At 47.5% G+C, this 71,709-nt stretch overlaps 3 protein-coding genes and 3 pseudogenes across 3 annotated transcripts; 2 read left to right on the top strand and 4 right to left on the bottom strand.

Moving 5' to 3' along the window:
• Positions 1–15,807: 15,807 nt before the first annotated feature.
• LOC136488575 (uncharacterized) lies at positions 15,808–16,961 on the top strand (annotated as a pseudogene).
• Positions 16,962–30,128: 13,167 nt separating this feature from the next.
• On the bottom strand, positions 30,129–31,828 carry LOC136488574 (uncharacterized; annotated as a pseudogene).
• A 743-nt stretch (positions 31,829–32,571) lies between these two features.
• On the top strand, positions 32,572–46,756 carry LOC136490173 (N-alpha-acetyltransferase MAK3-like). Its single transcript, XM_066486655.1, has 4 exons — positions 32,572–32,788; positions 32,932–33,058; positions 46,023–46,078; positions 46,339–46,756. Exons 1-4 carry the CDS (start codon positions 32,600–32,602, stop codon positions 46,549–46,551), a joined length of 585 nt encoding a protein of 194 aa, XP_066342752.1. The 5' UTR covers positions 32,572–32,599; the 3' UTR covers positions 46,552–46,756.
• LOC136487195 (uncharacterized) lies at positions 36,987–38,795 on the bottom strand. The gene is made up of 3 exons (XM_066484322.1): positions 37,770–38,795; positions 37,203–37,456; positions 36,987–37,008 (listed from the first exon to the last, which is right to left on the bottom strand). The coding sequence occupies exons 1-3, from the start codon at positions 38,793–38,795 to the stop codon at positions 36,987–36,989; spliced, it is 1,302 nt and encodes a 433-aa protein (XP_066340419.1).
• A 245-nt stretch (positions 46,757–47,001) lies between the features above and the next one.
• Positions 47,002–56,307, bottom strand: LOC136488573 (uncharacterized). The gene is made up of 4 exons (XM_066485464.1): positions 55,963–56,307; positions 47,823–48,190; positions 47,652–47,716; positions 47,002–47,406 (listed from the first exon to the last, which is right to left on the bottom strand). Exons 1-3 carry the CDS (start codon positions 56,305–56,307, stop codon positions 47,683–47,685), a joined length of 747 nt encoding a protein of 248 aa, XP_066341561.1. The 3' UTR covers positions 47,002–47,406; positions 47,652–47,682.
• Positions 56,308–56,612: 305 nt separating this feature from the next.
• LOC136488572 (zinc finger protein HD1-like) lies at positions 56,613–57,098 on the bottom strand (annotated as a pseudogene).
• Positions 57,099–71,709: the final 14,611 nt, after the last annotated feature.

The following is a 71,709-nucleotide window of genomic DNA, read 5'->3' as shown; positions in this document are numbered from 1 at the left end:
GTCATATATAACAATCACGTAGATAGCACTGCCACATAGATATAATAATATGCAAGAAAGTAATCACACGAATGCATAAGTAAGTGTATCTCACAAATAAAACTCCAAATGTATATAATACGCTAATACTATATAACTAGCTCCCCCTAGATCACGCTCCCCCTGAGTCTACATACTCGAACCCTCTCCCCCTTTGGCGTCAAACACCAAAACCTAAGGGTCGGTCAGCGGGGCTGCAGCGGATGAGTCGGGCGCTGAAGTACGTGGGGCAAGCTGGAACTAGGCACCATCATCATCTAACCCTGAGCTCTGTACTGACTAACCCTCTATGGCAGGAAGTGTCACTGAAGCAGTCTGGGTCTGAGCTAGGACAGGTGCTGCCTGTGAAGCTGCTGGTACATCTGTAGGATCTGATGATGTGACTGAGCTAGGAAGCCTCTGAGTAGTCACTACGACTAGAGCTGCTGTAGAAGGACCGGCGGCATGCATATGAGGTGGTGTAGGCATGTCAGTCAGCTCGCTGAAAGATGCTCCAAGACTCCTGGAGACTGACATGTCAGGCACAAATAGCGAGGGTGACTGCTCTGGTGAGAAGCCCGTGTGATATGGAGTGAACTGCGGGGCAACCACCGGTGAGGACAACCACTGGGACACCTAAACTGTAGGTGAAGCGAATGGAGCTAGAGGTTGTCCTTGACTCTGAAGCCCGCTGGGCTATATAGCTGGAGTCGTTGTGGTGGAGGCAGGCTGAGCAAGCTAGGGCGAAGACTGTGGCAGTGGGGCCCCAAGTGCTGTCACGACATGCTGCATGAAACCCATAAGCTGCTGCTGCATAAGTATCTGCTGGTGATGCATCTGCTGGAGAAGCTGCTGCTGCCTCTAGAACTCGTCCTGACGAGCCTGGAACTATGTGAAATTGGTAGCAGTCTCCTATGCCTGTCGTGCCTGGTCCTACTGCATCCGCTCAAGAATAGCTATCAATGCGGGATCCATTTGCGGTGCTGGTGGAGCTGAGCTAGAACTACTGGCCTCTGCATCATGTCTGCGTGGAGGCATCTAAGGAATCGGCAGATAGTCATCATCCGAGCTATCACTGGACTCGGTCATCTCCTGCTATGCCTCAAGCTGCTCCTCCTCTATAGCGGTGATGCCTCTAATGATCTCGTCCTGCTGAGCTGCTGACTCGGGAACATCTAGACGACGGCTGGGCCGAGCTAGTGCCTGTGGAGTGCTGTGCCTGATCCTCTGTGCCATGTTGTATGCTGGAAACTCTATGGTGGCAGCCCTATACTCGGTAACTAACTCAGGAGTCCTGACCTACACACACTTGAGCATCAAGAATGTGACCCAATGTGCATAAGGAAGCTGTCGGCGACCCTTGAAACCCTCAGCAATAGTATCCTCCATCTCTGATAGAAGGAGGTCCCAAATGTCAAATACGGTCTGCTGCATCAGGGCATTAAGAAGCCAGAGCTGTAAACGAGTCAGGCCCTCCCTGTATCCCAACCTGGGAAGCAGTGTTCTCCTGATAATGGCCTCTAGCACTCTCGCTGTAGGAGTAAAGTCACTAGGGTTCCTGCTCGACCCCTCACCAAAGGGCTCCTTGAAGCAATGTCGCACTAAATCTGTAGGGGGCACCAACCCTCCATGAGGATGCCTGGGAGGCTCCTGCTGTCCATAGCATACCTCATGCAGCTTGACAGGCTAATCCTGTAGCCACAGTATCTCCCGGGCCCTAGAGCTCCTCACCTGGTAATCTCTGCCGTTGAATGCAAAATGAATGAAGTTGTGATGCGGATCAACGTAGAGTGAAGCATAGAACTGCTGGACCCAAGATGGTACATATACTCCTGTCCAGCCAATCAGATCTGCAAGCCCCAATAAATATGACAAGTAGGGGTAGATGTGCTCTCTAGCTGCTGCCACAATAGACTCTAAACTGTAGACCCTCTGTGATCTGAACACTACCCCACTATTGATATAGGCATTGTAGAAGTCCTCCTGGAGCGGTGTATAGAACCCCTCAGCTGCTCTCTCATCCCTCCTCGGAGGGAACCACATGTTGAACTCAACAAAGCACAGCTGGTGAACCTACCTAGCTGTAGCGGCCCTCAAGTCGAGGTGTACCACTGGAGGTGGACCCTATAGTCTAGGTGGAGGGCGTGACCCCCTGCGCTGTGTAGCTAGCCTTGGTGGAACTGTAGCACTGGTATGACCTAAGTGGCGTAGCTAGGGTGCCGGCTCGGTCTGCTGACTCTCCTGAGTCTCCTGGGCTGGCTGAGGCTCTGCTGGTGGGGGTTGCTGATGTGCCTCCTGCTGGGACTCCCCCTGATGCTGAGGCTCCTCAATGACTAGATAATGTCTTGCCATCATGACAGTCCCAGGTGGACTACCATGAAGCCACTCAATCTCCCTTAGTCTGTCCTGCGCATCTGGTGCCAGCTGATCTGCTATGACGATTCCACTGCGGGCATCGCCTCTCTCGGCACGCTCTGTGGCCTCTGCAATAGCTCCTGCTCTCGCTGTCTCTACGTCGGGGTACTTGCGCTTCTTGGATGACACCTGCTTGGTTGACTTGCCCTTCGATCCTATAGGCTGGCGAGGCAGGGGCCTCCGATCATCATCACCTAGACCACCACCAATGTTCTTGGTGCAAGCCATCTGATCTGACAAGAGGGTGAACTGTTGCTGATGAAGATCAACAGACAAACTGACACTCTCGAGGCTTGGCCTTGATCCTTACTCACGAGCTTGGCTCCGAGTTGACTGCCAACTACCACAAGAACCACAACGGCACCGACTCGCTGCACGATAGAATAGATAGATATACGAATAAATACAATATATCTACTAGATGCGAAAGCCTAGGAAGCAAGCAATGTAGGTACAAAATTGAGACGATGGGCAAGCTACCTGACGATCCGGCGATCCGAGAAAAGGAAAGGCGACACGCGGGGGAACCCTCGGAACCGGCAGGGGCTAGGGTTATGAGGAACAACGATGAACTGGTAGCCCTAGAATTTTTGAAATCAGCGCATTGTATTGCAATTTGATCTAAGCAAATTGAAATTGAAATAAGGAGCTAGCCTTACCGAGAGGAGGTAGGCCAAAGGCACTAGAATCGACTTTGAATGAAGCTTGGTGCTAGAGGAACCGACGGCGGCGCTGTCACGAAGAGCCGCACGGATCAGACACGCGCGCGAGCTAGGGTTGGCGCGGCATAGGGGCAAGCGCAAGTAGGGCAGGGCAGGCGCGGTGGTGTGCGAAGCGAGCGCAAGGTGGTCGGCTCGGGGCTGTAGCAGCACGGTGAGTTACGGCAGTGCGGCGAGCTTGGGCGCGGGAGCGGCGGTGCTGGCTAGGGCTCGGGGGCTTGGTCACGGCGGGATACAAGGAAAAGGATACGACGGTTCGGTTAAATAGTTCCCCCAAACGCGATAGAAAAGGAAACGGAGAAAAGAGTCCTGAAACCACGCGAAATCCACTGACCGGACGCTCCGGTGGTAGCGACCGGATGCTACCACCCAGCGTCCGGTCGATTCTAGAGAGGTCCGATTCCTCTGGAATCGGGACCGGACGCGTCCGGTGGTCCATGACCGGATGCAGGCAGGGTCTAGTCAGTACAGCCTATTCTTCCTTCGACCAACCGGACGCTGGATCCCCTCCTGACCGGACGCACAAACACAGCGTCCGGTCACACCTTCGGCAGCAATTCACCTCCTGTGAACTAACCGGACGTTGGACAGCAGCGTCCGGTGCAGCGTCCGGTGCACCTTTTCCAGCAAATCTTCAAAGTTCCTTTGCACTGCATGTTCCCAATCAAGTCCCAACTTGAATAAGATCCAAATAAGCACCAATTGAGACTGATGTGAGTGACATCTTTCAAACCCTCATATTTTTCAAAATATTTTTCCTTAGGCTACAATTCTTTTTAAGAAAATAGGCAACAAGAGGGCAAATGAAACAAAACGACAAAAACAACATTCATGCATTGCAATACTTGTAAGTAAATTTAGTTGCTTGTCAAGTTTGATCCAAGGTTAAGCTTCTTCATACGCTTTTCGGCGGTTATCTCAACCATGTTAGACAAGCCCCATATGCATTGCAAAAAATTAAACATGTTGTATATAACAATGAATGCAAGGGACAACACAAGCTCAAATTTTTGTGAAGTTGCTAAAATCAAGTACATTGAGCTCATTCCGCAATCTACAAAAAGTAGCCTCATCTAGCGGTTTAGTGAAGATATCCGCTAATTGATCTTCGGATCTTACACCTTCTAGTGATATATCATTTTTAGCAATATGATCTCTTAGAAAGTGATGGTGGATATCTATGTGCTTGGTGCGAGAGTGTTGAACCGGATTATTTGCAAGTTTTATGGCACTTTCATTGTCGCACAAAAGAGGTACCTTCTCTAGAACTACTCCATAGTCTAGCAAAGTTTGTTTCATGTATAATATTTGTGCACAACAAGCACCCGCGGCAATGTATTCCGCTTCGGCGGTGGACAAAGCCACACTATTTTGTTTCTTGGAGGACCAAGACACAAGTGATCTACCAAGCAAATGGCACCCTCCAGATGTGCTCTTTCTATCAACTTTGCATCTGGCGTAATCCGAATCGGAATAGCCAGTTAATTCAAATAAAGCTCCTTTAGGATACCAAAGGCCAATGCTTGGTGTGTGCTTAAGATACCTAAGGATTCTTTTTACGGCAATTAAATGTGTTTCCTTAGGACTAGCTTGAAATCTAGCACACATACACACACTAAACATGATGTCAGGCCTAGATGCGGTCAAATATAACAAGCTACCAATCATAGAATAGTAGAGAGTTTGATCAACCGGGTTACCTCCCTCATCTAGGTCGAGATGTCCATTGGTAGGCATTGATGTCTTGATTGGCTTACATTCATCCATCTTGAATCTCTTGAGAAGATCTTTTATGTATTTCTCTTGAGAGATGAAGATGCCTTCTTTCATTTGCTTGACTTGAAAACCAAGAAAGAATGTAAGCTCACCAATCATTGACATCTTGAACTCCTTCGACATCAATTCACCAAATTCTTTGCATGAGTCTTCATTTGATGATCCAAAGATGATATCATCAATATATACTTGACAAATGAAGATATGCCCATCAAGCTTCTTAGTGAATAGTGTGGTGTTGACCTTCCCAATGGTGAAGCCCTTCTCAATAAGGAAGTCCCGAAGGCGCTCATACCAAGCTCTTGGGGCTTGCTTAAGCCCATATAGTGCCTTGGACAACCTATAAACATGATTAGGATATCTAGGGTCTTCAAACCCGGGAGGTTGATCAACATAGACTAGTTCATTAATAAAGCCATTTAAAAATGCACTTTTCACATCCATTTGATATAGTTTCATTTCATGATGTGATGCATATGCAAGAAGGATACGGATGGCTTCTAATCTTGCAACCGGTGCAAAGGTCTCTCCAAAATCTAAACCTTCAACTTGAGAGAACCCCTTTGCTACTAGTCTAACCTTGTTCCTCACAACAACACCTTGATCATCTTGCTTGTTGCAGAACACCCACTTTGTTCCAATGACTCTTGCACCTTTTGGTCACTCTTCAAGAGTCCAAACTTCATTGCGAGTGAAGTTGTTCAACTCTTCATGCATGGCATTGATCCAATCCGGATCTTTAAGAGCTTCTTCTACTTTGGTAGGCTCATAGCAAGAGACAAAAGAGTGATGAGCAATAAATGAAGTAAGTTTTTTAGATCGAGTCATTACACCCTTTGATGGACTCCCTATGATGAGATCTTGTGGATGATCTTGTAGGAGAGGTGTATTTCTTCTATTGACTACTTGAGGAGGAGGTTGTGGAGCATCAACATCTTGTGCTTGTACCACCATTTGCTCATGGGAGATATGAGTATCTTCATTTTCTACTCTCCCATCTTTTTCACCATCTTATGGTACACTTGATGAAGAAGGTTGGTTAATGACTTGTACATCATCTTCATCATCTTTTGGCTTGATGTCTCCCACCAAAATATTCTTCATAGCCTCTCTCAATGGTTCATCACCTACATCATCAAGATTCTCATGTGCTCCTTGGGAGCCGTTAGATTCATCAAATTCCATATCATATGTTTCTTCAACCAAGCCGGTGGTATGATTAAATACTCTATATGCTTTGGACTTCAATGAGTAACCAACAAAAAAACCTATATCACAACGTCTTTGAAACTTTCCTAGGTGTTGCCGCTTCTTGTAGATGTAGCATTTGCAACCAAACACCCTAAAGAATGAGATGTCTGGCTTCTTCCCATTGAGCAACTCATAAGGTGTCTTGCCAAGGAACTTTTGAAGGAATAGGCGGTTGGATGCATAACATGCGATGTTGATTGCTTCCGCCCATAGAGCTTTGGGGGTGTTGTACTCATCTAGCATTGTCCTTGCAAGAGTGATCAAAGTCTGGTTCTTCCTCTCAACTATACCATTTTGTTGAGGAGTATAAGTTGTGGAGACTTCATGTTTGATTCCAACTTCATCACAATAAGCTTCTATGTTTGTGTTGTCAAACTCTTTGCCATTGTCACTTCTTATCTTCTTGAGCTTCACTTCAAATTCATTTTGAGCTCTCTTGGCAAACTTCTTGAAGCATGAGGCAACTTCGGATTTGTCATGAAGGAAGAACACCCATGTGTACCTTGAATAGTCATCCACAATCACAAGACAATACAGATTTCCTCCCAAACTCTTGTATGTTGTTGGTCTAAATAAATCCATGTGTAGGAGTTCTAGCACTCTTGTGGTTGACATGAAAGCTTTGGTTGGATGAGTGTTTGCAACTTGCTTGCCGGCTTGACATGCACTACAAAGCTTGTCCTTTTCAAACTTCACATCCTTCAACCCTCTCACCAAATCATTCTTCATAAGCTTCTTGAGTGAGCTCATCCCAACATGAGCAAGTCTTCTATGCCATAGCCACCCAAGAGTTGTTTTGGTGAATAGGCAAGTCTTCAAATTTGCATCTTCGGAGGTGAAGTCAACTAGATATAAGTTGTTGTGTCTAAATCCATTGAATATCACTTGATTATCATCTACCTTGGATACAACAACCTCCTTCTCGGTGAACAAGCATTGGAAGCCAAGATCACACAATTGCCCAATGGATAGCAAGTTGAAGCTCAATGAAGCAACATATAGCACATTGGAGATGGAATGATCATTTGATATTGCCACTTTGCCCAATCCTTTAACCTTGCCCTTTGAGTTATCTCCAAATGTTAATTTCTTGTGCCCATCTACCTCTTCATCAAGTGAGGTGAACATACAAGGATCACCGGTCATATGTTGAGTGTAACCACTATCAATAACCCAATGACTTCCACCGGTCTTGTAGTTCACCTACACACATGAGATTCAAACTTTAGGAATCCAAACTTGTTGAGAACCCTTCACCTTCTCAACAAGTGACTTAGCCACCCAAATCTTCTTAGGTCTACTCTTTTTGGGAGGTCCTAAGAACATGACTTTCATCTTTCCACTTGAATCTTTTCTAAGCATGTAGTGAGCATTGAAAGCAAAGGGTCTAGCATGCTTGGGCAAGGGTTGTGGCGGTAGAGTTTGACACTCATGAGCAAAGTGGCCTTCTTGTCCACACTCAAAACATCTCTTTGACTTTGGCTTTGGCTTTGATTGTTGTTGTTGAGCTTGAGCCTTCTTTTCTACACTTACCACATATCCAATGCCACTTCCATCCATCTTCATGACGGTGTTCATGAGTAGCTCACTTTGGAGATGCTTGCCTCTAGCAAACTTGCTCAATCCAATCTTGAGATGCCCTTTCTCCAACTTGAGCTTCTTATTTTCTTCTTTTAGAGCATCATCTTTCTTTTCTTCCTTGAGCTTCTTGTTTTCTTCTTTGAGCTTCTCATTCTCAAGAATCAACTCTTTGTCATGATCAAGAGTTTCTAGCACAATGATGTTGTGGCTTTTCATCTCTTCAAGATCTTTCATGAGCTTCTCATTATCACTCTTGAGCTTGACATACTCATCATAGTCATTGCACTCAACCACTTGCTTGCCTTTGCTACTAGATCCATGCTCAATGCTCTCATCAATTAAATCATCACATGAAGTAGCTATATCAATCTTGACAACATGGTTAGTAGCATCATGTGGCTCATTTGGTAAAAATTCTTGAGCAATAACAAGAGTATCATGACTAATCTTAAGAGTAGTGTATTCATCTTTTAGCTTGTTGTGGCTAGTGATGAGTTCATTGTGCACCCACTCAAGTTTATCATGTTTATCTTTAAGCTCTTTCTTGGAAGATTTGAGCTCCTTGAATTTGGATGATATAGCATCATTAGTTTCTCTAAGCTCATCATTAGTCTTTTCCAATGTATCACACTTAGCTAAGAGTGAATCATTTTTAGCATCAAGCTTTTCATTTGTAGCTCTACTCTTTCTAATGATCTTAGTGTATTTTCTTAGTATTTTGACAAGATCATCATATGTAGGTGAATCATCATCATCGCTATCGCTATCATCATCACTACTATCATCACTCTTAGTTACCTTGCGTTCACCCTTGGCCATAAGGCATAGGTGTGTAGAGGATGATGGTGATGGTGGCGGTGAAGATGCAAGATCAATAGCAATGGTGGCCACCTTCTCATTGTCACTATCATCATCGGATGATCCACTTGATGAATCAATGTCTGTGAGCCAATCACCGATGATGTAGGCCTTTCCACTCTTCTTTTTCTTGTGGAAGTCTCTCTTTTTGCCATCTCTCTTCTTGTATGGCTTGTTCTTTTTCTTCTCATCTTCATCTTCATTGCTTGAGTCATCTTTCTTGCCCTTGTTCTTGTTCTTGAACTTGTCTTTCTTGGGCTTTGTGCATTGATGAGCAAGATGGCCAAGTTTGCCACAATTGTAGCAATCCATCTTAGAGATTGGCTTTCTTCTTGAGCTAGTGAAGAACTTCTTCTTCTTGCCATCAAACTTGATGCCACTATTGTTTAGCTTCTTTAGCATCTTAGCGGTCTTCTTCACTATGAGAGCAAGACTTTCTTCATCATCTTCTTCATCACTTGAGCTCTCATACTCAAGTTTTGCTTTGCCCTTATCTTGACTCGCTTTGAATGCTAAGTCCTTCTCTTTCTTCTTTGTAGAGGATGAGCCATCTTGTGGGGTGATGTGCATGTACATCTCATGAGCATTGATCTTTCCCAAGATTTGTGTCGGTGTAGCGGTGGAAAGATCACCTTGGTGTAGCACGGTCACAATATGGCCATATTTGTCAATGGGGAGGACACTCAAGATCTTTCTCACAACATCGGATGGCGACATTTGAGTAAGTCCAAGCCCATTGACTTCCTCTACAAGAACATTCAAACGTGAATACATCTTATTAGCACATTCTTTGGGAAGCATCTCAAATGAATTTAGCTTTTTAATCACAAGATGATAGCGTTCCTCATGCTCACTCTTAGTTCCCTCATGGAGCGCACAAACATCCGACCATAGTGCATGGGCGTCTTTGTGGTTCCTTATGTAGTTGAACACATCTTTGCAAAGACCTCTAAAGATGGTGTTGTGAGCCTTTGCATTCCATTTTTCATAGTTCACTTCATCGCCTTGAAGTTGTGCGGGATTCTTAGGTGTTGGGAACCCTTGAGAGGTGGCTCTAAGTATTCTAATGTCTAGAGCTTCTAGGTATGCCTCCATGCGAATTTTCCAATATGGAAAATCATCTCCCTCAAAGATAGGAGGAGGTCCATCCCTGTGAGACATCTTACTCTTAGCGGTTAAGCTTAAAAACGTGAGCACTAGGCTCTAATACCAATTGAAAAGATCAAGATGCCCAAGAGGGGGGGTGAATTGGGCTAATTCTAAATTTTCTTGTAATAATCAAATCCTACGGATAGCCCAATTAACCCCTTGTGCCTAGAAAAGTGTTTCTATCAAATTAACGCACAAAAGACTTGCAACCTATGTTCCAAACTTACTCTAGCATGGCAATTCTATGAATGTAAAGACAAGTATTGAATTGCTCAAAGTAAATACTTAAAGTAAATGCTCAAAGTAAATGGAGAGAAGAACGCGGCGATGTTTTGCCGAGGTATCAGAGAGTCACCACTCCCCACTAGTCCTCGTTGGAGCACCCGCGCAAGGGTGTAGCTCCCCCTTGATCCGCGCAAGGATCAAGTGCTCTCTACGGGTTGATTCTTCGACACTCCGTCACGGCGAATCACCCAAAGCCGCTCACAACTTGAGTTGGGTCACCCACAAGCTCCGCCGGGTGAACACCAAGCTCCCAATCACCACCAAGCCGTCTAGGTGATGGCGATCACCAAGAGTAACAAGCACGAACTCTCACTTGACCACGCGAAGCCTAATGAGAAGATGGATGCACACTTATCTACTCTTGATTCACTAATGAGGTTTCACTCTTGGATTCTCAAATCACTAACACCTCACTAGGACCTTGCTCTTCTTGGCACTCACAAACGTGTTTCTCAGCTGTTGGAATGAGCAAAAGTAACTCCACACACGACTGGAGCTTCTATTTATAAGGCAGCCTAAAAAACGAACCGTTATGAGCTTCTGCGGGGTGACCGGACGCTCCGATCGTGTTGACTGGACGCTCCAGTTAGTTCAACCCGCAAACCAGTAAAAATGTATTGACCGGATGCTGGCAGGGTCCGGTCAGCACTGACCGGATGCGTCCGATCGCATGAAACCCTTACTGGACTCGATCGGATGCTGAACCCTCAGGGTCCGGTCAATACTGACCGGACGCATCCGGTCATAGATTCCCTTCTCTGGAACCTTACTGGAGTCGACCGGACGCTGTCTTTCAGCGTCCGGTCACATGACCCCTTCAGCGTCCGGTCGCACCGAACACAGACAGCTGATCAAATGAACTGACCGGACCCTGCGGCCAGCGTCCGGTCGCACCGGGGCCAGCGTCCAGTCAGCATTTGACCCTCCATTCACTTCCAACTCTCGATCATATGTGAATGAAGTTTGCTCCAAAGGATCTTAGGCATTCATAGGAGCTACCTAGAGCTAGTTTTAACAAGTGTGTACCACACCTAACTCACTAGGCTCAACTAGGTCAAGCTACTCGTCCATACCCCCCTTAATAGTACGGCCAAAGGAAAAACAAAGTCCTAAACTACTCTAAGTGTCTCTCCAACTCCAATCAACACTTAGAACTAGTCATCCTTAACCTTGTCGTCCATCCTTTGAAAACCGAAATGATTTCCATCGTAGGGGCATGACAACTTTGATTGCCCGATTGATCTCCATTACCATGACCTAACTTAATTGTATCTGCAAAACACATGTTAGTCATAGTAATCTTGTATTGTCATTAATCACCGAAACCCAACTAGGGGCCTAGATGCTTTCAATGACCCCACCTCATTTGAAGAAGCCATGAGAAGTGATCATTCATCAAAGTGGTTTGAGGCCATGGAAGATGAAATGAAATCTATGAATGCTAATAAAGTTTGGGACTTTGAAATAATTCCTAAAGGAGCCAAAATAGTAGGCTATAAATGGGTCTACAAAACAAAACTTGACTCTCAAGGGAATATAGAGAGATATAAAGCACAACTTATGGCAAAAGGCTTTACGCAAAGAGAAGGGATTTATTACAATGAGACCTTTTCTCCAGTCTCATGTAAGGATTCCTTAAGAATCATAATGGCATTAGTGGCACATTACAATTTAGAATTACATCAGATGGATGTAAAGACGACATTTCTCAATGGAGACTTGGAGGAAAATGTTTACATGGCACAACCGAAAGGTTTTGTCATGGAAGGAAAAGATCGAATGGGATGCCACCAAAAGAAATCCATTTATGGATTAAAACAAGCTTCAAGACAGTGGTACTTGAAGTTTGATCAGACAATAAGGAATTTTGGGTTTAAAGAGAATGTTGAGGACAATTGTGTCTATGCAAAGTTTAAGAATGGGAAGTTTATCTTCCTTGTCCTGTATGTGGACGACATCTTACTTGCTAGTAGTGATGTCAGTCTACTACTAGAGACAAAGAAGTTTTTGTCCTCAAAATTTGATATGAAAGATCTTGGTGAAGCCTCATTCGTTGTAGGGATCAAGATTCACCGAGATAGAAGTAAAGGGGTATTAGGACTGTCACAAAAGGCATACATAGAAAGAATCTTAAAGAAATTTAGTATGCACAAACATAGTCCCTCACCTGCTCCTATAGTCAAGGGCGACATATATGGGGATTTTCAATGCCCTAAGAACCAATATGAGATCGATCAAATGAAATTGGTTTCATATGCTTCAGCTGTCGGAAGCTTGTAATATGCTCAAGTATGTACGCGCCCTGACTTAGCATTTGTTACCGAGTTACTTGGCAGATTCCAAAGCAATCCTGGAACAGAACACTAGAAATTAGTAAAGAAACTCTTGCGTTATTTGCAAGGAACGAAAGACCTCATGATGACGTATAGAAGATCTGATTCACTCCATATAGTGGGATATTCAGATTCTGATTATGCGGGAGATGATAGAAAATCCACGTCTGGATATGTATTCACTCTCGTAGGGGGAGCTATTTCATGGAAAAGCTCAAAGCAAACCGTCACTACATCGTCCACAATGTATGCCAAGTTTGTAGCGTGTTATGAGACAACGGGGAAGGTGAACTGGCTAAAGAAGTTCATACCCGGTTTGAAGGTGGTTGACGACATCTATAGACCACTTAAGTTATACTGCGATAATAATCCGGCAGTACAGTATGCTCACAACAATAAGTCAAGTGATGCTGCCAAACACATTGACATAAAGTATTATGTTGTGAAAGATAAAGTCCGGAATCATGTCATAAGTCTTGAGCATATAAGTACCGATGCTCGTGGATCCGCTTACAAAAGGCTTACCAATCAACGTGTTCAGAGAACATGTAGCCGGCATGGGTTTAAGGGAAATCCTATAATTCCTGGACAAAAGAAGGCCCAAAGTTAAGTATCTATTTTAGAACAGAGTGGTGTGTTGTAGCTGTTAAATCTATTGACAATTGACCGTGACGATGAAACATGCTCTATGCGCTAATCTGTAATGGAATGAACAAAAGTAAATGATATGAAATTGAAAGATGGTAGGAGATCAAGAGGGAGATTGTTAGATTGTTCTTTAATCCCAAACTGGGCCCAATGACCCAGTTGGGCCTTTGGTCCACACCCTGATTGGGGGCGTCCAGGCCACTATGGCTGGAGGGCCCCTGTCACACTACGCAATAAATAGAGGTGGGTGCCGATGGCTCTGAGTATGATGTTGACCTGAGCCGAGCTCTCCACCGACACCTAAACCCTAACCCAGTCTAGAGAGGGGCGCAGCTAGTGATGGGAAGCCACCAGCCACGCCCCCCGCTCCACCGATGTCGATGACTTCATCAACCTCTTCCCCGAACATCGCTGCCCGTGCGCAGACTTCACCAACGAACCTAATGGCGGCCTTAGGATCATCCCCATCCGTAGTGTCAGGTTCGTCAGCCCTCATCTATCCTCTCTGTGTCTCTGTCTCTCAGTCTAGAACGTGTTCTAGGATTCATGATTCTATTCAATAGCGAGTATCCGGCTAGATCTATGATCCTAGTGGTCCTATAAGTACAACAAAGCGATCAAGCAACTTCAACAGTAGGCATGCGTTCTGTATGCCAAGCCGACAGATGCCCAATCCCCCTTCAATTTTCAGTTTGCAGGCAGTTTCCCAGGCTATGAGGCATTGAGAACCATATATATGATCTTTGCCAGTCCAAAGAAAGGCACGGTGCCTAGCATCAATCTTCTCAAGAACAACAGCAGGTAGAGCCACGCCAGCCATAGCATAGCTAGGTAGGTCATCTAGGATGGCATTGATGAGGACAAGTCTCCCTGCTGGGCTAAGTAGCTAAGACTTCCAACTAGCGAGATATCTGTCAACCTTACCGAGTAGTGGAGCGAATGCAGACAGGGTGGGCTTGTGCGCCGATCGAGGTAGACCAGGATCGGTCTATGGGAAACCTTCTTGTTTGCATGCCACGATTCGGATTGGGCGGGTAGCCAATTGGGGGGGCGACATGGATCGGGACAGCAGTGCTTTTGGAGTAGTTGATCCGGAGACCTGTGGCATCTGAGAACGCCTGGAGGGTGTGCTTTAGCCTATGGATATCACTTGGGGGTAGCACAGACCAGGATGAGCGTGTCGTTGGCGTACTGCAGAACCGGGCATGGGCCATCTATCACCGGATGCCTGATGTCGCCATCTTGCCGAATGACCTACTAGAAGACATCGGCAACAAGGATGAAGAGGTAGAGGATACGTACAGAAGGATCATTAGACCCTAGATCGGCAAGAGCGAAGAGTGAAAGCATGAGCTCGAGGAACGGCCGGCGCGGTCACAGAGGGTGCCGCCTCACGCTCGCTCTGGCGACGAGGAGTGCACTTCGGCCGTCTTCCTTTCTGGCGGTTGCGGACGAGGAGGACATGGACGACGATGAGGATCGAAGGCGGGCGGAGGGATGAGCTGCTCTGTCGAGAGCAGTGTCTCAGGCGATGGAAGCATCTCAGCGTCCGAAGCCAATCCATGGCTTTCAAGCTCAGGCCGGGCCGTCTCATATCATGTCCAGGTTTTGGGCTACAGGGGGCGACTCCGACTCCGAGGAGGATGAACCGGCTTCTCCTTCTACGCCGGACTTCATCAGCAAGGCTGTAGACGTAGGATTTACACACGACGATCTGTATAGAGCTGAACAGGCTCTGGACTCAGGTAAGTCTCCTTCGTCTGATGCCCTTCGGCTCCCAAAGACCATTGTCTTCACGATGGTTCAAAGGAAGCTTGCCGGGGTGCCATGGCAGGGACCTCTACCCCAACCTCGAGTGTCTCCACCATGGACACTGGGTGATGTCCTTGCCAAGGCTACCTACAGGTCTTCAGCTTCGCGTCACAGATTGAGCTCGCCAGTCCGTCAACAGAGATCTCCGTTCTTTCGTTCTACGGTGACGAAGATGGAGGTTTCAAAAAAAAATTGAAAAGCCGAGAGTTTAGGACTCTAATCCGGAATTTCCTCTGCTTACTGAACGGATGCTACCGGTCTCGGCTGCGTGTGTCTCTAGCGGTGTGGAAGGGACGACGGAGCCGGAGCGATCTGGGCCAGCAGACCGTGTTGAACTTGGGCCCGGGAATTTTTTTAGGCCCACAAAGGGTCTATGTGCCCTTTTCTTGCGTACCGGCACCAAAAGAAAACCTCGCTGCACGCCTAAGCCGTCGCCATCACCGTCTTCATCACTGCGCCGCTTGTTCGCGAACGTGGTTCGCGAGGGCAAAGACATGGCTGGGCAAGGTTCGAGCAATGGAGGAAACTTTGGCGAGCATGGTGGAGGCAGGGGCGCAGGCTTCAACCCCGGTTTTAACCCGGGTTATGACCATGGCTTCGGTGGACGTGGATGAGGTCACGGTTTCTCGGGGCGAGGGGGCCATGGTGCAGACCGTGGCTTTGCCCCGCATTGGGGCTGAGACAGGTTCAAGGGCTACAACAACTTGGGTGGAAGAAATAGCAGTGCTCACTACTATGGAGGGGGAAGAAACTTCGGTGGAGTCCGTGGCCAAGGGGGTCGCAGGGGTCGAGGTGGTCGCCATAACACCGACTATCCTCATCCTCGGCATCCTGTGCCACCACACCAGTATGGGCCATCTGGGGCTGTGGGTGCCTACCCTAACCCGGCACATGATGGGCTGTACCAGACAGTAGGAGGGTACCAGCATCCCATCGGGGGCTTCTTCCCGCAGCCGCAACCAATGGAGGTGAACCCCCAGAAGGTGCTCATGGGGGGTCACGTCCAGCAGCAGGGGGGCACCACGTCATCTGCCATCTCTGGTCATCAAGCGCCGGGCTCCGTTGTGCCTCCTCCTCAGTTGGAGACCGGCACAGGGAAGGGGGATGCTTCTTCGACAAGCCATGCTACCGCCATGGTGGTGGACACCGCAAATATGAAAGCTACAGCAAATCCCGGGGGGACTATCCCACCGGTGAGTGAACCGAAAGGTACTTCCTTAGATATCCCAGAGTCATCGGATAAAGGTTCAAAGAAAACTAAGGGCAAGCCATTTTGTTATCGTTGTCATACAAAAGGTCATACAATTCACGAATGCACTGTTGTTCTTTGCTGTGAAGTTTGTTTTGGTGACCATGTGACTAAGATTTGTCCAAATATTAAGAAAACAAATACAAATGCTATTCCCTATGGTTATGATGTGGAAGGACTAGGCTTTTATTTCATTCCAGTGGTGGAAAATCCAAAAGCTAATGTGGAAGGAAAAGCAGCTGTGGTACGTGTTTTGGAAGGTTCTTTTACTGTAGACCAATTGGCAGTAGAACTAGAAAACTACTACCAGATAAGAAACATAAGTGGGAAATTGAGACAAAGGGCACTGATGCTTTTATTATCAATTTTCCATCTTCTGACCTATTGGAAACAACGATGAATTGGGGACCTATGGATGCCAAGGCGGTTAAAGGCAAGATTCGTTTTGAAAAAGGTACTGAGAATGAGATCTATAAATATGAGATTGATAAAGTGTGGGTGCAGTTTAGAGGACTACCTAAAGAGTTCAGAGAATTTCCCATCATCTGGGCAGTTGGAACTATCTTAGGTGTCCCTTGGGCTATTGACACTATCTTCACGTTGAACACTGGCAGAGCTAGAATGAAAGTAGCAGTGCTGGATCCGAAACTCATCCTGGATTTTGTGGATGTGGTCATTGGTGACTTTGTTTACGAGCTACAGTTTAGAGTGGAGGAGGACACTCCTACTGATGAGCCACAACTCATTGATATGGACTCTACCAAGGAGGGTGATCCTAAAGAGGAAGACCCCAAGAAGGGAGACCCAAGGGAGGGAGATCCCAAAAAAGGAAATTCTGAGGGAAAATGGATGTTGATGGAAAAATAGGAGACGCTCAGGCACATGGATATGGTAATGGGGATTTCCAACCTATGGACAGCCTGCACAATGCAGATAATGGGGCGGCACGGCTGGAGGAAGTAGGAACTTCTACCATTTCCCAGAGCAAGCCTGTGAAGCTTAATAACAAACCAGTGGTCCTGCTTTCTCAGTCTGGAGGAGCTGTAAATGGTAATGGGGCATGGAAGGCTACTATGATGCCCTCACAGATCGACTCTGGGATTCTAAAAAATAAAAATATCAGTGGGACAGTTTCACCGGTGAGATCCAGCAAGAGGAACGCCTCAAGTGTGGATCAGGACTCCACCGAGAAGGCAGTGAAGCTTAAAGCGAGGAAGAACTTGGAATCTGCGCTTGACAAAGGTAAACTGCAACAACCTACCTCTTTTACTTCACGAGATGTTTCTTCTTTACTTACTTCATCAAAATCAATAGGGGTTGTTCTAGGAAATAATGAGCATGATATTTTTAATTCTTTAAAATGTTTAAAAGACATCGAATTTAATAGATTGAATGAGAATGATAAGCTAAGGGAGGACAATATTTTTTTAGTGGAAGATGCATGAACTGTATGTTCTAATGAAGATAATTTAGATCTTGAAGCTTTGAATCTTATTTGTTCTGAAATTGCAGAAGGGCTAGGTGATGGGGGTTTTGATCCTTTGATTTTACAAACCCCCGTATCACTTAAAACAAGAGGGCGTCCTCGTCATAAGAAAAGAAATAAGAATAGTAATAAAAGTTACTAAAAATGAAAGGCATTTTTTGGAATTGTAATGGTTTCGCTGATGGTAAAAAATATAGATTCCTCTCAGATTTAACAAAGGAGAAAAGCCTAGATTTCATTGCCTTATCGGAGACTGGTAGAGCTAACTTTCCCCAAACGACTCTAAACACTATTTGTGCTGGTGGAGACTTTATTTGGCACTGTATGGCTCCACGGGGCAGATCTGGTGGCATGATTCTAGGCGCCCATTTGTTAACTTTTGACATTGGGGAGATTGAGGAAGGAGAATTCTTTATTCGTTTTAAATTAAGACACAAAGAGGACGATTTGAAATTTAATCTAATCTCAGTATATGGGCCGGCACAGTTGGATCAAAAGCCCAATTTTTTGTCTAAGATGGTCCAGGTATGTTTAAAGGAAGCCTTACCTATTATTATAGGTGGTGACTTTAACATTATTCGGAGACCGGATGAGAAAAATAATGATAACTACAACGATAGATGGCCTTTTATGTTCAATGCAGTAATTGATGCCTTAAATATTAGAGAAATAGATTTGTCAGAAAGAAAATACACTTGGGCTAACAATTTGACAAACCAAACCTTTGAAAAATTGGACAAGGTGCTAGTTTGCACAGACTTCGAGTCCAAATATGCGCATAGCACAGTATATGCTCTTTCTAGAGAAATTTCTGACCATACACCTCTGCTTTTCTCTACAAATAACCCTTCCACAACTTATCAGCCTCAATTCAAATTTGAATTAGGGTGGTTGTTAAGAGAAGGATTTTGTGAGATGGTTTCTGAGATTTGGCAAAATACTCTAGCGTCTGGATCACCTATTGAGAGGTGGCAGATGAAAATTAGAAGGCTTCCCCAACATCTTAGAGGTTGGGCGATGCATTTGAGTGGTGCTTATAAGAAAGAAAAATCTACTCTTTTAAATAAATTGGATGAACTAGACAAAAAGGCATAAAGCACCATGCTAAATGAATCTGAACGAGACTTAAAGCATGTCTTGAATGAAAGGCTCGCTAAGTTGCTTCGAGAGGAAGAACTAAAGTGGTACCAGAGGGCTAAAGTGAAACACCTTTTAGAAGGAGATGCTAATACAAAATATTATCACTTGTTAGCCAACGGTAGACACAGAAAAACTCGTATTTTCCAGCTCGAGGATGGTAATAACATAATAACTGGTGATGCTCAGCTTAAGGAGCATATTACCAGTTATTACAAAAACCTGTTCGGTCCATCTGAAGATTCTCTAATTTCACTAGATGAATCTCAGACGGAGGACATACCTCAAGTTTCGGATCTGGAAAATGAGTTCTTGACCGAGCCCTTCACTCATGAGGAAGTCAGAGCGGCAATTTTCCAAATGGAACATAATAAAGCGCCTGGACCGAATGGTTTTCCTCCTGAGTTTTATCAAGTTTTCTAGGGCTTAATTAAAGACGATTTGATGGCTCTGTTTTCTGATTTTTATCAGGGAACCTTACCTCTCAATCGTCTTAATTTCGGTAACATAATCTTGCTGCCCAAAAAGAAGGATGCAAGAGTTATTCAACAATACAGGCCTATCTGTTTGTTGAATGTCTCTTTCAAAATCTTCACAAAAGTGGCGACAAATATATTATCTATGATTGCCCACAAACTAATAAGACCGACTTAGATGGCTTTTTTACCAGGAAGAAATATTATGGAGGGCGCAGTTATATTACATGAAATGCTTCACGAACTTCACACGAAAAAACGAAACGGTGTGATTGTTAAAATAGATTTCGAAAAAGCCTATGATAAAGTAAAATGGAGTTTTCTACAGCAAACATTAAGGATGAAGGGATTTTCACAAAAGTGGTGTGAATGGGTGCAGAGTTTTATACAAGGAGGCAATGTAAATATTAAGGTTAATGACCAACTCGGATCTTATTTCCAGACAAAAAAAGGTTTAAGGCAAGGTGACCCCATGTCACCCATACTATTTAACATAGTGGTTGATATGTTGGCCATACTAATTGCCAGAGCAAAGGAAGCAGGGCAGATAGAAGGGGTTATTCCCCATCTAATTCAGGATGGCTTATCCGTTCTTCAGTATGCGGATGACACAGTGATCATCATGAGCCATGATGTTGAAAAAGCAGTTAATATGAAACTACTGCTAAGTACTTTTGAGCAACTATCTGGCCTAAAGATAAATTTCCACAAAAGCGAAGTCTTTTGTTTTGGACAAGCTAAAGATCATGAAGAGTTTTATTCGCAGCTGTTTGGATGTGCCAGTGGTAAATGCCCATTTCGCTACCTGGGTTTACCTATGCATTTTAGGAAACTATATAATAAAGACCGGAAGTGTATAGAAGAGAGAATCGAAAAAAGACTTAGTGGGTGGAAAGGGAAACTACTTACAGTCGGTGGTCGTTTGGTACTCATAAACTCGGTGCTATCCATTTTACCGATGTTCATGATGTCATTTTTCGAACTGCCGAAAGGGGTGGTGGAAAAAATTGATTGTTTAGGTCTTGCTTTTACTGGCAAAATGACCAGCACAAAAGGAAATACAGGTTAGCCAAGTGGGAAGTTATGTGTCAGCCTAAGGACCAGGGAGGTCTAGGGATATATAATTTAGAGATTCAAAATAAATGTTTGCTCAGTAAGTGGTTGTTTAAGTTATTAAATGAGGATGGGCTGTGGCAAGAATTATTAAGAAATAAGTACATTAAAAATAAGACTCTTGGAAGCTGTGAAAAGAAACCAATGGACTCGCATTTCTGGAAAAGCCTTATGAATATTAAAGATAACTTCATGGAGTTATGACATTTTAATGTCAAAGATGAGACACAAACCAGATTTTGGGTTGATACTTGGTTGGGCAACAAACCTCTCAAAGATAGATTTCCTGCGTTGTTTAATATTGTAAGAAGAAAACAAGATACTATAGCTACAGTCTTGAGTTCCCCGGTACTAAATATCTCATTTCAGAGACATTTGGTGGGTGCGAACTTAACAAATTGGTATCGAATTGTAGCTTCTTTACAATAGATTAACTTACTACAGGAAAGAGATGTGTTTGTATGGGATTTAAATGCCTCTGGGGCTTTTACAGTCAAGTCTATGTATGCTGCATTAATTAACAATGGGGTGAGAGTGTCGCAAGATATTTGGCAAACGAAGCTGCCAATGAAAATAAAAGTTTTTATGTGGTATCTAAAAAGAGGAGTGATTCTAACCATAGACAACTTGGCTAGGAGAAATTGGAATGGAGACAAAAGTCGTTGTTTCTACCATGTTTCAGAGACAATTCACCATCTCTTTTTTTATTGCTTTTATGCCAAATTTTTGTGGAGCTCTATACATATACTTTTTGGGATATCACCTCCCACAAATATAGATGTTTTGTTTTATCATTGGTCTAAATTGGGAAACAAAAAGTACAATACATTGTTATTAACAGCAGCTTCCGCACTTTTTTGGGCAATCTGGATAACAAGGAATGAGGTGGTTTTTGACAAATGCAAACCAAAATCTCTTTTGCAGGTACTATTCCGAGGAACGCACTGGCTTCGTCATTGGGCAAACTTACAGCGGCATGAAGATCTTAAAGATTAAATGATCTCTGTGGCACAACACCTAGAGACGTCGGCTTTAGATTTCTTTGGATCCAATGGTTGGCTTTCACAAAGGCATGTTGGTTTGGTTTAATCAAAAACTTTTTACTTGTTCCGTTAGTCGTGTGTGTGGTTGTAAGTTTTACTTTAGCCGAACTTTGTGCCCAGGTTTAGAGTCTGTAATAATTGGTATGATTCTATCCTCGGATAGATGAAGCCGGATATTTTATCCTTTATCTAAAAAAAATCAGAGCCCCTTCTTGTTGCTAAACCAGGGGCCTGGCACACCATTGACGAGCACAGCGGAACGGGAAGTGACCAGCAGGGAGCTAATCCAATGGCACCAAAGGTCTAGGAACCCCTTGGTACGCATGATCTTCTAGAGGCTATCCCAGTTGACAGAGTCGAAGGATTTGGCGAAGTCGAGCTTGAGAACCACAGTGGGGCAGAGGTGGGCGTGGCAGCACTGGACGTGCTCAGTTGTCTACACGAAGTTTTCCGAAATTGATCGTCCTTTGATGAAACCGATTTGATCGGTGCCCACAAGCTTGGAAATCTGAGTTTGCAGCCGAGCAGTGAGCATTTTGGAGATGACCTTGATTGGGCAATTTTGGAGCGAAATTGGGCAGAAGTCTGAAGGACTGGAGCCCCCCTCACGCTTGGGAAGGAGGACGATGTGAGCCCTATTAATCCACTCCAAGTCTGCATTCTGGCTGTGGAAGTCGGAGAAGAGCCGGAGAAGGGACAACCCTGTGGTGGCCCAGGTTGCATGGTAGAAATTTAAAGCTGGACCCATGCCGTCCGAGCCCGGTGTGCTGTCTGAGTTCATAGCGCGAATCGTGGCGAGCACTTCAGCCGTTGTGAACTCGGACGTCAGGGCAGGCACGTCGACTCGAGGGAGCTGATCGTAGAGCGTGTCAAGGTCGAAGGACCATCTCGTCTGTTCTGCAGCACCGAGTAGGTTGGAGTAGAACCCGGTGAGCGCAATAGCTAGTTTTTCCATCATGCGACGTATGCACGACGCCGACAAGGTGGACGTAGTGGATGAAGTTGCGGCGCAGGTGGGTTGTAGCCCTGGCATGGAAGTAGGCGGTGTTGGCGCCGCCTTCCTTGAGCGCACGAAACTTGGCCCGCTGTTTCCAGTGGGCGGCGCGTTCAAGGATGTAGAGGTCGGCGCGGTTTCGGCATAGGCGGCAGGCACAGTTCACCCGGTGAGAGGTTCCTAAATTCTTCAAATAGTTCGAGCAACAACACAATGAAGGTACAGTTAGAGTAGAGGGTGGAGGGGGATTTTTTCTTACGAGCCCAAACCTTTGCCGCGTGATGAACTGCTTTGACCTTTGCAACACTGGAGCCTGCAGAGTTACCAGAGGGAGGAGGCACAGACTAGGCCTAGAGGATGGAGGGGAGGAAGTCGTTGTGTAGGAGCCAGGACCGTTCAAATCGAAAAGGCCGGCAGACGGGGATGGAGGTGGCGATGGGGGCGAGAAGGGAGGGAGGACAGGTGAGTTTGTGGAAAGGAGGTGTTGAAGGCATTGTTAACGAAAGCGCGATCAAGGTGAGGAAGAGTGGGGGAGTCGCGCATGTTGCTCCAGGTGAAGAGGCGATCAAGTGAAGGAAGCTCGATAAGGGCATAGCTGTGGATGCAGTCATTGAAAGCACGGATGAGGAGACCTTGAGGTTGCTGTTGTTTTTGTCTTTGTGAGGTTCTTATAAGATTGAAATCACCAATGACCAACCATGGGTTAGTACTTAGTAATGGTGTTGGACAATTGCTCCAGGTCGATGAGGAAAGAGTTTGTGTCCACGTGATCCATGGGAGCATAGACGACATTGGTGATGGATATAAGGTGAGCAGAGGCAAGGCAGCGGAGATGGACAGTGAGGGTGTAGAACTGCTCGATGAAGCCCTCAAAAGAGAAATGGTTCCCGGTCCAAGCAGTGAGGATGCCACCCTTGCTCCCGTCGGCGGGGAAGAAATGGTGGGCCAGTGCTGGTCGGGAGGAAGGAGGAAAAGCGGGGAAGGGCAGTGCCAAGGAGCTTGGTTTCATGAAGACAGATGATCTTAGGATTAGCCTTCACAATATTGGCACGCGCGATATCACGTTTATCAGAATCACCGAGACCGCAAACATTCCAAGACAAGACAGGGTAAAGAAGGCGACCTTTGATTCATGGTGAAGGGGTTACAGCGACACAGTACATGAAGAGAGAACACAAAAGGAAACATAAGAGACATAGAAGACATAAAACGATACAAGGAAGAACAGGGAAACAGATTAATCAACATCTAAAGGAGCGGGTGTTGGCTAGTCGCATTGTGCCCGTGGCGGGCAATAAGTTAGAGAGCAACATCAGGCAGTAAGTTCTGCAGCCGCCGATACAGCAACAGCATCAACGTCCGAGCTTCTTCTTGAGAATCTTGTGTTTCCTTCTTGAGTCCCTCAGAGTAGGTCTGCAGGCTTTCCTTGATCACCTTGCGGCTAATCGCCTTGGTTGCCATGTCCAAGCAACCAACGGGCTCCAGGCCAGCAAGGCGGGAGCTGGCCCTGGAGGTGGCAGGAGGCTGACGCGTGTGGTGAGGGCGAGCAGTGGCGGTAGGCAGCGGGCATGGCGGGGAGGGAGGTGGGGGTGGGGGAGGCGAGGGGGTGGCGGTGGAGTGCTAGGTGAGCGCCGGGAAAACAGGGGTGGAGCGGAGTATGTATGGAGAAGTAGTGGGTGCGGCATCAGCGTCGGCTGTGGGGGTGGGGGTGGAGCTCAGGATGGGGATGACGATGGGTAAACGGCAAGAGGCGGGGGAGCGGGAAGTTGTTGACAAACCCAACAAAGAAGGAAGGGAAGCGGCCCCGCGGGCCAAAGATAGCGGCAGCGGGCGCAGGAGGGCCCATGTCTGGGGGAGCAAGGGGAGCGCGCGGTGGAGGAGGTGGGCCGAAGTGGGGAGGAGGGTTCGCGCCACCTCTAGGCCCATTGAAGTCAAACGGAGGGTGGCCGCGCAGGAGAAAAGTATGCGGACTACCGTCTGGAAGAGCGGAGTCCTTGTGGCACCAGGTGAGGATGGGGCGGCTAGGGAAAGAGCTGCCTAGACCAGGGAAACCGCTGTTGTTGGCCACCCAGAGATCATCCGGGAGGCCGTCCGCCTTTGAGCCACGTAATAGTTCTGCCCGCCTCCAAAAATAAGAGGTATGTCTTCTAAAATCATTTGGGTGATAGTGATACTTACATGAATGTAGAAGATACAGATGCTGCGATATGTACATGATACATTTGAGAACCCTAGGGGTACTAAGATCGAGGATGCCAAAAAATCGGGAGGGAAACGGACAGGAATGCCGATCGAATGCACATATACATTGACAAGGAATAGGCAGGCGTGCAATGCTTGATTCCCCAGTCCTGGAGTGTCTTTTTTTTAAAAAAAAAAAAAGTAGTCCTGGAGAGTCGAGAGGACGTGAATGAAATGAACTAGACAACTGACGTAAGGACAAGCATTTCGTGTGTGTGCTCTACCAGTACACTGGAGAAATCTACCAGATGTCATTGGTGTATCGACTGTCAGAAAAAAGAGATGCCCCAAATATTTATTTAGCAGACAAATATTTGTTTGTGTACCAAGTATGAGTACTTGTATATAGAATGTAAACATACAACAAATATATGACACTTTTCACTTGCAGAACAATAAATTTAGGAAGGATCAAACTTTATTTTCTCAAACACGAGGAAGGATCAAACTGACATCATCTCTTGTTGATAGAGCAAGAGTTTGAACATTTGGCACGATGAATGGAAGTTTGGTTCTAGCATAATAAGGAGAATGAATGGAAGTTTGGTTCTTGCATAATAAGGAGAATGGTGATTGCGGAAGTTAACTTTCCTCACTTGCAGTGCATCTCCATGTGATGTGAGATGTGTATTCGGTCCCCTACATAGGAGGAGAACGTGGAGAGGTTTGGGGCATTGCTTTCAATGGCCTCCAGCTTTAGCAAGCCAAACACATTTAGGATATTAAGCTGCTTCAGCAGGCAAGGTATCCTTAAGCAGATAATATCGTTGCAGTTGGAAAGATAAATCTTCTTCAAAGCACAAGAATCCATATTGTTCCTCCCCAGTAACATGGACATATATTGGACAGAACGCAATTCCAAAATTGTCAAGCTACTCATGCAACCAACTTGTGCAGCAGAGTGAAAAGAGCACACAGCGAGAGAAAAAGACGCCTCTTTCTTTCTCACGATAGACGCCTCTCTCTCCGTGCCCCCGTGCTCCAGCATCCCGATGACCAGGCAGCTCCACCCCTCCTCGCATGGCCGCGCTGCCGCCTCTCCCCACACTGGCCTCACGTACACAGGTCATGCCCGCACCAACACACCACGGGTGCAAATCTGACCATGGCCACGCCTGGGTCCACCAGAGCGAGAGGGAGAAATATTTTTAATTAACTCCATCTAGCCTCCCCGCCTCCTGTGGATTCAGATCCCTGCAGTCGGCTCATGGACTGCAGTCGGCAATCAGCGCATCCCATCGTCCGCTCGCATCCAACGGCTTCTAAACTCAAGTAGTAGGCCACATGATATCTAGCCCAACAAGCCCAACGACCCATCTAAACTCAGTCAGGTTGCTTTCCCTCCGCCGCCGTCATCCTCGTCAAGCGACCCTGAGCTACCGCCTTCCTCGTCGACGACGTCGAGCGACGCGAGCTCCGTCGCCTTCATGTTCGGAGCGGACGCCGCGCTCGTGCTGCTGCTCTTCCACTGCCTCCCCGAGTTCGTACAGGGCCACGGGTCCAGCAGGATGGATGGGGCGGTGGCGGGCAGGGGTAGGGCAGGAGCATCAGGACCGCCATGTGTCGCCTCCAATGTTGGTTCTCTGATGCTGCCCGTCGTCCGCACGCTGGTCTGGCTCGCAGCTGTCGCAACTACTGCAGCCGAGTCCACAGTTGATGCCCCTAACATGTAGCAACGACGTCGGGGGGAGTTGCAGCACCTTTCGACGCTCTTGATGACCTTGCCGTGCAGTCCTCATCCTCATTCGCATAGCTCTAGAAATTACAAACAGGCTGTGCAGAGAATGGTCGGCGGCGCGGCCAACTGAAATGACAGCATCGATACTCTTTTGCAAACAAGACATGATCATTATGCCAACAATATGTACATTCAGTCATTCACTTGGGCAATTCAGTGATCACATTCTCAAATTTCTAGTCACAGTATCACTTTACAGTCTTACAATCCTATCTAACAACTCTGTTCTAAAGTTTCAGCTCTGCTATTTACATTGTTGTGTCTGAACATCTGAACAGCCTGACGAGCAGAACTGCAGAACCACGGCTACCCTTCCCTTGAAATCCAGAAATACGTGGAGAAGGATGTAGTGCTGGTGGTGCTGCATCTGTACCTACGCGAACTGTTGCTGCATCGTGTATCTCCACGCGAGCAGTCGGAGGCGAAGAATAGCGCGGACCACGGAGGAGAGCACTTAGCCATGAGCGGAGGCACGGCGCTAGACGGCGTGGACCACGGAAGCGAGCACTCAGCAACAAGTGGTGCTGCGGCGTACGGATGCTCGCGTCGGTGGCGCGGTGCTAGACGCCGGCGGCGCAGCAGGCGAGTGAACCTAAGGTCGGGACTCGACGAGCTATGGAGAGCGTGGGCTGTAGTTGGGCCGGACCAGCAGGGCGTGAGCGCATAAATTGGTGGCCAATGCGCACAGACGTCCGATCCTGAGTTGACGGCACAGATGGCGTGACTGCAGAATGCAGTCATTTCACGTGAAGTTAGACGATCTCGTCCCCCTCCTGTGAGACCAGGTTTTCAAAGGCTAGCTATTCTTTTTTTAAACCATTTTGGTTAAAAAAAACATCTCCAAAGTCCAAACATCTCCTAAAATTGCTGAAAAAGCTAGACCAAACAAGGTCTTACTATGAGTAGACCAAAGATGACGAAGCAAAAAATAGTTACTAGCTCCTAATCGTTTTGAGAAAAGAGACAAAAAAACAGCTCCTTGTTACAGAGGAAGGAGCTGAAGCTGAAGCTAGACAGAGCTCCACCAAACGAGCCTAGCATGCTAAAAAAGCAACATATTATGGATAACCTCAAATAAGACACAATGTTTAAACAGAAGTTGCATTTGATATTCATGCTGTTTTATACTCTTAACACACTCGAAAGACCATACATTGGCGTGCATACATAGGGAGGTTATTCATATCTTACTATTACTAATTATAGGCCCCAACGGAGGCACCACGTTAATCCTTACTAGTCGTTCTAAGAAAAAAAGATAAATTCTAGAAATTCTCACAATAATCAGAAACATCGAGCCTTTAATTTGATAGACTCTAATCATCAGCACTAATAATAGCCATTGGATCTATTATAATTTATAAAGAAAATTACACACCTCTGCCATTATGAAAAATACATAAAGTAACCCCATAATTTTGCATATAAATTACCCACCTCTGCCATTACGAATGATAATTCAGAATAACCCCTAAATTTATATATAAATTACCCACATCTGTTAATGAAACATAATTCAAAATAACCCCATCACATTGCATCTAAATTACCGACCATTGTTGTTAGGAAAGATAATTTAAAATAACCCTCTAACTTTGTATCTAGATTACACACATTTGTCATTATGAGACATAATTTAAAAAAAATAACCCACTAATTTACTCACATATGTCGTTATGAAAGATAATTTAAAGTGCATAATAATGATTTTGTGAACTATCCACCTTTGTAATTATGAAAGATCATGAAAAATAACCTCCTAAATTTACATTCAGCCTACCCATATGTTGTTATGGAAGAATATAAAGTATTACCTTTGTATTTGTATCTAACTTAGCCATTATAAAAAACAAAAAAAATTCTCAAATCTACGTATAAATAGTATACAACCATGAAGTTAAATAACAATAACGTTATACTTCACAATTTGTACTAAGTGAACATATATACCTTAGGATATATATTTATTTTAATAGCTTATGAAGCATGGAAAAATGTTTAATTGACAAACCACCTAGAAACATCATAACACAATTCACTTTATGTTATATTAATACTACATGATAATCAATTTTATAAGTTGTTATTTTAAATAAGTTAATATATTTTAATTGAAACATTATATAATATCAGTATTGGTAATTTAATTTTAAGCACTCTAAGATACATAAGACAACACTAGACACATATAAGTCTGTGATATAACAAATTCAACAAGTTCGGTTCTAGGGTACAATCTGAGTTTTAATTAATATGTGGAAAAAATACTACTAGGACTTAAAACTCTTTTTAATAAAAAAATATTTTTTGTATAAAATATGGAAAACATTAGAGTTTCTACCTAACATGTGAAAAAAAAATTGCACAACTCGATTGAAAGTCGAAAGCTAAACTATAATTTATGAAGTCATAGAAAAGGATGCAGCTAGAGTTTATATATGTTAATATTATGTTTCAACTAAATACATATCGTACTAGAAAAAAAGATAAATACTATAAATTCTAGCTAGATGTCTTTAATGGAGCCTCCATGTTAATCCTTACGAGACATGTTAATTCTCACGAGACACGATAGGAATAAAAGATAGATCCTAGAAATTCTCACAAAAATCCATAACATTTGACTATCAATTAAGTATAACATAATTATCATTGATAATAATAGCTATTGGATCTATTCTATAAAAGTTACCCACCTCTGCTATTGCGTAAAACAACATAAGGCAACACATGACTATATATTCAAACTACCCACATATGCCATTAAGAAACATGATTTAAAGCATATCTAAATTTGCACCTAATTACCCATGTGCTCTTATTATGATAGATAATTTATGTAACCCAATGTTTATCTTATTATTTGAAAAAAATATCATCTAAAATCTACATTTAAAATTACCAACACCTTTTATTAAAAATGTTAAATAATATAGAGCATGTATATATTTATACATTACCTATTTCTATTAATATTAATATATTAAGATTTGATCAAAGTAAGCAAGCATGTTATGCAAGCATGCATGAGCGATAAATAAATATGTTATGTTTTATCACAAAAAAATATTTTCTTAACAACTCATATCTAATGATACTAACAAATTGTTTAAAACCATATTAGTAATAATAACATATAATTTATATAGGTTGTTGCTTTAGATATATTGATGTATTCTAACTAAATATTTGACATGTCTATATTGATAGTAGAAAATTCAATCATCGTGAGAAGTATGAGAGACCACTGCTATATTTTCCCAACCCTTCAAGATTACTTTAGAGCAAAAAGTTGATAATTATATAGCTTAAAGTGTTCAAATTCTCTTGAGGTTAGCACTACTACCCCATCTAAGATCTCACTTCAAGCTCTATCACTTATCTTAAATGATATGGTGCCGGTTTCGAATGATTACTTTTGCTATTTTAGTATCTAAGAACATACTCTAAGACCAAAAATCTTTATTGTTAAAAAGTGCAAAAGGTGTTGTTAATAAAAAAAATACAATAATCACAAGAGTGTCAACTTGACGACAAAGAAAATCTATAGCAGTCAACAAGAATAAAATTTAAAAAATTAATCTGAGATTCATGACTTCATAAGATGTGGCAACAACAAGGACCGTCATAGTTAATGGCAAGATTTCAAGCTAATTATATATTTAAAATATAAAAAGATGCCATGCAACGTAAAAATAAGCGAATATGGTTGAAAATCATATAAATAAGTCCCTTGCAAAAAAAAACTATTTGGATATAGACTATATGAAATATCTATTTTATAAAAATAAACAAAGATAATAACATTTAATTTAATATAACAATTCTTTATTACTTAATTAGATGTAATAAACAATATATGACTCAAAATTTCTTACCCATGCGAGAGCACGGGTTGATGGACTAGTAACACACTAACACAGCATGGAAACATCTAATGTTTGTCAGCATATGCACTTGCTGCACGGCACAATAACCTTTAGGTTCACAGACGAAGGCACTCTCCCCTCGACATATCTCTGAATGGCAACACGGGCCTTTTCAGCCTCCACAAGTGCATCCTGACTCAGCTTCCAGCATTTGTCAATCTTGTTAAACCTACGGTCATGCCCACGTGTAGTGTCTAATGTAAGACACGCCAATGACTTTGTTTTTTCGATAATATGGATCGTGAGATCGATCATGCTCTTTGCAGAGCAAAAACCGGTTATCATAACATTCTTCAGGTGGTCATGGCAACATTCTGAAAGGCACTGTGGACGTGAGGAATCACCGCCTGGATCTTCGACAATAGAATCAAGTCTTAAGGTTGGCAGATCAATCTGCATAGAAATAAATCAGTGTATCATCCATAATATGCCAAAAGGTTTTCAATTAGGCTGGACCTCATAGTCTTGTTCATAAAATTGATGAGATTCTTAAAGGATAATAGCTAAAAATTAGTCTTCCTTAAGGACCGCTTACACGCAGTAATACTTACACGTAGGATGAAGGTCTCCAATGCTGGGGAAGCATCAAGAAAAGAAACCAGCGAGCAAAAATCATAGTCTGGGGTAAATATTGGTGCGCACGCCACTATCTCCAAGTACTTGAGCTGGAGAAATCTACCATATGTCATTGGTGTATTGACTGTCTGAAAAAAGAGATGCCCCAAATATTTATCAAGCAGACAAATATTCGTTGTGTACCAAGTATGAGTACTTGGAATGTAAACATACAACAATTATATGACACTTTTCACTTGTAGAACAATAAATCTAGGAAGGATCAAACTTTTTTTTATCTTGAATACGAGTAAGAATCAAACTGACCTCATCTCTTTTTAATAGAGCAAGAGTTTGAACATTTGGTGCGATGAATGTAAGTTTGGTTCTAGCATAATAAAGGGCACCAGGTGAATCGTAAATGTGGAAGTAACTTTCCTCACTTGAAGTGCATCTCCAAGTGAGATGCTTATTTGGTCCCCTACATAGGAGAAAATGGAGAAATTTGGGGCCAACTTATGAACATAAAATGGTTGTAGCGACAATGCTTTCAAAAAAAAAGCCGGACAGACAACTTAAAATCTAATGAGCAATTAAATTCATATTCTCTGTGCAGATCTTGTGGGCAGCATTTTCTGCTGGTAATACAAAAGAGTCCTATTAAGGCCATAACCAATAACCATCGCCAGAGGAGGCGACATGATCACAATTCTATGCACGACATGATCGCAATTCTAAACACATGTACCCCAGACCTAATTTGCTCTGCAACTTTGGACCAGATGGACCAAGAGACTCTGATAATCCAAAATTCACCGGCGCACATAGGTCTTGTTCACTTCGCTGAAAAGCCTGGTTCAAAAACATTGTTCGCTGATTTATTGTGAGAGAAAAACACCGTACCATGGCTGATAAACCAGGATGATAAATTCAGCTTGTTAACAAGTTGAGGCCTGTATTCGAGTGGCCGAGCAAGTCAATCCATCACCTTGAAACCCAGGGGTGGACCCAGTAATTGACATGGGTATAGACAGATATACACCCAATAACTTTTGGAAAAAAATTGAATTTAGTAGGAATAATACATACTCCCTCTGTTGAGTGTCACTATGGTATTCACGCTAGTAATTTTTTTAAATTTAATTAGATTTATAAAAAAAAATATTAGCAATATTTGTATCTTCAAATAAGTTTATTATAAAAATAAATTCAACTATTTATATAATATAATTATACTAATTATATACCATAAATATTAATATTTTCTTTATATATTTGGTTAAAGTTGAATAAGTTTAACTTTTTAGAAATTAAGAACGACAATTTAAAAGGGACGGATCTAAATCATATAAAGATTAGATGAGATCGAAAACAAATACCCAAATCGATTTAGGGTTTGGGTGCTCGGTTTCGCACAGCTGAAGGGGAAGAGAAGGGAGGTATCATCGCCGGTGAAGGATCCGACTGGCAAAGGACGAACGAGGCTAGACCTAAGCTAAACACCAAACGTACGGCGGCGGCGTTGGTCGCCGAGTTGCTCGATGAGAGCGAGAGAGAGCCGCGCGAACACGGGGCGAACCGAAGAAAAGGCAGGCCGTGAACCGAGTCCGGTTCTGTTTTTTCTTTTTCATCACGAGTCCGAACCTGGCGCTGGCGGGCCTCCCTTGATAGTTTCTGCGGCGGGCCCAGGCCCAGGCCCAACAGGCCGATATGTATAGACTTTACCGCCTTCGATGCGTCGTTTACGTATTCAGTTATTATTCACCCAATATCCGTCACTCGGGACAGCGGCGATGTCGTCGGCCACCTCCTCCGCCGCCGCCGGCGGTAGCGAAGGAAGCGGGGAGATCGCGTACGTGAGCTACGGCGGGGAGCAGTACCTGCCGCTGGTGATGTCGCTGGTCGACGAGGAGCTCAGCGAGCCCTACACCATCTTCACCTACCGCTACTTCGTCTACCTCTGGCCACAGCTCACCTTCCTGGTACGCGGCGCCTCCCCTTCTCTCCCTCTCTCTCCCCCCACCTCTCCCCTCCGCGCCCTCTCGAATCGCGCCGTGGTCGTGCCGGATTTGACGCTCTCCTGGTTCTTCGTCTTGGGTGGCAACGGGGATGGGGGACGATGCAGGCGTTCGATGCCAGGGATGGCAAGTGCGTGGGGACGGTCGTGTGCAAGATGGGGGAGCACAGGGGTGCATTCAGGGGCTACATCGCCATGCTCGTCGTCCTCAAGCCCTACCGAGGGAGGGGAATAGGTGACGCAATTCTTCGTCCTTTTTGTTACTACTGCTTCTTTTGGCTCTTGAATTGCTGTCACCTCTGTTCGAGATAAGGAATGATCGTGCCCGGATAGGTCTATTACGTACTAGAGTGCAGAAACCTTGATGCGCGCTGTTCAATTATGTGCACGGTGCATAGAGACTATCAAACAGATCAATTATTACTATTACTATGCTTTGTGAACTTGCTTGTGTTGTCCAACTGGCATTGTTCAATTAGATCACAAATTCGTAGCTTTGACACTAAAAAAAGGGTAGCCCAATTGTGCCAGAAAGAAGCTTCATTTTCTGTGTGAATGAACAGGCATATATATGTTTACTTCTTGGCTGCTACCTGCTAGATCGTTTCTTGACAATTGGCATGCGTCATATGACTGTTGTGGACCCTTTCTTGAAATAATAAATGAGTTTCTTTGGCAAACTGTAGTTGAGAAACACTGCTAGTTAGAAAAGGAGTTTGCAAGCTTTGTCCGAGTACTTTCCATTGACTGTATATACTGTAAAGACTTGTAGGCAGGGCAAGTTGAGGAAAGCCACAAGGCCACAACTTGCCACTAATTAATCTAGCGGGTTTGTGGATGTCCGCCGTTTCCACTCACTTGTGTTCTGTGAACTTGGTGGCTACAAACCAGCATGACCCACAAAGCACACGTAGGTGGCTTGCTTGCCACTACTGCTTCATGATACGTACGTGAGCCTTGCCTCTGGTGGATCGAAGGTTGTATGAGTGTGCGATGGCTGGACGAGGCTTGAAGGCTGCGGAACGGCGGCGGGGCGCCGTGGTCGCGTGCGGCTGAAGAGAAGCAGGGGAGGGGGGCGGCGGCTAGGGCAGTTCCCGGCTCCCAAGGGAAGCCGAGTAAGTTGATTACTCTTGCTTAATCATAATTGTGCCTGATTACAATTATTTATACTCTAGGGAAATATTGAGGGAATAATAAAAATATGCTAATGGGCTACTTTAGGCACTAATGGGCCTGCGCCTGGTATATTGCAAACCGGTCATAACATCTCTCCCCGCTTCGACAAACAGCTCGTCCTCGAGCTGGACATGGGGGTAGAGGGCCTTGAAATCGTCGAGGGGCTCCCACGTCGCATCCTCCTCGAAAAGTCCCTGCCACTTGACCAGCAACTTCCAGTCTCCGCGGCGCAACTAAGCACGGACAACCGTCTCAGGAGCGGGCAACAGGCGCCCATCCAGGACGGGTGGCACCGCCGCCGGTGTAGCAGGGGGATCGCCACGCCATTGCTTGAGCAGCCCGACGTGGAAAACATCATGGAGACATGCGCCCTTGGGAAGTTGCAGGCGGTAGGCGACCTGCCCAATGCGTTCCAGAACTCGGAACGAGCCAGCGTAGCGCGGTCGGAGTTTGCCCTTGGCCGGCGTCGCGAGCGAGTCGGTGGGGCGGTGAAGTAGTCGGAGTAGGACCCAGTCGCCGACGTTGAAGTCCACGGCCCGGTGGTGCTCATCGTAGCGGTCCTTGGCGTGCTGCTGCGCCTGAAGGAGGCGCTCCCGGACCTCGACCAGGAAGGCGTCGCGATCCCGGAGCATGGTGTCCGCAGCCTCCGTCTCAGCAGCTCCCTCCTGGTGTGGCAGAATGGGAGGCAGGGCCCGGCCGTAGACCACCTCGAAAGGAGTCGCCCGAAGCGCCGTGTGGTACGAAGTGTTGTAGCAGTACTCTGCCCACGGTAGCCAGTCCACCCACGAGTGCGGGCGATCGCCAGTCGCGCAACGCAAGTACATGGCGATCACCTTGTTGACGACCTCAGACTAGCTGTCAGTCTGGGGGTGGAAGGCCATGCTGAGGCGCAGTTGCACACCTGCAAGCTTAAATAAATCCCTCCACAAGTGGCTAGTGAAGATGGAATCACGGTCGCTGACGATGGAGTTGGGAAAGCCATGAAGCCGGACAATCCCCTCGAAGAAGGCGCGGGCGACCGAAGCGGCGGTGTAGGGGTGGCTGAGGGCGATGAAGTGCGCGTACTTGGAGAAGCGATCCACCACTGTTAAGATCACGGACTTGCCATGTACCTTGGGAAGGCCGTCGATGAAGTCCATGGAGATGTCTGGCCATACTTGGGACGGCACATCCAGGGGCTGAAGGAGACCAGCCGGCTGCGTCGTTGGCGTCTTGTTGCGCTGGCACACGCCGCACGTGCGTACGAAGTCGTGCACAAGCTTGCGGTCGCCGGGAATGTAGAAGTCGCCGCGCAGCCTCACAAGGGTTTTCTGAACGCCCTCGTGGCCCGCGGTGTGCGCCAGGGTCACCACCTGGTGGCGCAAGTCCTGCATGTCGGGGACGTAGATGCGTTTGCCGTGGAGGAAGCCATCCGCGGTGCACCAGGGAGCCTCCAAGGCGCCCGCAGCTTGCTGCTGCAGGAGGCGGCGCGCTACCGGGTCGTCCGTGGTGGCTGTCTGGATGTCGTCGTAGAGGGCGAAGGACGGCCCGGACAAGGTGAACGTCGCCACCGCGTCCTCGTCGCGGCGGGATAGCGCGTCCGCCGCCGAATTGAGTCGGCCGGGACGATACTCGACCGCGAAGTCGAACCCGAACAACTTGCTAATCCACTGATGCTGCGGAACAGTGGAAAGCCGTTGGTCGAGGAGGAACTTCAGGCTGTAGTGATCGGTGCGGACGAGGAAACGGCGCCCCCATAAGTACGGTCGCCAGTGCCGGACCGCCTGTACGAGGCTGATCAGCTCGCGCTCATAGGCCGCCAGCTTGACATGGCGCGCGACGAACGGCCTGCTGAAGAACGCCAGGGGGCCCGACCCCTGGTGGAGGACGGCGCCGAAGCCGGCGCCGGACGCGTCGCAGTTGACGACGAACTCGCGGGTGAAGTCCGGCATCTGCAAAACAGGGGCCGACGAGAGGGCCCGTTTGAGGGCGGCAAAGGCGTCCTCCGCCTCTGCCGTCCAGACGACCGCCTCCTTGCGCAGGAGACGCGTGAGTGGCGCCGCGATGGAGCCGAAATCGCGGATGAACTTGCGGTAGTAGCCCGCAAGGCCGAGGAAGCCGCGCACGCCACGGGGTGACCGCGGCGTCGGCCAAGAGGCGACCGCAGCCACCTTGTCGCTGTCCATAGCGACGCCGTCGGCGGAGATGACGTGGCTTCGACCTCTTGAGGTAGAGGCCGTGAGCTTGCAAGGCGGAGAAGACGAGGCCCACTGTTGGAGATGCTCGGACCACGACGTGCTGTAGATCAGGATGTCATCAAAGAAGACCAGCACGAATCTGCGGAGGAAAGGCCGGAGGACGTCGCTCATCAAGGCCTGGAACGTCGCCGGGGCGTTGGACAGCCCAAACGGCATCACCAAGAACTCGAAGTGGCCGTGGTGGGTGCAGAAGGCGGTCTTCTCGATGTCCGCCGGGTGCATGCACACCTGGTGATAGCCAGACCGGAGGTCGAGCTTGGTGAAGTAGCGAGCCCCGTGAAGCTCGTCGAGGAGCTCGTCGACCACCGGAATCAGAAATTTGTCCTTGGACGTCTTATCATTGAGCGCTCGATAGTCGATGCAGAAGCGCCACGACCCGTCCGACTTTTTGACAAGCAGGACCGGCGCTGAGAAAGGCGACGTGCTCGGCCGGATGATGCCCTGCGCCAACATTGCGGCGCATTGCCGCTCCAGCTCGTCCTTCTGCAGCTGTGGGTACCGGTAGGGCCGCACCGCCACGGGCGCGGTCCCCGGTAGAAGGTGGATGCGGTGGTCGTAGGGTCGCACGGGGGGAGGCCGCTCGGCGCGTCGAAGATGGCCCCGTGCTGCTGGAGCAGCTGGTCCAGCAGCGGGTGCTGCTGGTTGGCAGTGGTCGCAGCCAGGCGCTGCTGACTCGTCGAGGCGCCTGGGGTGCCCACGCACTGCCGCGTGACGCGCTGGTCGCCCCGCTGGAAGGACACGGTGAGCCTCTCAAAGTCCCATAGCAAGGGACCTAGCGCTCCGAGGAAGTCGACGCCGAGGATGAAATCGAAGCAGCCGAGAGCGAGCCCCACGCAGGTGATGGGGAAGGACTCGTCGCCAATCATGACGGGGACATCACGAGCAATCCCCTCGCACGGCACGCGCTCACCGATAGCGACGGTGACTCGGAGCTGGTGCCCCCCCCCCCCCCCCCGCGGCACGAGCCCTAGGCGGCGCATTGCCGCGCCCTGGAGGAAAGTGTGGGTGGAGCCCGTGTCCAGCAGGGCGAGGAGGCGTTCCCCGTTGATCATGACGGGCAGCAGCATGGTGTGGAACGTCCTGATCCCTGCAAGACCGTAGACGGAAACAACAAGGGAATTAGCAGTTGCCCCGTCCAGTGGCGCCGTGGGGTCCTCGGTTGCCGCGCCCGCGGCGTCCGCCACAGCCGGGAACTCCTCGTCGTCGATGTAGTCCGAGGACTCCAGGTAGAATAGGCGCTGGCACACGTGGCCGCGCACATACTGCTCGTCGCAGTTGTAGCATAAACCCTGGCGACGGCGCTCGAGCAGCTCCGCAGGCGATAGGCGGCGGAACGTGCGGCCCTGGGCTGTGTGCCGGAGCCAGGAGGTGTGGGTGCTGTAGAGGTGGTCGTCCCGGCCGAGCCGGTGGAACCAACCGCTGGGAAGGACGGGCGCCACGCTGCGTTGGCGCTGCCAAGGCCGCGGCCTTGCGCTCGAAGGTGCGCGCCAAGTACATGGCCGTCTGGAGGTCACCGGGATCGTGCATCTCCACGTCCACGCGGATGTGATCCGGTAGGCCGCCCACGAAGAGCTTCGCCTTTTGGCGGGTAGAGATGTCCCGGGCGTGAGCCAGGACCGCCTGAAAGCGTCCTGCAAACTCCACCGTGGAGTGGAAGGGCAGCTGGCCCAGTTCCGCCAGGCGGGTGCCGCGGATAGGTGGGCCGAAGCGAAGGCGACACAGGTCCTTGAACCTGTCCCACGGCGGCATACCCTCGTCCTGCTCGAGGGCGTAGTACCACGTCTGGGCCGCTCCAGTGAGGTGGTAAGATGCCATCCAGGTGCGCTGCGACGCCGGAGTGAACTGGCCCTGGAAGAATTGCTCACAATGCGTGAGCCAGTTCAGCGGATCGACGGAGCCGTCGTATGTCGTGAACTCGATCTTGTGGAACTTCGGTGGCCCGTGGCCCTGCGCAGATGCAGGAGCACCACCCTCGCGGGCGCCCTCGTTGGAGCCTGGGGCGCTGGTGGCCGTGGGCATGACGCTGCTGCCGTGGAAGAGGGTGCCATCCATCCCGCCGTAGACGGTACCCGACACCACCGGAGCCCCATGATCGGGAACGTGCGTCCGGGGCGGAGTCGTCGTGGAGGCGGGGCTGGAGTGGCCCAGCGCCCATGCTGGAATCTGGGACGGCGAAGCCGGAAAGCGGATCATGTGGATCGGGATGCCAGTCGATGGCAGCAGTGGTGAGGTCGAGGGTCCAGCGGGGGTGGGCATCCCGTAGAGGTACGAGTTCGGAGCCGTGTGCGGAGGCGCCATGTACAGGGGCGGCGGCAGGGCCGGCTGATGCGGCGTCGAGTTGAGGAGGTTGAGGACGGACTGCATCGTCAATCGCATCTCGGCCATGCCGTGGCTGAGGTCGACGATGGCCCTCGTCATCTGCTCCGGTGTGAAAACGGCGCGCGGCGCTGCTGGGGTGCCCATCGGCAGGGATAGGGTCGGCACCAGCGCCGATGTGGACGCAGCCGCCTGGAGCGGCGCGGTGGTGCCGGCCGGTTCAGTCGCGGCGAGCGGTGGCATCGTGGAGGTGGGTAGAGGAATCGACATGGCCAAGTCTGATACCAGGTTGATACGTACGTGAGCCTTGCCTCTGGTGGATCGAAGGTTGTATGAGTGTGCGATGGTTGGACGAGGCTTGAAGGCTGCGGAACGGCGGCAGGGCTCCGTGGTCGCGTGCGGCTGAAGAGAAGCAGGGGAGGGGGGCGGCGGCTAGGGTAGTTCCCGGCTCCCAAGGGAAGCCGAGTAAGTTGATTACTCTTGCTTAATCATAATTGTGCCTGATTACAATTATTTATACTCTAGGGAAATATTGAGGGAATAATAAAAATATGCTAATGGGCTACTTTAGGCACTAATGGGCCTGCGCCTGGTATATTGCAAACCGGTCATAACACTTCACATGCCTGCTTAATAGAAATACATACTGCATACTGCTGCTAGAGAATCGAAAAAAATCAGGCCAACAAATTTATCATAATCCTCAAAGGCCCCAACAGAATAGTAATTCATGCTATTGTACAATAGATTAATCAAACAAAATTCTGGATAGATACATAGATGAACAACAACTGATAGCTATTTCAGCACGAGTTCAATATCATTTCAGCTTGCATGTAATGGGATTTATGCAAATACTAATAATGTCCCCAATATGGCACTGGGATAAAAGCTTATGATCTCGAGTCTTCAGACACCAACAATAGGGAAAAGTTAGAAAAAAAAAGAAAGAAGTTGCAACGAAGAATGCTCCTCCTAGCACCTTCTTTCTTCGGTTCTGGAAAGTTCAGAAACAAAGGTTTTCATCAAAACTGCAAAACTATAATGTGAAGTCCAAAGTCTAAACATGTGCTGAAATATAATTACTTTGAACAACCTAGAGATTATGGAAGGTCAATCATTGATGCCAAAAACAATTGAAGGTTTAACCAAAACAAATCTGCTGAAGATAGTTCATATAAAGGCCTATGTGTTAGACTAGCGCCTATAGGGCTGGCCATGGGCCTTGGCGCCCAAGCCTGGTGGCTGGGCTGCCTCAGGTTTATAGTAGTTGATCTCCCAGTTTAAGCAAGGATCTCCGTTGATTGGGTGTGTTCTATAAACCCTACACCAATCCTTGCCTATATATGTTGTACCCCCTTGTACACATTGAATCAATCTACTACTTTCTCTATGTCATATCTTCTCTCATGGTATCAGCCTCCTAGGTTTCTTTCCTTACGCTGCACCCGCTCGCGTACTGGCTCCACGCCGCGTCGTGGCTGCTCCGCGCGCCGGCTCTCTGTCGCGCAGCCCCCCCCTGCACGCACGCGCGCACGAGCCGAACTTCTGCTGCGTCGCGCCCACCCACCCCATGCGCGCGCCGGCTCCCTACCGCGCAATGCGCGTCAGTCTTTCTTGCGTAGCGCCGCCATGCCTGGGACCTCTCCGTTTACCCCCAAGTTTGGGGATGACGCGACCTCTACCGCCGCCTAGATTGAGGAGTTGAATCAGCGCGTCGCAAAGTGAGGCTGCTACCGCCGCCTAGCGCCAGGCCACGCGCGACGCCGCCTTGGCCCGCTCCCTTCAGGCGGAGGAGGAGGCCGCAACCGCCACCAAGGACCGCGGCCCAGCGCGCCAGCAAGGCCCTAGCACGCGCCGCCAAGGAGCGCGCGGCTGCCACCGTCGCCTCTACCGAAGCAGAGTCCTCCGGTGCCGCTCCGGCGGCCACCGACCTCCACTCCGCCATGCTGCTTCATGAGGCGTTGGCCCTCCTGAACCTACACGCCCAGGCGGTCGCCGTCAACAATATCCAGCATCACATCACCATCATCCTTGACGTCGACTAGTAATTTCAATCGATGGCACGATCAGTTCTTGTTGACCCTCGGCAAGTTCTCCCTCCAGGATCACGTCCATCAGGATCCTCCGGTCCCTGTCTCCCCGAACTGGGCTTGGATGGACTGCGTCGTCAAGTCCTGGATTGTCGGCATGCTCACCGACGACCTCGTTGAAGTCATCTCCGCCTAGGGCTCCACTGCTCAGCACGCTTGGCTCGCCGCCGAGTCTCAGTTCGTTGGCAATCAGGAGGCGCGCGCCATCCACCTTGAGACGAAGTTTCGCTACTTCATCCAAGGCGATCTCTCCATCACCGACTACTGCTGCCGCCTGAAGAAAATGGCTGACGATCTCACAACCCTTGGCGAGGTCATCACCGATCGCACCCTCGTCCTCAACGTGATCCGTGGCCTCAACAGGCGCTTCAGCCACATCGGGGCTCTTCTTCGTCATGCCCGGCCCTTCCCCTCCTTCCTAGAGGCGCGTGACGACCTTATCCTCGAGGAACTCACCGTGGAGAACCAGAAGGATGACCCTGCCACCGCACTCGCTGCTTCCACCACGTCGACCTCTCCGCACCCCGCCCAGCAGCAGCCTAGCACCGGCTCCGGGGGCGCCGGCGACTCCAAGTCCAACAGCCGTCGTAGCAAGCGTGGCGACGGTAGCAAGGGCGGTGGCGGCAGTGGCAGCACTGGAGGCCAGGCTGCACGCCCTCCTGCTTTTCAGTTAGGGCGTCATGTTCGTCTGCCCTTTCATGCGTCCACCTCTCTTGCGTCTAGCAAGTTTGATCTTATTCATTGTGATCTATGGACCTCTAGTTGTCAGTATTTCTGGTTACAAATATTATTTAGTTATACTTGTGGACTTTTCCTCTACTCCTCAAATTTGACACTTACAGCACTCTCACTCATTTCATCACCTATGCCTCCACTCCGTTCGGCGCCCAAGTCAAGGTTGTATAGTGTCATAATGGGAAAGAGTTTGACAACTCTAGCGGCCGTAATTTCTTCCTCACCCAGGGCATCCACCTTTGCATGTCCTGCCCCTACACCTCGCCTCAGAATGGTAAAGCTGAACGCATTATTCGCTCTATCAATAATGTTGTTCGCTCCCTACTCTTTCAGGCGTCCATGCCTTCCTCCTGGGTCGAGGCCCTCACCACGGCGACGTCCTTGCTTAACATCCTGCCTACCAAGACTCTCCAATTCTCCACGCCGCACCTTGCCCTCTATGGCACGTTACCGGCGTACGATCACCTGCGAGTCTTTGGTTGCAAATGTTACCCAAACATGTCCTCCACCGCACCACATAAACTCTCTCCTAGGTCCGTCCTGTGTGTCTTTCTTGGCTATTCCGCTCACCATAAAGGATACCGCTGCCTTGATCTCTCTTCTAATAGAGTCATCATCTCACGACATGTCATCTTCGATGAAACTGCCTTTCCTTTTGCCGAGCGCGATGGCCCACGCCTTCCCGCGGACTTTGAGTTTCTTGATGCTACTGATGTTGTGCCCGCTTCTATTAGACCGTCGCACAAGTTTTTGCCTGCTGGAACCCCACCTAGCACCTCTGGCACCACCAGCACCCCTGCCGGTCCTTTGTGACTGTGCCCGAGGCTCCCCCGATGCCTCCAGCGCCTACTGATGATCCCCCGGTGCCTGCGCTCTACATCCCACCTACACTGCGTGCGCCGCGGACCCTTACTGCGCCACGCACGGCCCAGGACGCGCCCAGCACGTCTGGAGGCGCCCCACCTCACCTGTTGTACATCCCGCCTGCGCTTCGCGCGGCCTCGACGTCTCCAGCACCGACCGTGGGCTCCCCGGCGCCGGTGTCGCCTCCTCAGGCGCCCTGCGGGCCCCTACCCGGGTTCCCGCCTCTACGTTCGGAGCGCGACTTCACCTACCGCTACACGCGACGGCCTCGACCACCGCCCGCTCCGACTGCGCCTGCACCAGCCGCCCCACCTCCGCTGCCAAAGGGTGCTGTTGCTGTCCCTCTAGTGACCATCCAGCACGCCATGGGAACATGTTTGAAGAGCGGCTATCGGATGCCCGCTGCGTTCCACGCCGCGCCTATGTCACCGGTGCCGAAGACCTTCCGTAGCGCTCTAGCTGACCCCAATTGGCGAGCGGCTATGGAAGAGGAACACAGTGCCCTACTGAAAAATCACACTTGGGATCTCGTGCCTCGCCCCCCTCGGGCCAACGTCGTCACTGGCAAGTGGATCTTCAAGCATAAGTTTCAGTCTGATGGCTCCCTCGAGAGGTACAAGGCGCGCTGGGTTCTCCACAGCTTTACCCAACGGCCTAGTGTGGACTTTGATGAGACATTTAGTCCCATGGTGAAGCCTGCTACTGTTCGCACGGTGCTCTCCCTGGCTCTCTCTCGCCGATGTGAAGAATGCCTTTCTACATGGCACCCTGACAGAGACAGTGTATTGCCAGCAGCCCTCTGGGTTCGAAGACCCAACTCATCCGGACTTTGTCTGTGAAGAAGTCACTATATGGCCTCAAGCAGGCCCCTCGTGCCTGGTACAATCGGATGGCTACATACTTGCTGTCTCTTGGGTTTGTTGAAGCCAAGTCAGACACTTCGCTCTTTGTTTACCAGCACGGATCAGATACGGCCTACCTGTTGCTCTATGTTGATGATATTGTCCTCACAGCTTCCTCACCCGGTCTTCTTCGGCGGATCATCTCAGCTCTTCAACAGGAGTTCACCATGAAAGACCTTGGTGAATTGCATCACTTCCTCGGTATGCATGTTCAACGATGTGGTGATGGACTTCTTCTTTCTCAGCGGCAGTATATGCTGGACATTCTTGATCGCGCCGGGATGGCAGAGTGCAAGCCGTGCTCCACTCCAGTCGACAATAATCCAAAGGTTGCTGCAGCCGACGGCTCCCCTGTGTCTGACGCCTCAGATTTTCGCAGTCTCGCTGGAGCCTTACAGTACTTGACGTTCACCCGGCCAGATATTGCATATGCTATGCAGCAAGTCTGCCTTCATATGAACGACCCCCGTGAGCCTCACCTTGCAGCTCTGAAGCGAATTCTTCGCTATGTTCGAGGCACTCTCCACCTTGGTCTCCTGCCGCGACCGTCTACTTCGACTGATCTTGTTCTCTACACTAACGTTGATTGGGCTGGTTGTCCGGACACCCGCAAGTCCACCTCGAGCTATGTTGTGTTCCTTGGCGACAATCTCGTCTCTTGGTCCTCCAAGCACCAGAACATGGTGTCAAGATCCAGCACTGAAGTCGAGTATCGCGCGGTGGCCAATGGAGTTGCTGAGGCCACCTGGCTGCGCCAGCTTCTTCTGGAGCTGCATGCTCCCCTCCGGCGTGCCACACTGGTGTACTGCGATAACATCAGTGCAGTCGACATGACCTCCAACCCGGTTCAGCATCAGCGCACTAAACACATTGAGATCGATCTTCACTTCGTTTGGGAGCGAGTTGCTACTGGTGATCTTCGTGTCCTGCATGTTCCAACCTCTTCACAATATGCAGACATCTTCACTAAGGGACTTCCCTCTTCGGTGTTCACGGAGTTCAGGTCCAGTCTGAACGTGCCAAGTGGCTGATGATCCGACTGCGGGGGCGTGTTAGACTAGCGCCTATAGGGCTGGCCATGGGCCTTGGCGCCCACGCCTGGTGGCTGGGCTGCCTCAGGTTTATAGTACTTGATCTCCTAGATTAGGCAAGGATCTCCGTTGATTTGGTGTGTTCTATAAACCCTACACCAATCTTTGTCTATATATGCTGTACCCCCTTGTACACATTGAATCAATCTACTACTTTCCCTGTGCCATATCTTCTCTCACTATGAAATGAAAGCTTCAAGCTTTTGCAGTCATTCACATTTTTTGCAGCTGTCAAGGGTCACCACAGGGGCACAAAGAGGACAAACATTGACTGTCTTTGTAAAATGGCCTGTGTAAGTTAGAGTGCGGTAATGCTGCTCATACCATACCAATACCTAGGAGGAAATTTTCTAGTGAATACTAGAAAAGAGGGCTTTCTACATAGGGATAGAGCAGGTGTTGTAAGGTAGATACAGTTTCAGCTTTAGTTTGAGAGTGAAGCAATTTTTGTAAAATGGTCTGTGTAACTGAGCGCAAGTTACAGCAATCTAGCTCAGATATATACAAGAACTTAGGCCATTGGGTTAGGCACAGTGATGCTATACACTTCACAGGACTAAAGAGGACCAAGCAACTCCTTACCCATCTGTGTGGAAGAAAATTCCAGACGAGGAAGCCGCACCTGCAACCAGGCGTCCCATGCCCCAGAAAGCAGCGCCTGTATCTTGGAGGCTCATCACCCCATCCTCTCCTCTTCCTCCACTGCAGAGGAGCGCTGGACAAGGGCCATGTTGCCACCAGCTGCCACGGCGGCAAACGTCATCTCAATCTGCATAGGCGTAGAGGTACAACAGGCAGAGGGCGACACTAACAGGGACAGCGGTGGTAGCAGTAGGATTCCGAAGAGGGTGATGCCAACAGGAGCAGCGGCGGCACTTCTTGTGAGTTTTGTCCAATGAGCTTGGGAGACTGAACAGTAATGGTCCGCAGACTATTGGCTGGTGTCCCACAACAGGCCAACAGCCACGAAGAGTTATTTGCATGGCAGACTGGCGGGTTAGGTTAATAACCCATCCTGCCTGCATTCTTGACTGTGTACTAGGCATTGACTTGTGCTATTGCAGAATTTTGGATGGTCACTCTGTTCCAGTGTCATATGTATGGTAGTTTAGTGTGGGGTGTCATCAGGGAATCACTGATTCTGATAAGAGAATAGAGAAAATGATTAGTGATTATGGTGAGGAACGTTAACATCTTTTATTTGATAATTTCTTTCACATAGGACTAATATTTTGACAGATCCTTCTATTGAGAATCTTTCTTCTAGCATACATTGATGATGAAATCCTTGGAATTATCTATCCTTTCAGCACTTACTCCCTCCATACTAAAAAATAAAGTCATTTTGGACAGGGACACGATCTCCAAAGTATAACTTTGACTTCTTGTTTTTATAAAAATATTTATCGAAAAATGATATATGTATATTTTTATGAAAGTATTTTTCAAGACAAATCTATTCATATGGTTTTCACATTTCTAAACTCAACAACTTAAAAATTATTCATGATTTATATTCTCAATGTTTGACCCAAGGCTTGTCCAAAACGACTTCATTTTTTAGTACGGAGGGAGTATATGGAATTAGTCCATTGGCGGATATTGCTTTTGTTATGCAGTGTGTGTAGCACAAGTTAGTTTTCTAATAAACGAATGATAATTACATCATTATGAGTATCCTAGTTTTCGTGTGTAAATTGGTACCAAATCTTTAGCCTTTTTCACGTTTTCAATTGGCTGATCTTAGCAAGCAAAGTAACTAAATCTCTATTTGTCTTTATACAGCAACTGAGCTCGTTACTAGATCAATTCGGGTAATGATGGAGTCTGGCTGTGAGGAGGTAATTACTACTGCCATTTCACGTTCTGTTTTGGTTCCCAACATTCCAATTGGCTTGGAAAACTCCTAGAAGTGAGAGCTTGTCACCTATCTTTATTTTGGTATTTTCCATCTTTTTTGTGTAAAAAGGGTTTATAACATCTTCAGCTAGAAAGATGGTAATAAGTTTGAGCTTAGACCCTAGATTAACATGCAGTTTGCATATGAACATCCTTCCCAAATGTTCAAGTATTTTACATCCAACTTGTACCTTCTGATCAGGTGACACTTGAAGCAGAAGTTACTAATAAGGGTGCCCTTGCTCTCTATGGTCGCCTGGGGTTTATCCGAGCAAAGAGACTGTACAGATACTATCTAAATGGTGTAGACGCTTTTCGGCTGAAACTACTGTTTCCACGCCCTGATCCTGGCCTGCCTCCAATGATGATTGGCAATGACAGGGATGACCAGAAGATGGATTCTCCCTACTTGTGACAGTACCCTAATCTAGAATTGAGTTGGAGACCTGGAATCCAATCATTTTTCGCTCTGTTTCATGCTTTCACAGCTAGTATGTAACTGTAATATTGTTGGTACTTCATATAAAATTTTGAGGTGTTTATTTCCTCCTGTTCTTTGATAAGGATGTTGTATTTTTTTTTTAATCTTTTTGCTATCAACTTCACATCAAGCAGCAAGACCGTGCAGTTCTTTTGCTCAATAAACAAAACGTATGCCGCAGTTGCTGTAGGGTTTAATTGTGAATATCGAAGGTCTCTGTCAACAATACTTTTGATAAAATCCCAAAGATTGTGGATGGCCACAACCTAATCCTGTACAGGTCGTTCCTCTTAACATTCGGTAAATGAACATACAACTAGCTGGAAATGTAAAATCAATGACAGGATAACAGCGGGGTGTTGTGATGCTGAGTCCAGAAGCTGCAATAGTCCATTAGTCATTAAAAGCTGAATTCCACGCCAACAGCTTGAAATATTTTCGTTAAGCTAATATTGTTTTAACAGCAACAGGTAGCAGCCAGTAGAACCACTCTAGAAAACCAAAAAGAGCTATGCTCACTTGCTCAGCTGCACATCACACCCAACATGTCAGTAGAACATTAGGCGACACCAACATTTATACAACCTGAATCCCAGTAAAAAGGGTGGATGGTGAGAGTCAGTTGCGTAGGTGAGGTGTTGTTTGCTTGGAAGATCATGCTTTCAAACACTGAAACAACAATCACTGGTACCCTGGCGCAGTCGTGACACAATTGACCTGAGCGCTGCTGCCAGCATCCTGGGGTTGATTCACCTCGGGAACCCCCAACCGGACCCATAATAGGGGGCTCTGAAATGGAAGAGGGCAAAAATGCAATTAGTGATTTTTGCAAGTTGCAGAATGTAAAATTTGTTTCTGTATTGTTTAAGCAAGTAGTTGTTCATTGAATATTCAGCAGCTGAATAATATGCTTTTCAGACATTACTGTTGCCAGCAGAGGCCACATGTACTACTTGGTTTGCAAAAAATAACTACAATGTAACAGAACTAACATACAGGAAGTACTAAGGTTCATTAAGATATCAAATGTGTACCTCTCATATGTGTTTTGCTGGTAGTGATGATTCACACTACCATGTTCATATGGATATGGATGATTCTGGTAAGGAGCATAGTAGGGACCAGTAGAATAAGCGGGACCTGAGACATGCGCTGGCATAGGGTATTGGGCATAGAGAGAACATGAAGGTGGCGTTTGCACATACCGATAGGCAGAAGGAAATGGACGATATGCTTCACATCCATCTCCATAACCATACCCAGTTGCTGTTACCATACCTGGAGCAGTCGGAGGCAGGTAAGGACATGGAGGTGGATAGGCTTCAGGTGGCATCGAATGAGCATCCTGAGGAGCAATATAGGGAGTTGGATGATGCGCATAAGCAGGTGGTTGTGCCGGGTTAGCTGAAGGAGGTAGAAGAGGAGGAGCGGGGGGGCAGTTATCAACATCATGTGGGGGTGGGGGCCAGTTATCAACACCAGGTGGGGGTGGGGGCCTGTTATCAACATCATGTGGGGGTGCTGATTCAGGAAGTAAAGTAATTGGCTGAAATAGTGCCCTCAGTTTCTCAACCTACAACAGAAAATCAACAGCATATGAAGCCTCATTACATGTATTATATAAGTTCATACCAAATACAACAACAACAACAACAAAGCCTTTAAGTCCCAAACAAGTTGGGGTAGGCTAGAGTTGAAACCCAACAGAAGCAATCAAGGTTCAGGCACGTGAATAGCTGTCTTCCAAGCACTCCTATCTAAGGCTAAGTCTTTGGGTATATTCCATCATTTCAAGTCTCTTTTTATTGCCTCTACCCAAGTCAACTTCGGTCTTCCTCTGCCTCTCTTCACGTTACTATCCTGACTTAGGATTCCACTACGCACCGGTGCATCTGGAGGTCTCCGTTGCATATGTCCAAACCATCTCAACCGGTGTTGGACAAGCTTTTCTTCAATTGGTGCTACCCCTAATCTCTTACGTATATCATCGTTCCGAACTCGATCCCTTCTTGTATGACCGCAAATCCAACGCAACATACGCATTTCCGCGACACTTAGCTGTTGAATATGTCGTCTTTTCGTAGGCCAACATTCTGCACCATACAACATAGCAGGTCTAATCGCCGTCCTATAAAACTTGCCTTTTAGCTTCTGTGGTACCCTTTTGTCACATAGGACACCAGACGCTTGCCGCCACTTCATCCACCCTGCTTTGATTCTATGGCTAACATCTTCAACAATATCCCCGTCCCTCTGTAGCATTGATCCTAAATATCGAAAGGTATCCTTCCTAGGCACTACTTGACCTTCCAAACTAACATCTTCCTCCTCCCGAGTAGTAGTGCCGAAGTCACATCTCATATACTCAGTTTTAGTTCTACTAAGTCTAAAACCTTTGGACTCCAAAGTCTCCCGCCATAACTCCAGTTTCTGATTCACTCCTGTCCGGCTTTCATCAACTAGCATTACATCGTCCGCGAAAAGCATACACCAAGGGATGTCCCCTTGTATGTCCCTTGTGACCTCATCCATCACTAAAGCAAACAAATAAGGGCTCAAAGCTAACCCTTGATGTAGTCCTATCCTAATCGGGAAGTCATCCGTATCTCCATCGCTTGTTCGAACTCTAGTCACAACATTGTTGTACATGTCTTTAATGAGCCCGACGTACTTCGTTGGGACTTTATGTTTGTCCAAAGCCCACCACATAACATTCCTTGGTATTTTATCATAAGCCTTCTCCAAGTCAATAAAAACCATATGTAGGTCCTTCTTCTTCTCCCTATACCGCTCTATAACTTGTCTTATTAAGAAAATGGCTTCCATGATTGACCTTCCGGGCATGAAACCAAATTGGTTCATAGAGACCCGTGTTATTGCTCTTAAGCGATGCTCGATAACTCTCTCCCATAGTTTCATAATATGGCTCATCAACTTAATTCCCCGGTAATTTGTACAACTTTGAATATCCCCTTTATTCTTGTAGATCGGTACCAATATACTTCTCCTCCACTCATCAGGCATCTTGTTCGATCGAAAAATATAATTGAACAGCTTGATTAACCATACTACAGCTATGTCCCCGAGGCATCTCCACACCTCGATTGGGATACCATCCGGTCCCATCGCCTTACCTCCTTTCATCCTTTTCAACGCTTCTCTGACCTCAGATTCTTGGATTCTCCGCACAAAGCGCCTATTAGTGTCATCAAAAGAGTCATCCAACTGAAAGGTTGTGTCCATATTCTCACCATTGAACAATTTGTCAAAATACTCTTGCCATCGATGTCGGATCTCATCCTCTTTTACCAAGAGATGCTCCCTTTCATCCTTAATGCACTTAACTTGGTTGAAGTCCCATGTCTTTCTCTCACGAACCCTAGCCATCCTATAAATGTCCTTCTCTCCTTCCTTCGTACTCAAATGTTGGTAAAGATCCTCGTACGCTCTACCCTTTGCCACACTTACAGCTCGCTTTGCAGTCTTCTTTGCCACCTTGTACTTCTCTATGTTGTCCACACTCCTGTCATGGTACAAGCGTCTATAGCATTCTTTCTTCTCCTTAATAGCCCTTTGGACTTCCTCGTTCCACCACCAAGTATCTTTAGCCTCGCGTCCCCTTCCTTTGGTTACTCCACACACCTCTGAGGCTACCTTCCGAATGTTGGTTGCCATCTTGTCCCACATATTGTTTATGTCGTCTTCTTCCTTTCAAGAGCCCTCTTTGATAACCCTTTCCCTAAATACCTCTGATGTCTCCCCCTTTCAGTTTTCACCACTTTGTTCTTTCAATCTTAGCTTGTTTATCCCTACGGGCACGCACCTGAAAACGAAAATCTGCCACCAAAAGCTTATGTTGATAAACAACACACTCCCCTGGTATCACCTTGCAATCCAAGCATGCTCGTTTGTCCTTTCTTCTTACGAGGACAAAGTCAATCTGGCTACAGTGTTGTCCGCTACTGAAGGTCACTAGATGAGATTCTCTCTTTCTAAAGAAAGTGTTGGCTATCATTAGGTCAAAAGCTACCGCGAAGTCCAGAACTTCCTCCCCCTCCTGATTCCTACTACCATACCCAAAACCTCCATGAACTGCCTCGAAACCTGCGCTTGTAGTACCTACATGCCCATTAAGATCTCCTCCTATAAAAGCTTCTCACTACTAGGTATAGCTCTAACCAGACCATCTAAGTCTTTCTAGAACTGTCTCTTAGCACTCTCGTCGAGGCCTACTTGGGGGGCATACGCACTAATTACGTTCAAGACCATATCACCAACGACAAGCTTGACTAAGATAATCCTATCTCCTTGCCTTCTCACTCCCACCACACCATTCTTGAGGCTCTTATCAATCAAAACTCCTACTCTATTTCTATTCGCAACTGTCCCTGTGTACCAAAGCTTGAAACCTGTATTATCCACCTCCTTCGCCTTCTGACCCTTCCATTTAGTCTCTTGAACGCATAATATATTTACACGCCTCCTAGTCGCGGTATCAACTAATTCTCTTAACTTACCTGTAAGTGACCCTACATTCCAACTACCTAAACAGATCCTAGTTGGTTCGACTAGCTTCTTTACCCTTCGCACCCGTCGACTCTGATGCAAAGACCCTTGCTCATTTTTCACTACACCCGGGCGCCGATGTAGCGCGCCACTAAGGAAGCGACGACCCGATCCTTGGTTACTTGACACCATGCCCAGATCACGACACGGCGCGTCACGGGGGTGACGACCCGACCCTTGCCCATTTAACACCATACCCGGGTTCCGATATGGCGCGTCGCTAAGAGGGTTACGCCCCAACGATTTTCTTTCGGGTTTCATCTCCATTTAAGTGGCTAGGTTTTTACATTGGCTCGCCATGCCTAACACAACCCTCCTCCTTTACCAGGGCTTGAGACCTGCTATGCTGGGACACCAAAGGCGCCCCACCATAGGCGGAGTTCAGTTCATACCAAATACCAAGGTAAAATAGAAGACAATATCATATTCCTGCTAGCTGCTAAACTGATACTCAAGGTCAATAATGATAACTTGTCCCATAACACATGGAAGAGAATTTCTATAAAAAAAAGAGAAAAGAACATAACAATGTATGAAAATGCTCTCATCATGCCCCAGTTTTTCCCTTCTCTTTTCTTAATATACAATTTCTTATTTCTGAGAAAAAAAAAACATTGCAACATCACAAATGAACAGCCTAAATACAATCAGAAAACCTATTATGGCAACAATACAGAACATCCAAGCTCCAGTGAAATAAAGATAACATCCTATATGCCATGTTTATGGGAATAAAGAGCACTAAAAGAATGGACTTCACTACTTCAGGCCTCAAAATTTAAACATGCTATATAGCAATAAATGAAAAATCTATCTCAGCATCAACTTGACTTCACATTTGTATGTGATGCATGAGCAAATTCAAAAAGGAAAGGCTTAAACGTCTAATATGTCAGGGAAGGATCATTATCCTTTTGTCTACTAACCCCCAACATATACCAGTTAAACCAGGCATCATATGAACTGTACAGCAGTTTCATGTACGCAGATGACGTCCTTATTCTATCTAATGGTATGACTGAAGGTTGGCGGTCAGAAATAATGTAGAGGAGCCACACATAACAATATTCAAAACAATTCATTTCTCTTCACAAACACAACAAATGCTGATTCTTGCTCATCCATACTTACTTGTGTACCAGTAAGCTCTGGGTTGAACATCCCATTGACATAGTTGTCATTGATGGCACTTCTTAGCTATGTTACACGGATACGTCCCTAAAGCCGCACATCGCGATACGGATACGTGTCCGATACGCCCAGGATATGTATCCTCGGAGTATCCGATTTTTTATTATTTTCGTGCAAATTGGATACGCCATCCGACACGTATCTGGCCAGCCGATACGGCCCAGCCCAGTAAGAAGCCCAGAAGACAGACCCTTATCCCTCTGCCCCGACGCCCTAGCATCCGATGTCCGCAGTCCCGCACGGCTGCACCCGCGCCTCGGCCACATCCCCGCGCAGTGACGCCGCAACCCCGCTCGCCGGCCGCCGGCCACCGGCGAGTAGCCTCCGCCTCCGCTCGCCGGCGACGAGCCTCCGTCCCTACTCGCCGGCCGCCAGCGACAAGTTTCCGCCCCGCCCCCTCGCATCGCCTGCTGCGCACACCCGCGCCGAGCAGGAGGTGCGCCACCGCTCGCCGGCCTCCCCCGCATCCTCCGTGCCATGAATCGACTTCTCCTACAGACCGTCGCGCCGGAAGCACCACGCTGGGGAGCACCCACCAGTCCGCCGCGGCTGCAGCTGGCTCGCCCGATGCAAGGGCAAGGTGCAGGGAAGAGGACGATTCAGTAGCAAAGCAAGCTGCTGGCGACCTCCCATGAATACATCTCCTTTTCATACTTGATCTACTATTCTACTCTAGTTCTGCAGTTCTCATTGCTTGATTTTGTGTGTTCCCCACATCTGCTTCATGATTAGTGTTTCTCATGCTTGATTGCTTGCATCCAATAGATGGCCTCTACATATTTGGGTAGTGCCAGTGCAAGTGCTAGTCCTAGCATAGGATCTGTGGTCACCGGCCACAACCACAACAGACATTAGGGCTCTCCTGTTCCTGACTTCCTTTTTTAGATAGAAATTTTGGTAATTGAGCATTAATCTAGTATGGTTACTCAAATTTTAGACTTTCACAATTTTAATTTGCATTATTATTTATTTATTATAAAAAATTGTAAAACGTATCCGCGTATCATGTTTTCTTAGAAATTGCCGTATCCGCGTATCCGTATCCTTCCGATACCGATACACGTATCCGTATCCGTGCTGCATAGCTTCTTAGGCTACTCTCAGGGAGAGGCATGAAATCACCATCAATCTTAAACTTGACCTGCACACAAAAACAAAAGTTGTTGGCTTTTGTTCCATTGCTAGATGACATTACAATGTTTAAATTGGCAATTAATAAGCATAAGGGAATGAAAAAATATTAGAGGAAACGAAAAATTTCTGCAATCAATCGGCATAAAAAGGTTAGCTCTTGATTGAGATAGCTTTTCTTGAACAAGCAGGAGAGCTGTCAAGAAGAATGGAGAGGAGGGGCAAAAGCCCAAATACAAACACATGCACACACACCAAAATGAGATAACTAGAAAAAATCACACCATTAAAATAAAAGCAACCTTGACCTAACCAAAGGTTCCACCTAAGAACCAACCTCTGGGCCAAGAGCAAGGAGGAAAGAGATGCCCCTGGCCCCTGCCAAATGCCAACAATACAAATCCACCCTAGCGAGCAACAGAGCATTGACTAGATTAGGAGAGACACCATCAAAGACAAGTTGATTATGATGTTTCCAAAATTGTCTGAGACCCTAGGATGATGAGAGAGTTCAGTCCTTTTCTGGATGTCCATCCATCAAAACTTCCACATTCGACAACTATCAAAGGATAAGTCCTCCAGCTGAGTAGAGAGACTCTTCAACACAACACTTTGGAGTAGGCTGTACCGAAATTGCCACACAAAAACACAAGAGATGAGAAGGTGGTTGATGTTTTCATTGGCCTGGTCACAGTGAAGACAGGAGGCAGGATGAGGAAGGCCACCCTGGGCAAGCCGATCAGCAATCGAGCTTTTTTTTTTTTTTTTGATCCTGGATCCCTAGTATGCAAGTTGTAGTATCTGAACTCTACTCAATGCACTCACACCACACACACGCACACCCCTAGAAACTACAACCTATACACATCTCACGTCCTTCTGGAGATCACCGAAGCCGCATGGACCTCGTAGACGACGAGCACGTCGTAGTCCCAATGTGGCGCCACACGAATATCCAGGACCTACAGGAAACAAATCCAGGAAAAATCCCAAGGTGCGACACCCAAGTCGTCCCAGCCGGGAATCGAACTCGGGTGGGTGGCGCTCCCACTGAGCGGCTTCACCACCGAGCCACTGGCTCGTCCGCCAGCAATCGAGCATTTGTTGTGCATAACCAACCACATAAAGAAGCAGGAGCCCAGGATAGTGAGAGCTCTTTTGACAAGTTCCTGAGGACCCTTGAAATGTTTAGAGACATAGGCAAACATGTGCCACCAAGAGCACCTCACCACATTCCAGGCCTCAACAAGACTGCCCTAGAAGGAAAACATTGAAAAGAATTCTAAATCCACTCTAAACCTTAGACCTTTTTAGTCCCCATAGATCTGTGTGGATTCAAGGACAACACTGAACTACAGGGTAAAAGGTCACCATTATAGATCCTCCTTGCCATTAATTAAGCCTACGGCCAGTTCATTTGAAACTGGTCTCCCTGAAACAATCTATTCTCCCATTATCTAAAAAAACAACCTATTCTCCATAAGATGGTAGTAGCAGAAACTGGTAACAAACCAAATATATAACTTCTTTTTAGTGACCTCAAAAAAATAACTGTGAAAGGTCATTTAGATTCACAAACTTCTAATATACATAGGTGAGCATTAAGAAGTGCAACTCAAAAAATCTAAAATTGTGCCTATGCTTTAAATCAGAGAGTCCGAATAAAATATAAGCTTCTACTCCTTCAAAGCCCATATTAATCTGCATCCCCTGCTTTTGTGGATGTGATGACAAATATCTTCACAGACACAGCAGCAAACAAAAATGAAGAATACCAAACAGAAAACAAGAGGAAAATGATAAACACATCTTCATATCCATCTAGCATGTTCTTAGAACACTAAATCCAAACTGAAGCAGAGAGCAAGCCTGTTCAACATGAGACCATAAACCACCCATCTGACTGGGGAACATAGCATTTCAGCTTCTCCAAAACTCAGCATTAAATCACAAGGGAGACATAGCATACCTCCTCAGAGTCCCACCAAAATTCCATCAACCTCAGACTGTAAAGTTTCTGTTTCATAATTGGAAACAAGAACATGACTCTTGTTTCATCATACTCTACGACCTTTCAGGCAATAGTAGAGAGGGCACACTCCAATTTGTTCTCTCCAACAAAAGAAAGCATTGCCGAGTAGCAAATACTAATTGTCAATCTTACCAATTTAGCATACGATTCAGTTCAGTTCCCCCAATTTGACGTCGACATCCCTTACATTCCCGATTCCAAATTAGCGACCCTCTCACAACAAACCATTCTAACACCCCCAAGAATCGTTTTTTCTTTCTAGGAAAATCCCCAAGAATCGTAGAACACCCAACGATTGTAACAAACAATTTAAACCAAATTCATGATTAAAAAGCAGTCCTACTACACTCCATTCCCACCTGACCACCAAAAAAAGCCCGCGCCTTCGGGCGAGGAAGCGCAAAGCCGCAAACGAGCTAACCAACCTGCGCGGTGAAGCGGCCGTGGAAGGCGGCGGGGACGAGGTGGAGCCCTCCATCGGAGTCAGCTTGGTAGGGCCCGTAGAGGTACCTCGCGTCGAAGCAGTAGAGGAAGACCGCCGCGCCGCGTCGGATTCGGGAGACCGCATCCAGCCTCCCGTGCGGCAGGCCGAGCACCCTGTGCCGGTAGCATTCGGGCTTAGTTGCGCCGTTGCACATAAAGATGAACCCCGCCGGCGAGGCAGCGGTGGCGGTGGCGGTGGCGGCCGCGGCGGGGTGGGGGTCATGCTTCGCCGCCGCCTCCGGTGGAGCCTCGGCGGGGGGACATTTAACTTGTTGCCATCGTTGCATACGGCACTACTATTTTTTGCTTAGGTGACATGCGGCGCAGTCAGCCAGCGTGGCAGCGCCTCTCCTCCCTTCTCTCTCCCTCCACTCGCTGACATGTGGACCCCGCCAGTCAGGTTCATCTTCAACCTCCGACCACTGGAGAAGGAGCAAGCATACATGCGGGAGGGGGACCATGTTCCTGTGGGCACCGTTCCTGGTGGCCATGACGGCCACATACCTGAGCGCGCTAGCACGTGCGCGCATGCCTCCAGGCGCCGCAGCGCCTCGCCGTGGCCGCCGATCCCACCGTGCCCCGCCACCACCCGCTACAGCGCGGCAGCCATGGCGACGCGCGTGGAGGCGAGGTCATGGGCGCAGGCCAGGAGCACCTGCGTGGTGCGCCAGTGTGCCTCCGACCCCGACACGAGGCCCGTCCGCTTGGCCCACCCCTCGAGCATCGCCTCGGCGCGTGCGCCCGGGCTCGGGCTCGGGCTCGGGCTTGGGATCCCACTCCTAGCCAACACGCGGGCCCCGCGCCTCCACCGCGGACGCCGCCGAGTTGGTCGTGGGCACGCAGGAGGTCGCCGCGGACTCGTACCCGTCCTCGTCCGGCGCGACGGCGATCCCGTGACCGCAAGGAGGAGGCGCGTGCGGCCAATGCGGCGGTGCCGCGATGCAAGGGACTTGGCGCCGTGCACCTTGACGTTGCAGGCGGCGCAGCGAAAGGCCGCGTCCGACGCGCAGTGCATGGCCGCGGGCGCGCTGCAGAGCTCGCAGCAGCAGCCTACGCCGCCGCCGTGGGGGTCACCCATCCCCGCGCTTGTAGCCTTCTCCGGTGGCCAGAGGTCGAAGATGAACCTGACTAGTGGGGCCCACATGTCAGCGAGTGGAGGGAGAGAGAAGCAGCAGCAGAGGAGAGGCGCTGCCATGCGGGCTGACTACGTGGCATCAGTGCCGGTCCTGAGATTTTTAGGGCCTAGAGCAAAACTAAATCTCAGGCCCTTTAGTATAAACATCAAAATAATATATAAATATTACTAAACACATGTATAAACAGAATATTACCTATAAACAGTTAAAGAGTATCAAATGCAATATTCATATCAAATAAATTATAATATTAAATTACTTTAAAATTTTCTTCAATGTCTTCTACATGGTTGATTATCTACATTAATAGCAATTATATCTAATTCGTATGGATTTCTTGATGTGCTTATATGACTTTTAAAGAATTTATCATTTGATACTCTCTATGACTGCAACAATTCATCGACTTGTTTTCTCTTTATTTTCTCACTGCCAAAATTTGGTATGAATAAACTAATTGCAATTGGAAGAAAAGAAACAATGCTGTAATTTTAAAGAGAGAAATAAAACGATTACTAATGCAATTGGAAAGGCACAAGCTCTCAGTTTATACCTGCAATCTTCTTCCTCGTTGAGGGGCCGTTTGCTGGGCCCAAATGGCCAATTGACAATGAATTATAACTAATAATTACTCCTTCCGTTCATAAATGTAAATCGTTTTTGTTTTCCAACAAACAACTTTGACTAATTGTATATTAAAAAATATTAATATTTATAGTACATAATTAGTATCATTGGATATATTTGAATCTAGTTTTTAAATAAATTTATTTGGAGATACACATATTGCACGCATTTTTTATAAATCGAATTAAACTTATTGGCACGCAAATCATGACGATACACATTTAGGGACAGATGGAGTAGTAGCTAGCTTCCTAGGTGCTACAACAAATATATACTAGTAACTAATAATACATACATATACATACTATATACCAAGTATATTGCTACCTACGTCACTACATGTACTAGTATCGGAGGCCCCTTGGTCCCAGGGGGCCTAGAGCGGCTGCCCCGCTCGCCCCCCTCCAGGGCCGGGCCCGCGTGGCATGCCACATCAGCAAAAATAGTAAAAAATTAGAAGTATTACTGTTTACGATGGCAAATGTGTAGATGTCCATATAAAAATGGCAAACGAATGAGTGCCATCCTTAAGGATGGTAAAAAGTTAAATATCCCCTCGACGGGAGGGGAAGACGAGGCGGGGCTCGCCATGGAGGCAGCCGTCGGATGGGTTGGGCTTTTGGGAAGGAGAGAGGACGGAGGTACGGTGAGAGTGCGCGTTGTGGTGGTGCAACCCAAGGACCAGCGGGATCACCTAACACTAGCGGTGGTTTTACTACAAATAAAGCGATCCACGTAGACTATAAAATATTGAGACTACTATTCACATAACGAACACTATCACTATTTATGGTTTGTAAAGAAACTTTTTCCTTTCATCATACCTCACCTTTATTTCTTCTTTCTCTTCTTTTTTAGCATGGACCACCTTCTTTCTCCCAAAACATATGTAGCTTCTATAAGCCTAGTGACAAATATAGAGCACATATATTTTTATCTGATCCTACATGACACTCGGAGCTACAAGTAAAAAAGCAGCGTTGAAGAAACCATCAGGCTCTAGTCTGAGATGCCCAGCAGGTCCACCAGGAAGAAGTGGCTGACTAGTAGCCCGAGCAAGTGTTTGGTTGGAGGACCCTACTAGCGCTCGGACAGTGGACGTTCGCGTCCAGACACCGGTGCCTGCTGCTCTATTCACGCGTTTCCACGTGCACGTAGGAGCCCGCACTCCCCTCCGCGCCTCACCGTATGGACACCCGAGCCCTATCCCGCTTCCTGCCCACGCCCCCTCCGCTTTTGGCACACGCATGCCGCACAGGGATCGCCTGCGCCCTCTCCATCTGCTTGCGACATAAGTTTCCCGCGCTGCCTCGAACGTCACTAGCATCGGGAAGAGGAGATGCCCAGCCGCCGCCCATAGGAGGAGAAGACACCAAAAGGCGAGGTAGTAGAAAAGCGACAAGAGAGATGCAACACCCGATTTACTTTTGAAACATCGAGATACAACACTTGCAACATACATCTGGAGGCAGATGAAACACTTAAAACATGCTTCTAAAACACTTGGGAAAAAACACCTGGAAAATACTTGAAAACCATTACAAAACATAGCAATATCTAGATAAAACACTTGCAACATATGTATTAAACGTATGAAACATCTAGATAAAACACACCTGCAACATACATGTAGCACCCGATTTTAAGAACAAAACCAGATACGCACCATATGTGAGCCTAGGAAATCAAATCTCACATATAGCTACAAATAAGGGATAATATTAAAATACAATGCTCAATATATAACATATTTAGTATAAAGGGTATAATCTTAGACAGCAAACATCGAAAAGACAACTTCGATCTTTAGGTGAAGACTCCAATCCACAGGGACAACTGACTGGTTGATCACAAGCCTAATTCCTCCAAACTCTAGTAATCTGGTACCCATCCGGGATTTTTACAAAGATTTAAAAAGTAAAGCAATCGTAAGTACATGTCGTACTCAACAAATATAATATGGGGTTTATGAGGCTCAAAAGGTTAACACTAGTTTATTGTGATTAGCTCTAAGTGAGTAACAATTTTTAAGCAATTAAGTAGCAACAAATTATCATAAGCCCATATAAACACATGATCAGGTAAACATGAATAATAAATAGCAAAAACAATAATCATAAGAGAGCATTTGTATCATCAGTATCATTAGTGTTCATCATCTATTCCATAAGGGTTCCAAGGCCGCTCGTGACCGTAAGCACGGCTGTTATAACAGTTTTACACTCTGCAGAGGTTGTACACTTTCACTGCAGAGGTTGTACACTCTCACTGCAGAGCTTTTAGTGTTCATCATCTATTCCATAATAATAGCCCAATGCTCTAACCCCTTATTCCATGTTGTTAAAAAGCATCTTTTAGTGTTTGTTGCATATTTCATTAGTTAAGTTACAAGATCATGGCTTTAGTTGAGAACTAGCATCATACTTCCCAATGCAATACCCCATAAGTGACAAGGAATCCATGATATCAAATAGCTAGAAAAATTTACTACGGTTGTCAAGGTGGACACATGCATATGATTAAATTATTAAAGTGAATAGGACAACAAGAATGATTCCATGATATACTTGCCTTAAACTATGATCATTCTTCAACTCGAAACCTTCAATGAATTGCTTCTCGATTCACCACGTATAGCTCACTGACTGGACATGATCATAAAGCACCACACAAGCATCCATGCAATCATACACGAAGAAAACAATAGAACTAAATTAGAATAGTACACCAAACATAATAAACAACAAGTAAAAAAGTTTTAAAGATGTTCTACACGTTACTACGAACACACAGACACAAAAAGCACTCTAATCGGAGCTATAACGAAAAAGTTATGAACTAAATAAGATTTCCTTTAATAAAATAATAGATTAAATCTAACCTCAATTTTCAAAAGTTGAAAACATGTTTAACAGTAGGATAAACATGTAGATTACACAATTACGAATCTAATGCAACTTAAATAGGTCAAATCAGAGTTAAAACGAAGATTTTATGGCCTAAATAAAACTAGTAGCAAAACTGTAAATGGATGAAAGCGTATTTTGGATCTAATCGAAGCAACTACGTTTTCGAAAGAAGAAAACGTATTTTGAATCTAACAGAGGAATTCTACGCTTTCTGAACGAGAAAACGTATTTTGAAACTAATAAAGAGAAACTACGCTTTCAGAATAGGAAAACGTACTCTGAGAGTACGCCTTGGACTGCGGGTTCTATTTCACGAAACTCCAGGGGCTCTTATGCAAAAACACCATGACGAAGGGGTATCGGCCGATTTCGGCCGCTAGATCTAAGATGAACGGCGGAGATTAGATAGGAGTGAGGGAGTGAGGCGGCCAGCCAGATTAGAGATAGGAGGCGGTGGCGCCATGGCCGACGGTGAGCACTTCGCCGGAACTCGTTGAATCGGCGACTCAGGCCTTCATTGGTCACAGAAAAATATGTGGAGCAAGAGGAGACGATGGTGAACTCACCAAGGTAGGTCACACAGATGGAGGCGGTGCGTGGTTCGGCAGGGCAGATGACGACGAGCTAGGGTTGTGGCTCGGCGGCTGCGAGCTCGGGACAAGGCGAGGCAGCTTCGGCGACTTGATAGGAGGCAGCATGGTGCGGGCTACTATTTATGGGGGCAGGTAAGCATGGGGTGTACACCATTCGGGGGAGGACAGGGTAGTAGCGGAGTTTGGCGTGGCGGTGGTGTTCGACGCGGACATGAACTGGAGGTGGAAGATGACTCCGCTGACACGTGGGCCCAGTTCATCAGCGACAGGAGAAGAGGGGAGCAGCGCAAGCGGTTTGCTGCTGGGCTGGCCTATGAGCGGAGGCGTGGGCCTTCGGGGAAGCAGCCAGCTAGGCTGAGCGAGAGGGAAGCGGGGAAGGCAAGTGGGATGGGGAGAAGTAGACCGAGTGGGCCAAAAGAAGGAGAGGGAAGAAAGGAATTCCTCTTTTTTTTCTTTTCTAAATTCCCAAAGCAAATTTTCAATTGGATTTTTTGAATTCCTTTTGAATTTTAAATTAAACCACTCAGCACAAAAATTCTAATGAAGCAGCATGTATGCACAAACATGTTGCTACCTTATGATAAATTTTAATTTAATAAAAAAATTTGTTTTCTTATATTTTCATGAGCACAAAAATACAGAATTAAATCATTTTAGCTCTATTTTAGAAGAAGCAAATTTTAGGGTGTTATAATTCTACCCCCTTAAGATGAATCTCATCCTCGAGATGTGGATGATGGTGATCAAAGAGATGTAGGTATTCCGCCTTTGGATTCATCTTTACTTTGCATACCTGTCAACCTTACTCCAAGTAATTTGCCGAACTAATTCCAAGATTCTGACAGATACTCCAACCACCCCTCAAGTAACTCCTATCACTAGGCCACCTTTCCTTTTTAGTCCATACTATCAATTCTCTTTCTTCAAATATTCACCTTCCAACAGAGCCTTACGAATCTCTTGGTCAGAAGGACATTCTGCCACCAACTTTAAAACATTAATGACTATATATGCTTAGGTTAAGTTGCTCAATTTTCAAACACAATTTTCATGGTGTCATCTGAATCCTCTTAGCATAACCCTCCTTTGCTAAAGACATCGACAATGACATTTTGCTTCTCCAAGTGATAGCACTTTTCCAAGTCAAAAAACCTTGATTGCTTCAATCCAACAATGATGTCACAAGCTCAAAACCATCTTAGTGAAGATGTCATTTAGATTCTTGTGATCCACCTAGATGACACTTGTTATGCCCAAGTAGATAGTACCTCATGCTCCACAATGGATAACTCCATATCATACGTCAGATGTTCCATATCATGTTTTCTTGCATAAGCCTCTACTTTTTCTTCTTGCATAAGGACACATCCCACACCTTGATAGAGTGCATCATAGTGGATATAAAGCTCTTGTCCTGATCTGGCAAAGCTAATACATAGGTTTTACTTCAACTTTTTTTTACTCCTTCAAATACTTAGCTGAGGTCTCTTGATCCAAACTTAAAACCTTTTCTAGTAATACTATCAATATCTTGATGGTCTTGGATAAACCTCCCTTGAACCTCTAGCCAAACCTCATCATTGAAAACTCTGAGTTTCTCTCTCACATCCTTGGGTGGGTTCCAATCACATCGTTAACTTTCTTCAATCCAAACCTTCTTGTCATGCTTAGTATATCATTGGGATTTTCTGAGACTCCATAGAACAATCTGTAGTTATCAGATATCTCATTCCTATGTCATCAATGCCTACTTGTCCTAGGTATGTTGAAGATTGAACTCCTAGCTGAGGATAGCTCGAATTGCAGAGCCATATTGATGAATGCATCAATTCCTCATAGATGATCCAATAAATTATCAACCGAGCATAGGATACTTACTCTCGATGATGAAGCCCTTAAGTGATATAGATCCTCTGGGTATAACCTTTCTTATCAGATTAACCGATTCTTCCAAGTGAGAGCTAGAGAGCATAACTAAACTTCATATGGCACCTTGAGCATTCGGACCCTTCTTAGTTGGATAGTTTGCATAGGTATGATCATCTATCTTATTGATCTCCTCCAAAGGTGTTTGTTCCTCTATACTGACATCTAAAAACTCATAGTCCACCTTACTATCCTCAATGTACACACCTTTCAATAGATCATCCTTGTATTCCTTAGGTGCAGGTTGAATACCCTCATACTCAATTCTTTCTCCTGATGGTGTTGTTAGAAGCACCGAACATTGGGCATACTTAATCACTCCTTTACAAGCAGATAACCATCCCTTTCCAAGGATCACATCAATGTCTATTAACTCCAAAACTATAAGGTTTGCCTCAAAGTTTACCCCTTTATGTCAAGACTAACTTTTGGGCATATACGGTTTGCCTTCATTTCTCCTCCTAGAGACTTAACTATCACGGGTTTCCTCATTGGAAGCATAGTTATCTTTTGATTTTCCACATATTCCCTAGAGATGAATGAATGTGAAGCACTGGGGTCAAACAACACCATAACAATGGCTGAGTTTACTGCAATCAAACCATAAATGACCTCCTTAGCTCCACGAGTGGTAATCATATCCACATTGTTCAGACTTCCAGGGATGTAGTTTTGCTTTAATTTATTTTATTGCACCTACTTCTTATGGACATTCCATTCCAGCTTCTATTGCTGTCAATTCTGGCTTTGATTACTCTTAGCAAACTTCTCAAGACAATCGTTCTTATAGTGTTCTATCTCACCACCATCATAATCTTCCTCACTAATAGAAGTATTTGTCTTCATCAAGGTGATAGTAGGAGGTGACAGACATGGCTCTTGAGAGCTGAAATGTTGCACTTCATCATTGGATTGCTGGTCCTGATCCTGATCTCTACTCCTAGGTAGATTCATAGGGTGCGACTGATATTCGGGTTGTACAGCAAAACGGAGACGAGTGTTTCTTAACTGGCGTTGAAGGTCACACTTTCTCTTCTTCTCTTCCATCTCTCTTAGAGTATAGCGTAATAATTGAGTGAACCTATCACGATACTCACACATTGACATGGAGCCTTGCTTCAAGTTGAGAAACTCATCTTGCTTAAGTTCTACCACACCTAACGGAATATGGTAGGACCTAAAGCTCTCGCTAAACTCCTTCTAGGTGATCTGTCCAGCATTGTTGGGACATCCATACTGGTAAGACTCCCACCAGTCTTGTGCTACGCCCTAGAGTTGGTCGGACGTAAAAAGTAGCTTCTCATGGTCATCACACTGAGCTATGTCAAGTTGTCTCTCCACAGCTCTAAGCCAGACATCAGCTTCTAGTGGTTCGCTTGTATGAGAGAATGTTGGTGGGTGTCCCTTCATAAATTCACCATGCTTGTCAATAGGTGGTGCTTGATGCGGGTTGTTCAGCACAATCTAAGCAATAGTCTATAATAATTGAGTCTGCGCCGTCAAAGCTTGCTCTATAGATGGGGGATTAGGTGGTGGTGGATTAGAATTTGCAGGATTCCTTCGGTCATCATGTGTCAGGTTCATAAACCCAAGGTCCCTCTTAGACCGGCTTCCCAACAAAGGCTCGGCCTAGCAGACAACGTTGTGAACGACGCGCAACTCCTGGGCTGGCCCAAATACGTAAACGATAGGCCAGAAGGGTGATCCAATCTCTGACCAAAAGGCCTAGCCGAGGAGGAACGACGCCCACTTCTGACTCTGGCCCGCCTCTCCGACCGGAAGGCCTCGCTAAGGAGGAACAACGCTCGCTTCCAACTCTGGCCCACCTCCGGATGACCTCTCCGACTGGAAGGCCTGGCCAAACACCACTTCCGACTCCGACCCACATCTCTGACCAGGGATGCGTCGTACCCCTGCTTACAGCTCTTCTCTGACTAGCACAATTAGAGCCGACTAGGACCAACCGACCGAGGACGCCCACTTGGTGAGGACCAGGAAACAGACGGAGAAAGTAAGGCATGGCGCTCAAGTCAACCACAATACCGAGGCTCGTACCCTATACACCGATAGGATAGTACCAACAGGGCAAGTTAGAAGGGTACCCTGCAACCTTCCTAGTATGTTAGAACCCAAGCAATGTTGTGGGCATCGATATTTGCCCTATAGTGTTGTGGGCACCATCAACTCCCATACCAGACAAACATGGTAAGGCTCCTCCACATGCCTCTAGGCATCAACAGTGTTGTGGGTGCCCGCATTTACCATACTAGGCGAACATAGTAAAACCCCCTACATGCCTCTAGGCATCAACAGTATGGCAGGAAACGATGTCTGACATACCAGAAGAAGACGACGCAACCTCCTACATGCATCTAACATTAACAGTGTTATGGGCGCCTACAATCATCTTGTACCCCGATGGCATGGGCAACAAGACTTAGCATACATACACTCTCCCTCTATCACTTGTAAGGCCATCCCCTTCATCTATAAAAGGGGGTGCACTCTCTCCCAACAAGGGAGATCGATCAGTTCACTCACACACCACAACAAGAACCACCAGGTTCAAATCTCGAGCACACGCTCAAACACTCAACACATAGCGGAGCTCCCATCACTCTTGGCCCTTCAGACCAGAGTCTGACCGGACCTCTTGCACCCCCATCTTTCTCCCTTCTGTTTGTAACCCCATAGCAAACTTTGAGCACCTAGGCTCAGGAATAAAGTCATCGACCAACTCAAACTGGATGTAGGGCACGTTGCCTAAACTAGTATAAACCCTATGTCATTGAGTGCTAGGCCACATCCGATCACAACGTATGGCAAAACTACAAATATTTACGTGTTGGTCACTTTCTGCACCGACAGTTGGTGTCGTCCGTGGAGAAGACGCTGTACATTCACACTTTTGGTCATCGGATGGCCCACTTTTCCACCATCTTCACCATGGTGGGATCAAGCGATATGACTCGCTTCAGCTCACTAGAGTTTCCCGCACTCCCACCTATTGGGATGTGGGTTCCACCCATCTTCGAGCCATCCCAAGCCTTCCTCTTTGGAAGCCTAGACTTCGTCACCGACCAGCTCGACGTACTACACCTCTGCAAGGAGGCACTTATTCCGACACCCATCGGAGGGGCGCTCTCCATCAGCTCTAGGACACATGATGACTTCAATGATGAGGTGCATGCGCTTCATTCTGAGCAAATGCTCTGCTCAAACTCCATTGTGGGTAATGTACATACTATTATTTACTCGCTATTTACTATCTTCCGCCGATTATCTAGAGGGACCATGTTGTTAGCACCGCAACCACCGTACGACCGGTTCCCCTACGGCCTCCTGTCCCCCATGGACACGTATGCCTGGGGGCTCCAAAAAATACTGACGCTGCCTCCTCTCACATCCGAATTCATGGGGATGGCGAGCTATGCTCCCACCTATTTCTACGAACTCATAGATGACGATGTTGAGAGTGACGGCTCAAGCATCGACGACGTGGCACCCAGCCATCGTCCATCCTAGGAGTGTGCTATGGCGGATGCTATGGGATAGGCGCCGGTGGTAGCGGAGTCCTTGTAGACTCACACACCTCTGGACCCTTGTGCGGGGGCCCTCGCCCTTGCACGAGAGCACGGCAAGGAGCTACGACAACGGTGGTAGAACCAGCCACCACCTGCGTCGGTGCGCTCAGCACACCACGCTGCGCCCCGTGCGCGTAACCCGGCGAGTGGCGCCTAGGGTCAAGCCCGCTAGGTCTAGCGCAATATCATGGACAGGGGGAACGATGCCCCATAGTTTGCTTGGGCTGGCTAGAACATCGTCGCCCCGACAATGCTTCTGTGTGGCCTTCTCAAGTGGAACGACCCCTAGGAATAGGTGATCCACTAGAACCTTTGGGCACTGGTGGAAACCGCCAATGTTCAATAGGCGGAGAGCCCCGTATCGCGACACTGACTCATGGCCTCTCTCCCCACTAGGGGAGTAGGGATGCACCAGACGAATCGCTCCATCCGCTCACCACTACAGCCACCGAGCACGGCGCAGGAGGCCACAACCATGCCACGGTCTGACCTGGTGCCCGCTCCACACCAGCCCCCTGTGCATGAGAGGCTCGGGCTGAACCAAGATGCTCATAGCGTCATCAACAACCGGCATCGGGCCTAGCATGATGATGACATCCATCGAGCGACAGTGAGGGCAGGCGACATAGACCCCAGGCAGATGATCATGGGGAGTGGTGAAATGCACCCCAGGCTTGGTCATCGCCCGGATGACCGGAGTCCTAGATTGGATGGCCTAGGACCATGGGCCTTTGGCCGACACATCCTGAGAGTGTTGTTCCCACAGCGCTTCCGACCACTTACCAACATCGCCAAGTATACCGAGGAGATGAACCCCGGTATATGCCTTGAAGACTTCCGGCTCGCCTACCGAGCCAATGGAGTGGATGATGACCACTTCATGATTCAGTACCTCCCTATCTACATAGGGGAACATGTTCGAGGTTGGCTCAAATTCCTCCCGTGTGACAGCATCTGTGACTGGGCGGACCTCAAGAGGGTCTTTGTTAGGAACTTCTAGGGGATGTATGTCCGCCCTAGGAACTCCTAGGACCTCAAGAGCTACCAGCAGGAGCCCAATGAGTCCCTACGGGATTACATACATAGGTTCTTGAAGCGGTGCAACTCCCTTTCTGATGTCGTCGACATGGACGTCATCAGCGCATTCCTCTTTGGGACAACTATGAGTCTGATCCATAAGCTTGGCTGCCTAAAGCCCTATACCACCCGTGACCTACTCGATGTCGCCACGAACCATGCCTCTGGCGAGGAGGCAGTCGAAGCGGTCTTCAACGGAGGCTAGGACAAAGGCAAGGCCAAGCACGAGGATTAGGATGAGGGCCCCTCCACGTAGAGGGGCAAAAAGAACAAGAACGATAGGCGCCGACCGGCCAACCCCGCATTGGTCGCCGTGGCTAATCACACAGGCAAGCAGCCCTAGCAGGGCCTGCCTGACCACTTCAACGAGCTCATGGAGAGCCCATGCACCATCCACACCTACACCATCAAGCACCTCTACAAGGACTGCGAGCTCCTCAAGCACTTTCTACGATAGGCCGGCGAGCCATAGGAAGGAAAAGGCAAGGAGGTAGCAGCCAAAAAAGGGGGTAGGGCGGGCATGGATCCGGATGACTGAAGGTCCCTATATGGCGACCGAGGTGATTTGACCGGGCACCTATCGACTAAAGGACGACAACGACAACATTCTCACCAACACTTGGAACAACATACATCTACGTCGTTTCTTCCCCTAAAATTTGGTTTTACCATTTTTTACTTAATGTTTGCTCCTATAAAGCGCACCAACCCAAACACTTTCGACCCAGGTCGCTCAGGGGCTCCACGGGGGTGCGATGCCACCTCTCTTTTTACTATCATATGATAATTACACTTTTTCCTGAACGAAAGGGTAGTCTATTCCTTTAATTACCTTATGTACCTTTGTTTTAAATATTCTGACCAATCGCACCCTGCCTCCACCTATGGTTATGAGCAGTTGAGCCTTGCGGGTGATGCCCGGGCTCTTAAGGTTGCAGCCTACGGTGTGAACGGGCAGGTGTGAAAATGAAAAGAATAAAAAACAAAGTTATGCTAAGGTAAAAATAAGGAACGGACGGGACAATCTTCCCCGAATGAAGTAGTTCCATCACAAAAACAAAGTTACTATATTCATGGATACACAAAAGCACTTTACACAGGGGGATCCCCCATGATATTATCTTTTACATTTGCTAAAGTATTTCTACTCTAAAACTTCTACTATAGCTCCTTGGTGGCATCGACTACCGGCTCGACCAACGAGGGTAGGGGCTGCTCGTCCTTCGACTGGGCAATGTTCAGCTTGGTCGGAGGTGGGGCGATGTCCGCTTTTGATCTAGGCTCCACACCATCCATAGGCTAGGCGATGTCCTCCTAACATGCATCTTCGGCCATGTCCGCACGGTGAGCATCCATCACCCACTACGCGGAGACTTGCTTGGCCACCAACTTTGCATGTGGCAGCAAGCTCTCCCCGAGCGAGTGGATGTCCTCCACACTCTAGCCGTTGACATACCCACTGTAGATGGCGGCGAAGTCTAGGTCCGGGTGGTACATCGCCACCGAAGTCAACACCCCCGATGTCCAGATGGAAGGCGCGCTGGTACTTGGCACCGACCCAAAGACCTCTGAGATAATGAGCTAGGCAACATTGCATATCTAGTCAAGTTCCCTGTCAAGAGCATGTTGCTCTTCAAGGGACTTGGCCATCGCCTCCGCATTTTGGCCAATCGTCACCTTGGCCGCCTCTAGGTCCCGCTCTAATGACTCCACCTTTCCACCTAGCTCTGGAAGAAGGGCGACAAGCTCAGAAGCAAGCTAAAGGAAGAAACCAACACGTCGAAAAGCAGAAAAGGTACATATCAAGGCTGGTGTTCTCGAGGATGGAGAGTCCCTCCTCCTACTGAGTCACCTTCTCGCACAACTGGGCGTTCGCCTCCTCCGTCCCCATCACCTGGCCCCAAAGCACGAGCACTTCCTGGTCGGCCTCCGGCTGGGCCTTCTGCTCTGACTCTAGGGCCATCTGCTCTATCTCTAGGATCACTAGAGAACTTTGGAGCACCGCCTTGGTGTCCACCACGGACTTCTACAGCGCCACCTTGATCTCCACCTAGAGGACCTTCGCCGCCTCAATCCCCCGCTCGGCGGTGGTCGCCCACCCTGCCACGAGCAACTCCACCGCCCACGCCCCGATCACCTTCGCCACCTAGTCTTGGGACTCATGATGGGTGGACTCTAGCTCACGCTCGAGCTTGGCGACCCAAGCATTCTCCATCTAGAAGAAAATAGGACTTATGGCTTGACATCTCCTTCAGACCCTGCAGAACAAGAAACAAGCATGTTGAGGCAACCAACGAAGGACCAAGGAGTCAAGGACGAACATAGAAAACTCACCTCTATGACATGAGGTAGGTCGACCAAGACAGCATGCTAGATGGACTTGACCCACTCCAGGGCCTCCTCCAGCTTCACCTTGGTTTGGGCGAGATCGGACTCCATCGCAAGTCCTCTCTCCCCAAGCATGTCCTAGAGCTGACACTCCTATGCATCCCGAAGGGTGAAAAGAACCTTCCTTGGGTCCTGAGGGTAGGGACACACTAGGTTGGTGGCCTCTAGCCTGCTGGAAGGCCTAGGCGACAACTAGACCACTGCCAGCTCCTGCGACAGCGCCAACGGCTCCACCTCATCACCTGCTTCGCCATCAGAAGGGATCTCCACCACCTCAATTTCATGAGCCACTGGTAGGCATTCTGGCTTTGGTCTAGCCGCATCTCTGACCAGGAGGGTGAGATGTGTGGCCCTCTGCCTAGCGAGGTAGGGAGCCTGATCTCCCTCTCCTCTTCCACCGCAACCGGTAGAGGAGGGGCCGCAAGGGTTACCTCTGACACGGCCTCCACCGTCACCACTGGGATCGCCGCCAACACCGTCGCCACCACTGCCGCTGTACTAGCGATCGACCTAGGGGTCGCTGCCCCTAGAAGGGAAGGACTCACTACCACCACCCTGCTCTCCCCGCCACTCGCCATGGCGCACTACAAGGTGGACCTCCAATCCTCCCACATGGGAGTTGGGGCGATGCTAAACCCCATCAACATCCAGCCACTGTCAAAAAAGTATAGGTTAGCCACACTCCAAAAAAGTCAAAAGCAAGATCAGAAAGAAACAAAGAAGACATACCGGGATGAAAGCGGTAGGGCTCTGAAGCCCTGATCCGATGTCAACGGGCCCACCTGGAGAGGACCGCTCCCGGGGCACGACCCATGCCCCTCACTTCAGCCGGAGGGGGAGTCAACCCAACGGGCTCCTGCTCAGCACGCTGACTAGAGCAACTGGCGGGGCATCCTCCCATTGTGGGTCACGCACTGGCGCCAGCCCCGACAACACGCTGGTGCGAGCCCACTCTACCGACCACCTTTCCTGTCTCACCGTGCCCACAGTAGGCAGGGACAAGGCTGGCGACGCCTTAGAAGGACGCAGTGACCGTGTCCGCTTTGCCTCCTGTTCACCAATGGTGCCCGCGCTCGCAGCATGCTTCCTCGACATGGGAACATCGTCATGCCTCTCTACCCCTTGCTTGTCGCCAACGAACATGACTGTAGGATCATGATGCTCCGCCGAGGTCGCAACGACCTCCTGACTTTCCTCCTCCTCGAAGAAGATCATGTCATCATCCACCTCTATGGGGTCCTCTGACTCGAGCTCTAACTCGACGTCGCTCCTATTTTCCCCGGCCCACACACGCCGGGCGATCTCCATCTCCTTCTCATCCTTCCATCAAGCCTCCTTGGCTTTCTTCTTCTTCTTCCTCTCAACCACCGCCTCCTTCAGGGTGGCCTACCAGGCCACGCCCTCTGGCCCCTTCGGAAGGTGAGACCGAGACTTGTAAACTCCAAGTCC

Source organism: Miscanthus floridulus, chromosome 10 (genome assembly GCF_019320115.1).
Source record: "Miscanthus floridulus cultivar M001 chromosome 10, ASM1932011v1, whole genome shotgun sequence".
Classification (NCBI taxonomy): domain Eukaryota; kingdom Viridiplantae; phylum Streptophyta; class Magnoliopsida; order Poales; family Poaceae; genus Miscanthus; species Miscanthus floridulus.
The sequence above is the reverse complement of the archived record's forward strand: the minus strand, read 5'-3'. Positions and strand labels throughout refer to the sequence as shown.

Coding starts and splice junctions, on each gene's coding strand:
- LOC136490173 (XM_066486655.1), top strand. CDS start 32,600: ATGTCGTCGGCCACCTCCTCCGCCGCCGCCGGCGGTAGCGAAGGAAGC. Junction 33,059..46,022: donor CTACCGAGGGAGGGGAATAG/GTGACGCAATTC, acceptor GTCTTTATACAG/CAACTGAGCTCGTTACTAGA. Junction 46,079..46,338: donor TGGAGTCTGGCTGTGAGGAG/GTAATTACTACT, acceptor CCTTCTGATCAG/GTGACACTTGAAGCAGAAGT.
- LOC136487195 (XM_066484322.1), bottom strand. CDS start 38,795: ATGCCACCGCTCGCCGCGACTGAACCGGCCGGCACCACCGCGCCGCTC. Junction 37,457..37,769: donor CGGATCACATCCGCGTGGAC/GTGGAGATGCAC, acceptor TTCTACCTGGAG/TCCTCGGACTACATCGACGA. Junction 37,009..37,202: donor GCGGCAATGCGCCGCCTAGG/GCTCGTGCCGCG, acceptor TCGGAGCGCTAG/GTCCCTTGCTATGGGACTTT.
- LOC136488573 (XM_066485464.1), bottom strand. CDS start 56,307: ATGCAACGATGGCAACAAGTTAAATGTCCCCCCGCCGAGGCTCCACCG. Junction 48,191..55,962: donor ACGGCCGCTTCACCGCGCAG/GTTGGTTAGCTC, acceptor TTTCTGTTGTAG/GTTGAGAAACTGAGGGCACT. Junction 47,717..47,822: donor CCATTTCCTTCTGCCTATCG/GTATGTGCAAAC, acceptor GCTCCTTACCAG/AATCATCCATATCCATATGA.